Source organism: Erinaceus europaeus, chromosome 7 (assembly GCF_950295315.1).
Source record: "Erinaceus europaeus chromosome 7, mEriEur2.1, whole genome shotgun sequence".
Classification (NCBI taxonomy): Eukaryota; Metazoa; Chordata; class Mammalia; order Eulipotyphla; family Erinaceidae; genus Erinaceus; species Erinaceus europaeus.
Genome location: NC_080168.1, coordinates 12,449,935 through 12,519,450, shown reverse-complemented (window position 1 = coordinate 12,519,450; position 69,516 = coordinate 12,449,935). Strand labels below are relative to the sequence as shown.

General features: G+C 48.7%; 4 protein-coding genes and 3 non-coding genes across 8 annotated transcripts in view; 6 read left to right on the top strand and 1 right to left on the bottom strand.

The window, feature by feature from the left end:
* The first annotated feature begins 9,759 nt into the window (after window positions 1-9,759).
* Window positions 9,760-21,938, top strand: NMUR1 (neuromedin U receptor 1). Of its 2 annotated transcripts, none has more exons than XM_060193771.1 (4): window positions 9,760-9,812; window positions 9,844-9,895; window positions 13,221-14,187; window positions 20,920-21,935. In XM_060193771.1, the coding sequence occupies exons 2-4, from the start codon at window positions 9,893-9,895 to the stop codon at window positions 21,387-21,389; spliced, it is 1,440 nt and encodes a 479-aa protein (XP_060049754.1). In that variant the 5' UTR covers window positions 9,760-9,812; window positions 9,844-9,892; the 3' UTR covers window positions 21,390-21,935. The 2 variants fall into 2 exon arrangements, with proteins under 2 accessions (XP_060049754.1, XP_060049755.1); XM_060193772.1 differs by having other exon boundaries at window positions 9,762-9,812; window positions 13,302-14,187; window positions 20,920-21,938.
* A 13,443-nt stretch (window positions 21,939-35,381) lies between these two features.
* Window positions 35,382-36,016, top strand: LOC103111041 (uncharacterized protein KIAA1143 homolog). Its single transcript, XM_060193801.1, has one exon. The coding sequence runs from the start codon at window positions 35,412-35,414 to the stop codon at window positions 35,877-35,879; it is 468 nt and encodes a 155-aa protein (XP_060049784.1). The 5' UTR covers window positions 35,382-35,411; the 3' UTR covers window positions 35,880-36,016.
* A 5,055-nt stretch (window positions 36,017-41,071) lies between these two features.
* Window positions 41,072-52,027, top strand: NCL (nucleolin). The gene is made up of 14 exons (XM_007519456.3): window positions 41,072-41,238; window positions 43,152-43,274; window positions 45,044-45,518; window positions 45,713-45,898; window positions 46,668-46,754; window positions 46,936-47,077; window positions 47,343-47,467; window positions 48,353-48,476; window positions 49,096-49,250; window positions 49,555-49,678; window positions 50,184-50,317; window positions 50,824-50,950; window positions 51,189-51,418; window positions 51,551-52,027. The coding sequence occupies exons 1-14, from the start codon at window positions 41,221-41,223 to the stop codon at window positions 51,625-51,627; spliced, it is 2,127 nt and encodes a 708-aa protein (XP_007519518.1). The 5' UTR covers window positions 41,072-41,220; the 3' UTR covers window positions 51,628-52,027.
* LOC132539666 (small nucleolar RNA SNORD82) lies at window positions 46,797-46,865 on the top strand. The gene has a single exon (XR_009550996.1). It is a non-coding gene; the product is annotated as a small nucleolar RNA SNORD82 (small nucleolar RNA).
* LOC132539667 (small nucleolar RNA SNORD20) lies at window positions 50,423-50,501 on the top strand. The gene has a single exon (XR_009550997.1). It is a non-coding gene; the product is annotated as a small nucleolar RNA SNORD20 (small nucleolar RNA).
* On the top strand, window positions 50,985-51,114 carry LOC132539656 (small nucleolar RNA SNORA75). The gene has a single exon (XR_009550987.1). It is a non-coding gene; the product is annotated as a small nucleolar RNA SNORA75 (small nucleolar RNA).
* Window positions 52,028-67,465: 15,438 nt separating the features above from the next.
* The window catches only part of B3GNT7 (UDP-GlcNAc:betaGal beta-1,3-N-acetylglucosaminyltransferase 7), a 4,767-nt gene continuing 2,716 nt past the window's right edge, over window positions 67,466-69,516 (bottom strand). Inside the window, exon 2 of the mRNA XM_016186622.2 lies at window positions 67,466-69,516. This exon is cut by the window's right edge and continues 138 nt beyond it. Coding sequence (XP_016042108.1) covers window positions 68,469-69,516 — 1,048 coding nt within the window. The 3' untranslated portion in view covers window positions 67,466-68,468.

Here is a 69,516-nt window from a genome sequence, read left to right as displayed (position 1 = left end):
GAGTCAAATGATTTTGTTTTTGTTTTTATAAGTTATTTTAACATTTATTTATTTATTTATTTCCTTCTTGTTGCCCTTTTTTTTTATTGTTGTTGTAGCTATTATTATTGTTGTTGTCATTGTTGGATAGAGCAGAGAGAAATGGAGAGAGGAGGGGAAGACAGAGAGGGGGAGAGAAAGATAGACACCTGCAGACCTGCTTCACCGCTTGTGAAGCGACTCCCCTGCAGGTGGGGAGCCGGGGCTGGAACCGGGATCCTTACGCCGGTCCTTGCGCTTTGCGCCACATGCGCTTAACCCGCTGCGCTACCGCCGGACTCCCGGTTTTGTTTTTGCTTTACCCGATTACTACTGAATGAGTCACATGAATTTGGGGGAGGACTGGGGTACAGCACAGCAGTAAACAGCATGCTTTACATTGCCAGGCTCTGGATCAGACCCTGGCCTGCCCTCCCCACAAAGGTAATACACCTCAATTGCTGCGATGAGCAACCCCAAGGTGAACTTAGAAAGCTGAAGGCCCTTGTGAGTCTGCTGTCGAGAAACTACCTTTGTGGCCTTCGGAACATGGTTCCAGCAGTGCCTGTGTACAGAAGGCCACCAAAGAGGCCGGACAGTGGAGCACCTGGTTGAGCACACGTGTCACCATGCAAAAGTACCCAAGTTCAAGCCCCCAGTTCCCACTTGGACGGGGAAGCTTCACGAGAATGAAGTCGTGCTGCATGTGTCTTTTTTGTGTTCTCCCCATATCCCCCTTCCCTCTATATTTCTCCCTGTCTCTGTCCAGTAACTAACTAATAAAAAATATTAAGAGTCAGGCTGTAGTGCAGTGGGTTAAGCACATGTGGCAAGGACCGGCTCCCCACTGCAGGGGAGTCGCTTCACAGGCAGTGAAGCAGGTCTGCAGGTGTCTGTCTTTCTCTCCCCCTCTCTACTTCCCCTCCTCTCTCCATTTCTCTCTGTCCTATCTAACAATGACATCAATAACAACAACAATAATAACTACAACAATAAAAAACAAGGGCAACAAAAGGGAAAATAAATAAAATGTAATATATATATATATATATATATATTTATTAAAAGAAGACAAAGAAGGCCACCCAGTCACTCACAACTCGTCTGCTCTCCAGGTCATTGCCTCCCTCCAGGCTTTCCCTGCTGGTATTTCTGCCTTCACTTCTGGGCCCTGAAATGCAGCAGCCCCTCCTGAAGCGCCCCCGCCCCAACCCCAACCTTTCTCCTCAACGTGGAGGCAGAGCCTGGCCCATACCCACACTCCTGTTCCTACACTCCCTTCTCCCCCCAGATACACTGCAGAGCAGGCCTGGACCCTGGTGACCTCTGCTCAGGGAAGGGGGGCCCAGTAGAGGTTGGGACAGGCAATGTCCCCTTTGGGCTCTCAGGGTGGGAGCACTTTCTGGGGAGGGGAGGTCCCCCAAAGGGGAGTCATCCTGCCCTAATAAAGGCCTGCTCACATAGCCCGAAATTCCCCACACACAAACACACTTGAGAGCTTTCTGGGAACAGAAAGGAGGAAGACAGGCAGGCATGGAGGCCACCCGAGTTGGCCAGGACCACCCTGGCCTGCCACATACAACCCTCCCCGCCTTTGTCCTGGGGATAAGGGTCAAGAGCTGCTTTTCTTTCTTTCTTTCTTTCTTCCTTTCTTTCTTTCTTTCTTTCTCTCTTTCTTTCTTTCTCCCTTTTTTAAAAATTTATTTAAAAAGGAGACATTAACAAAACCATAGGATAAGAGGGGTACAACTCCACACAATTCCCACCACCAGATCTCCATATCCCATCCCCATCCCTGATAGCTTTCCTATTCTTTAACCCTCTGGGAGCATGGACCCAGGGTCATTATGGGATGCAGAAGGTGGAAGGTCTGGCTTCTGTAATCGATTCCCCACTGAACATGGGTATTGACTGATCGATCCATATCCCAGTCTGCCTCTCACTTTCCCTAGTGGGGTGGGGCTCTGGGGAAGCAGAGCTCCAGGACACATTGGTGAGGCCATCTGTCCAGGGAAGTCTGGTCGGCATCATGCTGGCATCTGGAACCTGGTGGCTGAGAAGAGAGTTAACATACAAAGCCAAACAACTTGTTGAACAATTATGGACCTAAAGGCTGAAATAGTGCAGATGAAGTGTTGGGGGGTACTCACTGCAGACTCTTGTGTACTTTTGCTTTCGGGTATTGCTTTTCTTTCTGCCATGGGTGAAACACTACCTATTCCTTTTGAAAAATCTTATTTGTATTTAAATATGTATGGGAGCTGGGCGGCAGTGCACCCGGGTCGAGGGCACATAGAATCATGCGGAAGGATCTGGGTTTGAGCCCCCTTTACCCACCTTCAGTGGGGTGCTTCACAAGTGGTGAAGCAGGTCTGCAGATGTCTTTCTTTCTCCGTCTCTACCTCTCCTTTCCCTCTCAATTTCTCTCTGTTCTGTCAAATAAAATAGGAAAAAAAAATGTATAGCTCACTTGGATAGTGAGCTGCTTGGCCATATGCAGGATTTAGGTTCAAGACCAGCCCTCACCACACTGAAGGATGCTTCCATGCTGTGGTCTATCTACCTAAGTAAAATGAATAAACAAAGGTTTGTTTATTTATTTATTTTCTGAGAAGGAGAGCAGAGTACCCCTCATCTTGGCATATAGTGGTGCTGTGAATGGCTTTTTTTTTGCTCTTTTTTTTAAAAAAAAGATTTTATTTATTTATTAATGGAAAATATAGGAGGAGAGAGAAAAAGCCAGGCATCACTCTGGTACATGTGCTGCCAGGGATCGGACTCAGGACCTCATGATTGAGAGTCCAATGCTTTATCCACTGTGCCACCTCCCAGACCACAATCTTTTGCTCTTTAGTGCCTTGGGTGTGCAAGTTCTGTGCTCAGATGCTGAGATATCACCGCCCGCCCCCCTTCCCCCACACCACTTCTCTTTTCTTCAGAAAATGGAGGAAGCTTCCAGACACATACACTCATGTTTGTTTGAGAAACAGCCGAGTGGCAGCTGAAGGCTTTCTGAGCATGCTGCCTCTCCAGGCTCCATTTATCCTTGTAGGAGCCTCGTAAAGTACTTGTTAGCTCCAGGCTACAGCTAAGGAAATAGGCACAGAGATTCTGAGCAGCCTGCCTCCTGCTGCCTAAGGAGGAAGATACTAAAGCTTTCTTTCACTTACCTCATTTTTTCTTATCATTATTATTATTATTATTATTATTATTATTATTATTATTATTATTATTGCAGGAACTCACAGCTCTAGGTCATTTCATTCAGAGAGAGAGAGAGAGAGGCAGGGATAGAGGGTTGTTCCCATCTAGCGTTGATGCTTGAACCCAAGGTCTCACACACAAGACATGTGCTCGACCAGGTGAGCTATCTCCCCACCTCCACACAGAATTTCTTTCCTTTCCTTTTCTTTGTTTCTTCCTTTTTTAAAAAAAAAAATATTTTTTTTATTTATTGATGACAAAGATAGGAGGAGAGAGAGAAAGAACCAGACATCACTCTGGTACATGTGCTGCCAGGGCTTGAACTCAGGACCTCACGCTTGAAAGTCAAGTGTTTAATCCATTGCACCACCTCCCGGACCACTCTTTGTTTCTTCCTTTGCACCTTCCTTCTTTCCTTCCTTCCTTCCTTCCTTCCTTCCTTCCTTCCTTTCTGTTTTTTCTTGTCTAGGCTTTTGAAGTTTGACCCTCTGTGGAAACAAGATAGGTAGGCTCAGGACTGTGGAGTGAGAGGCAGAGAGCTTTTGCTCAAGTAACTTCTGTCCACACCCCTACTCCATCACCTCTCAGCTGCAGGACACCAGGGAGTGACTCTACCAGCACCAGGCTCCTGGTGGCCTCTTGTCCCTCTCAAGGGGAGGAGTCTAAGAGTCTGAAAGTCTGCACTCAAGAACCAACTGTTTACACATCTCCTAATGTTTTGAGTCCAAAGTTTAAGCTTTCAGTTCCCAGATGTGGTTCCCTCAAACTAGAGCACAGGGCAGTGAGTCAGGCTTTCACAGCCCAACAACCTTCTGTCCTCCTGGCATGTCTGTCCCAGGGACTGTTCTCTGGGGCCTCTGTTTCCAAAATGGTTTTGTTGACTTTGTCAACCTGCTAGGAGCAACCATCCCCACTCCCAACTCTGGGCTCCCCTGCACCTTCTCAGGCTTTGGGTTCCTCTCTCTGATGCCCATGCATTTTAAAAAAATATTTATTTATTTATTTATTTTCCCTTTTTTTGCCCTTGTTGCCCATGCATTTTTAAACTACTTTATTTTATTTTAATTATTTATTTTTTTCCCTTTTGTTGCCCTTGTTTTATTGTTGTAGTTATTATTGTTGTTGATGTCATCGTTGTTGGATAGGACAGAGAAATGGAGAGAGGAGGAGAAGACAGAGGGGGGAGAGAAAGATAGACACCTGCAGACCTGCTTCACCACCTGTGAAGCGACCCTCCCCTGCAGGTGGGGAGCCGGGGGCTCAAACTGGGATCCTTATGCCAGTCCTTGTGCTTTGTGCCACCTGCGCTTAACCCACTGCGCTACTGCCCGGCTCCCTGCCCATGCATTTTTATAGTGGGGTATCAGGGATCAAACTCAGGACCTCAGGCTTACCCTATACCACTGAGCCATCTCCCTAGACCATTTTTTAAAAAAGATCTGCTTATTCTTTTTTTTTTTTTAATGATCTTTATTTATTTACTGGATAGTGACAGCCAGAAATTGAGAGGGAAAGGGGAGACAGAGAGGGAGAGAGAGAGACACCTGCAGCCCTGCTTCACCATTCATGAAGATTTCCTCCTGCAGGTGAGGACTGGGGGCTCGAACCCTGGTCCTTGAGCATTCTGACATGTGTGCTCAACCAGGTGCGCCACCTCCTGGCCCCAACAATACATCTTTTAGGGAGTCGGGTCCTCGGCTCCCCACCTGCAGGGGAGTCACTTCACAGGTGGTGAAGTAGGTCTACAGGTGTCTCTCTTTCTCTCCCCGTCTTCCCCTCCTCTCTCCATTTCTCTCTGTCCTATTCAACAATGATGACATCATAACAATAACTACAACAGTAAAACAACAAGGGCAACAAAAGGGAATAAATAAAAAAATAAATATTTTTTAAAATTAAAAATAAAACAGTGGATAGGGAGTTGGACAGTAGCGCAGTGGTTAAGCGCAGGTGGCACAAAGCTCAAGGACTGGCATAAGGATCCCGGTTTGAGCCCCAGGCTCCCTACCTGCAGGGGAGTCACTTCACAGGCAGTGAAGCAGGTCTGCAGGTGCCTATCTTTCTCTCCCCCTCTCTGTCTTCCCCCCTCTTTCCATTTCTCTCTGTCCTATCCAACAACAATGACATCAACAACAACAACAGTAATAACTACAACAATAAAAAACAAGGACAACAAAAGGGAAAATAAATAAATATAATAATTGTAAATTAAAAAACAATGTACAAACTATTGTATTTACTGTTGAATGTAAAACATTAATTCCCCAATAAAGAAATTTAAAAAAAAAAAACAGTGGATAAGGAAGTGTTACGGCCATAGAACATAGGACATAAGCGCAGGCACTAAGCGCAAGAACCGGCTTAAGGACCCTGGTTCGAGCCCCCGGCTCCCCACCTGCAGGGGAGTCGCTTCACAAGCGGTGAAGCAGGTCTGCAGGTGTCTGTCTTTCTCTCCCCCTAGCTGTCTCCCTCCTCTCTCCATTTCTCTCTGTCCTATCCAACAAAGACATCAATAACAACAACAATAATAACTACAATAAAACAACAATGGCAACAAAAGGGAATAAATAAATAAATATTAAAAAAAAAAAAGAACATAGGACGTGCAGGCACAGGGTCTGGAGTTTGAGACCTGGCCCAGCATATGCTGGAGTGACGGAGTGATGTTCTTGTCTCTCTCGTTAGTAAATAAATTAATAATTAATAAAATCCTAACAAAACAGGCCTAGGGCTCAGGGGGTGCACATGACTATATGTGAGCCCTGTAGAACTTACTGAGATGTCACCCCAGCCCCCACACTGGGGACCTGGCCCCCCATCCCTCCTCTCTCTCACTCACAGCCAGGCCCTGGCCAGGCCCAGCAGAACCGGGAGACAGAGCCGGGTGGAGAAGGCTGGGGAGGCACAAGGATGAGCTTCCAGAGCAAAGAGAAAGGTAAGGAAGGGGAACTGAGGGAGGCCTGAGCACCCCTCAGCTCTGGCATATGCAGTGCCAGGAATTGAACCGAGGGCCTCAAGCATGCAAGTCTGACATTCTGCCCACTGCCCACCTCTGCCCTCCTGTTCACTGCTAGGAGGGTGATGCCTGTGATGCCCAGGACCCTCTGCCAGTGGCCTTGCAGTGCCCATGCTGTGCACAGTCGAGTTTGGGCGGGGGGCTGGTTTGCAGAGGGGCTAAGTCCTTGTGCTCAAGGCCAGTGACTGGGTGGGGGCAGATAATTCCTGGGGGGGAGGAGGCAGGCCTCCAGCTGTCAGGACAATAACTACTACTGCACCCCCTCTGAGTGGGAACAGTCTCAGACATGTACCACACGGCTGGCCCAGGGCCAGCCTTTCCATTCTTTCTGTTTTATTTGTCATCATTAGAGCTGCAGCACTTTGAGCCAACTTTCTCAGGAAGAGGAAGGGAGAAAGGGAAGGACACCATAGCACTGAGCTTCCCCCAGTGCCACAGTGCTCTCCTGTGGTGTACCAAGGGCTCCACTCTGGGTTGTGCATAGGGCAAAGCTGGCACCCTCCCACGTGAGCTATCTCCCCATTCTCTTTCTGTTACTTTAGAGAGAGGGGATGAAAAATACCACAGCACTTCTCTACCACCCATGGGGCACTCCAGGTGCCTGATGCTCCCATGTGATGCCAGGGTTTGAACCCAGGGCTTTGCACATAATAAGGTACATGTTCCATGGGTGAGCTAGCCCACCACACACCCGCCCCAGGGCCCACTGGATGCTAGACTTCTGTACTCGGTTCCCCTGCCTTAGTACTGGTTGGCACAGTGGACAGGAAGGGACACCAAGGCACAGAGGACCTGAGAGTCTACCCAGTGCTGCACAGCTCACAGCCCACTGCTGCCTTCCGGGGCCTGGGACCTCTCCTTAACACACACACACACACACATACACACACACATACACACACACACACACACACACACACACACACTTCTCAAAGGTAATTCTGAGATGCAGTCCAGGAAGTGGACACAGTAAATAAGATATTAGACTCTCAAGTATGTGGTCCTAAGTTCAACCCCCAGCATTGCACATGCACATTGCACATGCCAGAGTGATGTCCTCTCTCTTCCTCTCTATCACTAATAAAACAACTTTAAAAGTAAGCAGGGGAAATGGCATAGTGGTTATGCAAAAAGACTCTCATGCCTAAGCCTCAGAAGCCCCAGGTTCGGGAGTCGGGTGGTAGCTCAGCGGGTTAAGCGCAGGCGACGCAAAGCGCAAGGACTGGTGTAAGTATCCCAGTTTGAGCCCCCAGCTCCCCACCTGCAGGGGAGTTGCTTCACAGGCGGTGAAACAGGTCAGCAGGTGTCTATCTTTCTCTCTCCCTCTCTGTCTTCCCCTCCTCTCTCCATTTCTCTCTGTCCTGTCCAACAACGGCGACATCAATAACAATAATAACTACAACAATAAAACAAGAAGGGCAACAAAAAGGAATAAATAAAAAAGAAGCCCCAGGTTCAATCCCCAGCACCACCATAAGCCAGAACTGAGCAGTGCTCTGATAGAAAATAGAGAGGGAGGGCCAGGCAGTGGCGCACCTGGTTGAGTGCTCACATTACAACGCACAAGGACCCAGCTTTAAGCCCCTGGTCCCCACCTGCAGGGGGAAGCTTCACAAGTGGTGAAGCAGGGCTATAGGTGTCTCTCCTCCTTCCTCTCAATTTCTGGCTGTCTCTGTCCAATAAATAAAAAAGATAATAAAAAAATTAGGGAGTTGGGCGGTAGCGCAGCAGGTTAAGCTCAGGTGGCACAAAACACAAGGACCAGAGTAAGGATCCCAGTTTGAGCCCCAGGCTCCACACTTGCAGGGGAGTCACTTCACAAGCGGTGAAGCAGTTCTGCAGGTGTTTATCTTTCACTCTCCCTCTCTGTCTTCCCCTCCTCTCTCCATTTCTCTCTATCCTATCCAACAACAATGACATCAATAAAAATAATACAAGGGCAACAAAAGGGAAAATAAATAAATAAATATTAAAAAATTAAAGAAAATTAAAAAAGGAATCTAACATTTAAAATAATAATAACTACAGCAATAAAACAAGGGCAACAAAAGGGAAGAAATAATTTAAAAATTATTAAGAAAAAGAAAATAGAGAGGGAAAAAAATAAGATTCTGGGGTTTGGAGCTCCCTGAAAAGCCTCTGTCCAAAAGCTGGGCTTTTTACACCTTGAACAGACTAAGAAAAGCTTGGGTAGGGGCCCAGGAGCCAGGGCTGGAAGCTGGGAGCACCCCTGCTGGGGATCGCTTCATCTCCTGGACTCCTCCCCACCCTGTGGGGGCTCCTCAGAAAGTGCTCCACCCCAGCATTCACTTGGGAACTGATTGAGGTGCGAGAAGAGGTATGGTCCTGGCTCCCAATGCCCTGCCTCCCTCGCCTGGCTGGAGATGTGAATGAGAAGAGGGAGGGCATGAGGGGGAGAGAATTTGGTGGGAGGTGGGGGAGTGAGGATGCCAGGAAGGCAAGTGGGTGCAGATGCCTAATACCAAGCTAGAATCAAGAGTGTTCTCTCCCTCCCTCCCTCTCTCCCACTCTGTCTACCTCCATATACATAGCTGCTCTATCTGCCACCAGTGTTGTTACTGGGGCTTGGTGCTTGCAGAACTCCATGGCTCCTGGTGGCCTATTTATTTACTGAATTTTGACAGAGGTAAGAGACAGAAACAAAAGACGAGAGAAAGGGAGAGAGATACAGAAAAGAGAGACACCTGCAGCACTATTCCACTGCTCATGAAGCTTCCCCCCTGCAGGTGGGAACCAAGGTCTTGAACCCAGGTCCTTAAGGTAAAGTGTGTGCTCCATAGGGTGCTCTGCCAGTTGGTCCTGGGGGGGGGATAGTCTGCTGAAGGTTTCTGGATCCAGGGTTTCTTGGGGCTCAGAATGGTGCTGGCTGAGGGAGGTGGCACTGGAGGAGACAAGGACCTGGACTGGGGGGGAGGGGGCTGGAGGACCCCAAGAAAAGACACTGCTGTGGGGGTGGAAGGAGAAGAAAGAGCCCCTACAGGCAAGCTGGGGAGGGGAAAGACCTTTTTTTTTTTTAATCCCCAACATTTTTTTTAAAGACTTTATTTATGAGAAAGATAGGAGGGGAGAGAGAGAGAGAAAGAACCAGACATAACTCTGATACATGTGCTACCGGGGATTGAACTCAGGGCCTCATGTTTGAGAGTCCAGTGCTTTATCCACTGCGCCACCTCCCGGACCACACGGGGGGGGGGGGGATTTTGAGGAGCAGGTGAGCCTGGAGGTGAACCTGAGGTGTGGTGGGACAGGGGTTGGGGGACACTCTCATATGGGGTGCTGCTAAAGGTAGGCACTCCCCTGGGCGGGGCAGCTGTGACCCCAGGTAACGCTGACTTCCTCTCTCTAAGCCTCGGGTTTGAGGCTCCTGGGTGCGGGGATGCTTCTGGAAGGTCCGGGAGGGTAGTGGGGTTCCCGAGTTAGGGAGGTTCTGGGTGCAGCGGCCCGCCGCGCGGGGAGGGGGAGCGCTGCCCCGCTGCGGGCGGGCGGGGCGACGACGGGGCGGGCTGAGAGCGGCTGGAAAGCCGCCAGTCGGTCCTGGGCTCCCGGGGCGTGTGTGTGCGGGTCGCGGGGTCCCAGGGCGCCAGACCTGCGCTCTGCGGGGCTCGGGCGCGGGTGTCGCCGGCCGGGGACCGCATGGTAGGTCTCGGGGCGCTGGACGGGGCGCGCGGGAGCGGGCGCTGCGCGGGGCTAAGGAGCAAGGACCCGACCTCCCCGTCCAAGCGCCACCTCCCCGGGGACTCGCGTCCTCCCGGGTTATTTCTGTCTCTGTGCCGGCCTCCTTCGAACCCGGGCCGGCTCATCCCCGGGCTCCGGCTAGTCTCGGCTCCAGCTGGGTTGGGGGGCACGCGGGAGGGTCTGAATGCATGAAAATATGCCTGGATGCTAGGACCCCTAAGGCCCTGGGGCACGATTGGGGAGCCACCCAGGAGTGACCGGGGTGACGCCGGGGGAGACTGCGGAGCAGGCAGGGGGAGAGCAGCCGGGGTGGGGCTGGAAGATGCTGGGCGCCAAGGGCCTGGGCGGGCAGGGTGAGCTGGTGGGTGCTTACAGGAGAGGGCTCGAGGGTCCCTGAGTGGATCCCTGGCCGCGCCATAAGCCAGAGCCGAGGGGAGCACGGAATGTGGCGGCGGGTGCAGTGTAGAGCTGTACCCTTGCAATCTTCGAATCTTGTAAACCACTATTGACTATTTCTTTTTTTTTTAAAGATTTTAAAATTTTATTTATGAGAAATATAGGAGGAGAGAGAAAGAACCAGACATTACTCTGGCACGCACATGTGCTGCCAGGGATCGAACTTGGGACCTCATGCTTGAGAGTCCAAAGCTTTACCACTGAGCCACCTCCCGGACCACTTTTTTTTTTAAGATTTTTTTTTTAATTAATTAATTTATTTATTTATTTATTCCCTTTTGTTGTCCTTGTTGTTCTATTGTAGTTATTACTGATGTCATCGTTGTTGGATAGGACAGAGAGAAATGGAGAGAGGAGGGGAAGACAGAGAGGGGGAGTGAAAGACAGACACCTGCAGACCTGCTTCACCGCCTGTGAAGCGACTCCCCTGCAGGTGGGGAGCCAGGGGCTCAAACCAGGATCCTTCCTCTGGTCCTTGTGCTTTGCGCCACCTGCGCTTAACCCGCTGCGCTACCGCCCGACTCCCTAAGATTTTTTTTTAATTTGACTCACTATTTTCTACTATATTTGATAGGACAGAGAGACATTGAAAGGGGAGAAAGAGAGACACCTCGTGAAGTGCCCCACCCTGCAGGTTGGAAGTGGGGGGGTCTTTATATTTTTTAAATATTTATTTATTCATGAAGAATTATAACGATAGAAAAAAAGAACCAGACATCACTCTGCTGCATGTGCTACCGGGGATTAAACTCGGGACCTCAAGCTTGAGAGTTCGATGTTTTATCCAATGTGTCATCTCCCATAGTAGTTGGGGGGGGTCTTGAATCTGGGTGCTGACACACGGTAATGTGTACACTCAACCTGGTGCACCACCACCAGGCTCCAATCACTATTTGTTTTAATGAAAAAGAGGGTGGGAATAGATAGCATAATGGTTATGCAAAGAGACTTTCATGCCTAAGGTTGAATCCCCCAATCATCAAAGCTGAACAGTGCTCTGGTTAAAAAAAAAAAAAAAAAAAAAAAGGCTTGGAGGAAAGGGGATGGAGAGGTGAAACAGCAGAGCAGGGAGAGGGGCCAGGAGGGATGACCTGGGACTTGAGGGTGGGGGGCAATCTTTGACTTTGACTTTCCTACAAGCCACTTGCCCAGTCAAACCCAACCCAACCTCTGCTCAACCGTGCCCGCTTTCCCTTTGCCTGTGGGTCGTGGGGAGCTGGGCTGGGCAGAACCAGTGCTGGGACTGTGCCAGGCACACGTGGCTCTCTCACTTAGCCTTTGCAGGATGAACAGATCAGCTCTCTGAACGCAAACTCACAGGGTGGGGTGGGGAGACTGAGGCATGCACAAGGGAGGTCACAGTTGAGCTTGGCACACCAACATACGACTCAGGCAGATCTGTGTGACTCCCCGTAACTCTCCAACCCCAGTCCCTAACCTTTGCATCCTATGCACTGGCACTGAGACCCTGGGGGCTCAGACCCAGCTCAGCAGCAGAGCAGATTTACATGCCTGAGGTCCCGGGGCTATGCCAGAACTGATTAATGCTCTTCCCTCTCTAAAGTAATGAGAGAGAAGGGGGCTGGTGGTGGCACACCTGGTTAAGAGCATACTTTACAGTGCACAAAGACCCAGGTTCAAACCCCTGGTCCCCACCTGCAGTGTGGGGAAGCTTCACAAGTGGTGAAGCAGGGCTGCAGGTGTCTTTCTCTGTCTCTTTCCCTCTCTCTGTTCCTCCCCCTCTAAATTTCTGTCGCTAATAAATAAATAAATAAATAAATATATTTTTTAAATAAAAAATAAAGAGAGATTGAGGACTGGAGCTAGATAAAAGAGGGAAGCCCAGAACTGGCAGCACCCAGGGTATAAAGTATGCCCACTTCAGCACCTGGGAGAGCAAAGAGACCTAGAACATCACTCTGGCATATGTGATACCAGGAATCAAACCTGGATCCTCATGTCTGAGAGTCCAGCACTTTACCCACTGCACCACCTGCTGGACTGCTATTCATTTAAGATTTATTTATTTATTGGAAAGAGAGTGAGGAGGAGACAACACAAGCCTTATGACACTACCTCCCAAGCTATAGGATGGGCTATTTCACTTCTTGGATGACTGAAGATTTTTCTTTTCTTCTCTTTTCTTTTTCTTTTTTGCCCCCAGGGTTATTGCTGGGGCTCGGTGCCTGCACCACGAATCCACTGCTCCTGGAGACCATTTTTTCCCCTTTTGTTGCACTGTTGTTCCATCATTGTTGTGATTATTGTTGTTGTTGTTGTTGCTGTTGTTGGATAGGACAGAGAGAAATCGAGAGAGGAGGGGAAGACAGAGAGGGGGAGAGAAAGACAGACACCTGCAGACCTGCTTCACCGCTTGCAAAGCGACCCCCTGCAGGTGGAAAACCAGGGGCTCAAACCAGGATCCTTATGCTGGTCCTTGTGCTTCGCACCACGTGCGCTTAACCCTCTGCGCTACAGCCAGACTCCCGGATTTTTCTTTTCTTTATTTTTCATATGATTACTAGTGGGCTATAAGATTGTAAGGTGACAGAGACTCTCTGGTTCCACACCACATCCACCATCAAAGTTCTTTGTCCCCACCCTTCCACCTTCCAAAGATAACCACCATATTTCTCAAAAGTCTTAGAAACAGCTTTTCTGTGTGTGTGTGTGTGTGTGTGTGTGTGTGTGTGTGTGTGTGTGTATTTTCCAGTTCATGTATATCAAATCTCTAGATTCCACATATGAGTGAAACCACCAGGCAGTTAATTGTCTTTCAACTCTTTACTTGCTTGGCTCAGCATAATCACCGAGGTCTTTCCTTTCTCAGCACCCGCGGGCCCCGGCTTGGGTACAGTGCGGGCAGCACGGGTCCCTGGTGACCTCCGGGGCATCTCTCTCCTTCCTCCAGGCTTCCCTCTGCCACAACTGCTCCACCCTGGCTGGTAACCCGTTCCTGGGGCGAGCGGGGAGCCCGGCAGCCTGCAACTTGAGCGAGGCCCCGGAGGGCTTCCACCCGGGGGACCTGAACCTGACGGACGAGGAGCTGAGGCTCAAGTACCTGGGCCCCCAGCGGAGCGACCTGTTCGCGCCCATCTGCGCCGTGTACCTGCTGGTGGGCGCGGTGGGCACAGTGGGCAACGGGCTGACGTGCGCGGTGATCCTGCGCCACCCGGCCATGCGCACGCCCACCAACCTGTACCTCTTCAGCCTGGCCGTGTCCGACCTGCTGGTGCTGCTGCTCGGGCTGCCCCTGGAGCTCTACGAGCTGTGGTGCAACTACCCGTTCGCGCTGGGCGCCGGCGGCTGCTTCTTCCGCACGCTGCTCTTCGAGACGGTGTGCCTGGCCTCGGTGCTCAACGTGACGGCGCTCAGCGCCGAGCGCTTCGTGGCGGTGCTGCAGCCGCTGCGGGCCCGCCGCCTGGGCACCCGCGCCCGCGTGCGCCGCGTGCTGGGGGCGCTGTGGGCACTGGCGCTGCTCTGCGCGCTGCCCAACGCCAGCCTGCACGGCCTGCGCCCGCTGGAGCTGCCCTGCCGCGGCGCCGTGCCCGACTCCACCACCTGCGCGCTGGTGCGCCCGCGGCAGCTCTACAACCTGGTGGTGCAGGTGACCACGCTGCTCTTCTTCTGCCTGCCCATGGCCACCATCAGCGTCCTCTACCTGCTCATCGGGCTGCGCCTGCGCCGCGAGAGGCTGCTGCTCCTGCCCAAGGCCAAGGGCGGGGCTCGGGCCCGGGAGACCCAAAGGCTGCAGAGGCTGCAAGACCGGGGTCGAACGCAGGTGACCAAGATGCTGTGTAAGTGCCAGGCTCTGGCTGCGCTTCTAGGAGCTGGGGCAGGGGGTGTCTGGGCATGAGTGTGGGGCTTGGAGTGACAACGTCTGTGTGTGCATGCACAGCGTGTGTGTGTGTGTGTGTGTGCACAGCGTGTGTGTGTGTATGCACACCGTGTGTGCACAGCGTGTGTGTGTGTGTGTGTGTGTGTGCACAGCGTGTGTGTGTGTGCAGTGTGTGTGTGTGTATGCAGTGTGTGTGTGTGTGTGTGTGTGTATGCACAGTGTGTGTGTGTGTGTGTGTGTGTGTGTGACTCTTTCATCTGCCTGCACACGCTTGGAGATGACCCACAGAGACACTCACACCACAGAGGGTAACAACTCCTCCCTTGATCAGATAAGTACATTATGGGGCCTGGTGCACAAGAGAAATGTGGGGGGTCCCTTTGCTGAAGTTATCAAGGTCCAAGGGTGTAACTCAGAGTTAGAGCCCGTGTTTTTTGCATGTTTGAAGTCCTGGGCTCAATCTGTGGCAACACACACAGTTTTTTATTTTATTGATTTACAACCACAGCACTATTCATTTCTGGCTTATGGTGGTGCCAGGCATTGAACCTAAGACGTTGGAGTCTCAGGCATGAGATATGTATATATATATGAAATGAACAGATACATAGATGGGTAGAGTGGTCCAGGAGGTGGCACAGTGGATAAAGTGTTGGACTCTCAAGTATCAGGTCCTAAATTCAATCCCCAGCAGTACATGTACCAGAGTGATGTCTGGTTCTTTCTCTATGATTTCTCCTGAATAAATAAATAAAATCTTTTAAAAAATAGATGGATAGATAAATAGATGACTAGATAGATAAGATACCTACCGTATTTCTTCACCACTTGCAAAGCTTCTCACCCTGAAGGTGGGGACCAGGAACTTGAACAAGGGTCCTTGAGCACTGAAACATGTGAGTTCAACCCAGTGCACCACAGCCTGGCCCCAACCCCATGGAAGTCTTTTTTGCATAACCACCTGCCTTGCCATCCAGACCTCGAAGCACTGGTTCCAGCCACCAACCTAGTGTGCAGCAGGGCCAAAGCCCAGGGGGAATCTTCTATGTGTGTTGTCTATTCTCTCTGTCTCTTGACCTGAAAAACTCAACCTACAGTGGTGACACTGCACCTACATAAAGCTTCCCTTGCCCCTCCCAAGCCTAGTAATAACAGGGCTGGAAAGACAGAATAATGGTTATGCAAGTAACTTTCTAGCCTGAGGCACCAAAATTCCCAGGTTCAATCCCCAGCACCACCATAAGCCAGAGCTGAGCAGCATTCTGGTAAAAATAAGTATTTAAAAGTAGGGAGTTGGGTGGTAGCACAACGGGTTTAAGCGCAGGTGGTGCAAAACGCAAGGACCGGCATTAAGAATCCCTGTTCGAGCCCCCGGCTCCCCACCTGCAGGGGAGTCGCTTCACAAGTGGTGAAGCAGGTCTGCAGGTGTCTTTCTCTCTCCCTCTCTGTCTTCCCTTCCTCTCTCCATTTCTCTCTGTCCTATCCAACAACAACTACAATAAAAAACAAAAAGGGCAACAAAAGGGAATAAATATCAAAAATATTAAAAAATATATATTTGAAAGTAATAATAGAAAAAAATAATAATAGCAGGCAGGGATGGCAGCATAATGGTTATGCAATAGACTCTCATGCCCCAGGCTCTGAGGTCTCAGGTTCAGTCTCCCACACCACCATAAGCCAGAGCTGAGCAGGGCTCTGGCAAACAAATAATAGTAGCAACCGGACCAGCAGATAGCCTAGAGGTCCCTGGTCAGCACTAAGGGCACCCCATGGATGGGGGAGGCTGCCTGGATTCTCTCTCCTTCTAAGTATGTAGGGTAAGAAATTGGGTGGGGTGGGGGGCTGAGGAAACAGCATTGTGGTTCTGCAAAAATATTTTCATGCCTGAGGCTCCAGTCCCAGATTCAATCCTCAGCATGACTATAAACCAGACTTGAGCAGTGTTCTGGTGGGGTAAAATAAAAAAAAAAGGTAAGTTGGGTCAGGGAAGCTGCTAGGGATGATGGCACATGACTTGCACGTGTGTGACCCAGGGTTCTAGTCCAGGCACCACATGTGCTAGAGTAAAATGGTACTTTTTAATTTTTTTTCCTTTTTTGGGGGAATTAATGTTTTACATTTGACAGTAAGTACAATAGTTTGTACATGCATAACAGTTCTCAGTTTTCCACGTAACAGTACAACTCTCATGAGGTCTTCTGTCATCCTTTTCCAGGATCTGTATGAAATTGTACTTTTTTAAAAAAAAAATTTTTATTAACTTTATTTATTGGAGACAGCCAGAAATCAAGAGGGAAGGAGGTGATAGAGACAGAGACAGAGAGACATCTATAGCCTTGCTTCATAACTCATGAAGCTTTCCCCCTGCAGGTGGAGACCGGGGGCTCAAACCCGGGTCCTTGGGCATTGTAATATGTGCGCTCAACCAGGTGCGCCACCACTCGGCCCCTGAAATGGTACCTTCATCTCTGTCTCTGACTCATAAGATTAAGGATACACACACACACACACACACACACACACACACACGTAATTATTTTCAGAGCACTGCTCAGCTCTGGTTTATGGTGGTGCTGGGGATTGAACCTGGGACTTCAGAGCCTTGGGAATAAAAGCCTCTTACATAACCATTATGTTGTCTCTCCAGCCCAGGAATAATTTTTTTTAAAGTGTTATAAGAACATCAGACAAGGGAGTCAGGTAGGGTAGTGCAGCGGGTTAAGCACACGTGGAGGGAAGCGCAAGGACCAGCACAAGGATCCCGGTTCAAGCCCCGGCGGCTCCCCACCTGCAGGGGAGTCGCTTCACAAGCGGTGAAGCAGGTCTGCAGGTCTATCTTTCTCTGCCCTTGTCTTCCCCTCCTCTTTCGATTTCTCTCTGTCCTATCCAACGACATCAATAAAAACTACAACAATAAAACAAGGGCAACAAAAGGGAATAAACAAATATTAAAAAAAAAAAAAAAAGAAGAACATCAGACAATAGCCAGTTGAGTGCACACATTACCATGTATGGGGACCTGGGTTGAAGCCTCCTGTCCCCACCTGCAGGGTGGGATGGAGTTTCACAAGTGGTGAAGCAGGGCTGTGTATCTCTCTCTCTCTCTCTCTCTCTCTACCTACCTACCTACCTCTTCCCACTTCATTTTTCTGTCTCCATCCAGAATGAAAAGAACATCAGACAGCAGCAGCAGTGCATGGCAGCACAGCTGAGGCGACGCTAGCGCTGGTGCAGGTCGAAGCCCAGGGGCAGCATGTGGGCTCTGCCCTCCCCTCCTGCTCCATAGCCAGCCAGGAGGCCTGATGGTCACTGGGCTCCCCTCCCCTGGGGAGCTGCTCTTTCCTCAGTCCCCAGAAAAGATTCTGAGTGATGGACTTCGGGCATGGCCCTGCCTCCCCCACCCAGAGCCAGAGGGTGGCGGCTGGGGGCAGCAAGGTGCTGGGGAAACTGGGCGATGAGTCCTTCCTGTCCCTCCATAGGGACCACAGGTGCTTCTGTCTAAAACAGGCTCACCAGGGCTGCAGAGGTAACACCTGGTAGAGCACACCACCTGTCACGAGTGAGGCCTTGGTCAGAGCATCCCAGCACCAAGGGAACCTCCATGATGGCAGGGCAGTCCTGATGTCTCGCTTCTCTCTGTCTCCCTCCCTTTGTAAAAGTGAAAAGTTTACGAGGCCACAGCACACACAGAGGGGCTCCTCCAGCCTGTGTGTCCAGGGCTGAGTGCAGAGCTTGGGAGAATGGGGTGGATGTGTGAGCTGAAAGTTGAGGGCTAGGCTGGGCCACACCCAGATGGGCTGAAGCTCAAATGTTACTGAGGCCTGAACCATTTATTTAAGAAGAGAGAGGAAAGGGGGGGTGGGGTGGGCAGGTGGCGGTGTACCGGGTTGAGTGCACCTTACAATGGGCAAGGACTTGAGTTTGAGCCTGTTTGTCCCCACCTGCAGGAGAAAAGCTTTGAAGATGATGAAGCAGGTCTGCAGATGTCTTTCTTTCTCCCTATCTCCCCCTATCCTCTCGATTTCTGGCTGTCTCTATCCAATAGATAAAGATAATAAAAATAAAAGAGGTTTAAGAGAGAGATTGAGAACGCATCACTTTACCACATGCAGTACTGGGGATCCAGCTCAGGACCCCATGCCTGCAAGCTCACCTCCTGACACTTACTTTAATGTATTTTCCCTCTTGTTGCCCTTGTTGTTTTATTTTAAGATCCTTCACTTTCACGACAGAGGAAGGTCAGAGCTCCAGAACAGTGGGTGGCCTGGGTTTGAACCCTGGGCCCCTCCTGCTGAGTCAACTCCCGGCCCTAGAAAAGCAGGAGGGGACAGAGACGCCTGCGGCCCTGCTCCACCACTTCGGAAACTCCCCAGCTGGGGGCTTGAACCCAGGTTCTTGTGCGTAGTAAGGTGTACACACAACTGTGTGCACCACCACCACCGGCCCCCTCTTGTTATTTTTATTATATAAAAATTATGTGATTGGGAGCTGAGCGGTAGCGCAGCGGGTTAAGCCCACATGGCACAAAGCATGAAGACCGGCGTAAGGATCCCGGTTTGAACCCCGGCTCCCCACCTGCAGGGGAGTCGCTTCACAGGCGGTGAAGCAGGTCTGCAGGTGTCCATCTTCCCCTCCTCTCTCCATTTTTCTCTGTCCTATCCAAAACAACAGCAATAACAACAAGGGCAACAAAATGGGAGAAATGGCCTCTAGGAGCAGTGGATTCATAGTGCAGGCTCTGAGCCATGGTGATAACCTTGGAGGCAAAAAAAAAAAAAAAAAGGCCAGGCAGTGGCACACACTTGGTTAAATGCTCACATAACTGTGTGCAAGGACCCAAGTTCAAGCCTCTGGTCCCCACCTGCATGGGGTAAACTTCACAAGCGGTGAAGCAGGGCTGCAGGTGCTTCTCTCTACCTCTCTATCTCCTCCTCCCCTCAATTTATCTTTCTCTCTATCCAGTAATAAATTTTAAAAATTATGTATGGTTATACAAAAAGACTCTCATGCCTGAGTCTCCAAAGTCCCAGGTTCAATCTCCAACATAACCCTAAGCCAGAGCTGAGCAGTGCTCTGGTTAAATAAATAAAATAAAAATTATGTTATTGGGGCCAGGTGGTGGCACACTTAGTTAAGTGCGCACATTACAGTGAGCAAGGATCCAGGTTCAAGCCCCTGGTCCCCACCTGCAGGGGGAAAGCTTCATGAGTGGTGAAGCAGGGTTGCAGGTGTCTCTCTGTTTCTTTCTCTATATATAATCTTCCCCTCTCAGTTTCTCTGTCTCTATACAATAATAAAACATTTATTTAAAAAATTGTTACTGCAGTGGAGCACCTGTGGCTAGGTGCACACATTACAGTGTGCAAGAACCCAGGTTCAGCAGTGGAGCACCTGTGGCTAGGTGCACACATTACAGTGTGCAAGAACCCAGATTCAGCCCTCTGGTCCCCTTTTAGGGGGGAAAGCAGGATGGTAAAGTGGTAAAGCAGGGCTGCAGGTGTCTCTCTCTTTCCCTCTCTACCTCCTCCTCACTTCTTAATTTCTCTGTCTCTAGCCAATAATAAATTCATAAAAATATAATTAAATGGGAGCTGGGTGGTAGTGCAGCAGGCTAAGCACACATGGCGCAAAGCGCAAGGACTGGCGTAAGGATCCCGGTTCGAGCCCCCAGCTCCCCCCAAGCGGTGAAGCAGGTCTGCAGGTGTTTATCTTTCTCTCCTCCTGTATTCTCCTTTTCTCTCTCCTGTCTTCTCCTCCTGTCTCTCTCCATTTCTCTGCTCTATCCAACAACAGTTATGACAACAACAACTACAAGTGCAACAACAAGGGCAAGAAAACGGGGAAAATGTGGTCCGGGAGAGGTGGCGGAGTGATAAAGCTTTAGACTCTCAAGCATGAGGTCCCAAGTTTCATCCCAAGCAGCCCATGTGCCAGAGTGGTGTCTGGTCCTTTCTCTCTCCTCCTATCTTTCTCATAAATAAAATCTTTGGAAAAAAAAATGGGAAAAATGGTCTCCAGGAGCAGTGGATTTGTAGTGCAGGCACCGAGCCCCAGCGATAACCCTGGAGGCAAAGAAAAATTAAAAATATATATACATATAATTAAATATATATTACTTGTTCATTTGTTGAGCAGAGACAGAAATCGGGAGGGGAGAGGGAGACAGAGGCACAGAAACCTGTAGCCCTGCTTCACTGCTTGTGGAGCTTCCCCTGTGTAGTTAGGGACCTGGGGCTTGGACCAAGGTCCTTGCACATGGTAAGGTGTGTATTTAACCAGGTGTGCCACTGCCCAGCTCCTTTTATTTTTTAAATTTTTATTTATTATTGGATAAAGACAGAGAGAAATTGACAGGGGAGAGGGAGATAGAGAGGGACAGAGAGACACCTGCAGCTCTGCTTCACCACTAGTGAAGCTTTCTACTCGCAGGTGGGGACCAGGGGCGCTCAGAGCCCCTTCCAGCCTCTTGAAGCCCACCTGGGGCCAGCAGGTGGGGCGCTTCCTCACCCACCCCCATCTGGTGGTGGCAGAGTCAGCCCCGGCATCCATTTGCCAGTGCCCCAGGTGACAGCCGCGACAGCTGTCTCTCCCGATGGGAGCGACTTCCAGAAAGTTGCAGGGGGCGTGGGCAGCAGGAGAGGGAGCAGGGTGGGACCCCGGCCAGGCCCGAGCCGCCCTCTGCCCCCAGTCGTGCTGGTCGTGGTGTTCGCCGTGTGCTGGGCCCCGTTCCACGTGGACCGCCTCATGTGGAGCTTCGTGGCGCGCTGGACCGACGCGCTGCAGCTGGCCTACCAGTACGTGCATGTCGTCTCGGGCGTCTTCTTCTACCTCAGCTCGGCCGCCAACCCCGTGCTCTACAGCCTCATGTCCACCCGCTTCCGCGAGACCTTCCAGGAGGCCCTGGGCCTGGGCAGCAGGTGCCGGCGCCGGCGCCCCCGCGGCTCGCACAGCCTCAGCCGGGCCACCACGGGCAGCACCCTGGGCGACCTGGGCGGCCCGGTCAGCCGGCTGCAGCTGCTGCCTGAGGACGGGGGCCCCGAGGGGCAGCAGCAGATGGGCCCCCTCGGACCTGGGAAGTGGGGAGGGGGCCCAGGGATGCTGGAGGGGCCACAGGACCTGCATCCCCACCCCGACCCTGCAAAAGTACTATCTGCCTAACTTGTCCCCATTTCAGCTTAGGAACTGACAGGCCGGAGAGCTCAATGGGTACTGCACATGCCTGGGTTCAAACCCCAGCACCATGGGGGAAGACACCACAGCACTAAAGGAAGCTCTAGTGCTGTAATGTCTCTCCAGTTCTCTACATGAATGACAAGGTCAGTCCCATAATGGTGAAACTGCATGAGTGAGACGCCAGGCCCAGAAAAAAAGAAAAGAAGAAAAAAGCTGACCCAGGAGCTGGCACAATGGATGAAGTGCTGGACTTGAAAGCATGAGGTCCCAAGTTCAATCCCTGGCAGTGTATGTGCCAGGGGGAAGCTCTGGTTCTCTCTTTCCTCTCTCATTAATAAATCTTTTTAATACTTGATTTTTAAATAATTTATCATTTATTAGAGATAAAAATTGAGAGGGAAGGGGGAGGTGAGAGAGGATAAAAGTTAAACACTTGCAATGCTGCTTCACTGCTCGTGAAGTGTCCTCCTGCAGTGGGCGAGCAGAGGCCCAGACACGGGTACTTGTGCATGCTAACAAGCACTCGGCCAGGTGCACCACAGCCCAGTCCCTTATATAAACCTTTCTTAAAAAGAGAAAAGCGGGAGACCGGGGGGGGGGGGGGGGGGGGTAGCACAGAGGGTTAAGCACACTTGGCACAAAGCACAAGGACCGGCGTAGGGATCCCAGTTCCAGCCCCCAGCTCCTCACCTGCAGGGGAGTCACTTCACAAGTGGTGAAGCAGGTCTGCGGGTGTCTGTTTTTCTCTCCCCCTCTTCCTCTCTTCTCTCCATTTTTCTGTCCTATCCAACAACGATGACATCAACAACAATAACAACTACAACAAGGGCAGCAAAAAGGGAATAAATATTTTTTTAAAAAAGACTGTCTTGGTGGGTAGATAGCATAATGGTTATGCAAACAGACTCTCATGCAAAGTCCCAGGTTCAATCCCCCACACCACCATAAGCCAGAGCTGAACAGTGCTCTGGTTAAAAAAATAATAAAAAAATAAATAAAAAGGAAAAAGACTGTCTTAGAGAAAAAAAAGAGAAAAGCAGTGGTCTAGGAGATGGCGCAGTGGATAAAGCATTGGACTCTAAAGCATGAGCTCCTGAGTTCAATCCCTGACAGCACATGTACCAGAGTGATGTCTGGTTCTTTCTCTCTCTCCCCCTATCATTTCTCATGAATAAATAAAATCTTAAAAAAAAAAAAGAGAAAAGCTGGGGGTCAGGTGGTAGTGTAGCGGTTTAAACACACATGGCATGAAGCACAAGGACCTGCTTTGGGGGCCAGGTGGTGGCGCACTTGGTTAAGTGCACACATTATAGTGCGCAAAGATCCAGGTTCAAACCCCTGGTCCCCACCTGCAGGAGGAAAGCTTCACGAGTGGTGAAGTAGGGCTGCAGGTGTCTCTCATCTCTCTATCTTCTCTTAATTTCCCTCTGTCTCTATATAATAATAAATAAAACATTAATTTTTTTTTTTAATTTTATTTTTACCAGAGCACTGATCAGCTCTGGTTTATGCTGGTGCAAGGGATTGAACCTGGGATTTTGAATCCTCAGGCATGACAGTCAACATTAAAAATTTAAAAAAATTTTTTTATACACCTATTATCTTATAATTTTGTAAATCGATATTAAAATCACTAATAAAAAATAATGGTGAGTACCTGGTGGTGGCACACCTGTTGAGCACACATGCTACAGTGCACAAGGACCCAGGTTTGAGGCCCCCAGTTCCCACCTCAGGGGGAAAGTTTTTTGAAGGGAGAAGCAGGATTATAGTCATCTCTTTGTATCTCTCCTTCTCTCTCACTCTCTCTTTTTTGTTTTTTTTTGTTACCATTTTTTAAAAATTTAAGCAAAAAAAAAGGATCTTGGTTCGAGCCCCCGACTCCTGAGTACCTGCAGGGCGGTCGCTTCATAGGCGGTGAAGCAGGTCTACAGGTATCTTATCTTTCTCTCCCCGTCTTCCTGTCCTCTCTCTATTTCTCTTCTGTCCTATCCAACAATGACAACATCAATAACAATAGTTACTACAATGATAAAACGAGGGCAACAAAAGGGAATAAATAAATATTTTTTTTAAAAAAAGCTAGAGCCCTGGGGCTGGGAGATAGCTCAGCAAGGAAAGCGCATGCCTGGCCGTGTAGAAAGCCTTGTGTTGGAACCCTGCACCCCATGGGAGCACCATGGATGGCAGCACTGAGGAAGCCCAGAGGGGAGACAGTATGATTCTGCAAATAGACTTTCATGGCTGAGGCACCAAAGGGCTATGGTTCAGTCCCCAAAACCACCATAAGCCAGAGCTGAGCTGTGCTCTAATCAAATAACTAGGGGCCGGGTTAAGCGCACATAGTGCAACTTGAGTAAGGGTCCCGGATCAAGTCCCCAGCTCCCCATCTGGAGGGGGGTCGCTTCACAGGTGGTGAAACGGGTCTGCAGGTGTCTATCTCTCCTCCTCCCAATTTCTCTTTGCCCTATCCAACAACAATAGCAATAACAACAAGGGCAACAAAAATGGCCTCCAGGAGCAGTGGATTCATAGTGCAGGCACCAAGCCCCAGCAATGACCCTGGAAGCAAAACAAAACAAACAAGTAAATAAATAATTATATAAAGGGAGTCGGGCGGTGCCCTTGTTTTATTGTTGGTTATTATGGATGTCGTTGTTGTTGGATAGGACAGAGAGAAACGGAGAGAGGAGGGGAAGACAGAGAAGGGGAGAGAAAGACAGACACCCGCAGACCTGCTTCACCGCTTGTGAATCACTCCCCTGCAGATGGGGAGCCGGGGGCTCGAACCGGGATCCTTACGCCGGTCCCTGCGCTTTGTGCCACGTGCGCTTAACCCACTGCGCTACCGCCCGGCCGTTTTTGACAAGCGCAGTTTACTTTCTCCTCTGGCCCTGCAGGAGGGACCCCGGTCTCCAAACTTCGAGAGCCCGTCCCTACACCTGCTCAAGCCAGGGTGCCTGCAGGTTACACCGCGCCACCTGGTCCAGCAGAAGCACATGGCGACCAACCAGCAGCAGGGATCAAAATGGCCGCGGAACGCGCGCAGGCGCAATGTGGCGGGCCAGCCTCCAGGCCTCTCCCCCAGGTGCGTACCCTAGATTATAGGTCGTGATTGGCCCAGAGGCGGCGCGGGCTCTGATTGGTCAAAGGCAATGACCCTCCCCCTCTTCCAGACCGGTTTTCTTTGGCGCGAGGAGTCCAGCCCTGCCTGTGCGTTAGTGCGGCTGCGCGTTCCTAAACTAGGAGGGCGGGCCGCGGTGGGCGGGGCCCTGAGGGCGCGTTGGAAACCAGGTTCTGGGGGTTGGAAACCAGGCGCTGCTGGTTAAGAGCACGTGGCTCAGAGCTCAAGGACCGGAGTTAGGATCCCGGTTCGAGCCCCCGGCTCCCCACCGGCAGGGGAGTTGCTTCACAGGCGGTGAAGCAGGTCTGCAGGTGTCTTTCTCTCCTCCTGTCTTCCTCTCCTCTATTTCTCTCTGTCCTATCCAACATCAATAACAACAATAACTACAACAATAAAATAACAAGGGCAACAAAAGGGAATAAATAAATAAATAATAAAATATTAAAAAGAAAGAAAGAAGCCAGGCTCTGCTGTTGGGGAGCCCAGCCTGCGGGGAATGGGAGGTGACTGTCTGCTAAAAAGCTTCTCACTTGTATTGCAGATGCTGATTTTCTTCACACTTAGAGACCTGTGTGCTTCCATCTGAGCAGGAGGAATGGAATTTATTTATTTACTTTATTTAGAGATTCTACTTACTTAGGAGAAAGGAGGAAAGGAAGAACCAGACATCACTCTGGTACATGTGCTGCTGGGGATTGAACTCAGGACCTCATGTTTGAGAGTCCAATGCTTTATTCTCTGCGCCACCTCCCAGACCACGAATTCATTTATTTTCTAAAAGATTAATAGAATATTTTTCTTTTAAAAATATTTATTAAAATTATTATATTTAGGTTTTTTTATTTATTGGATAGAGACAGAAATTGAGATGGGGTGGGGGTAGATAGCATAATGATTATGCAAAGAGACTCTCATGCCTGAGGCTCTGAAGTCCCAGGTTCAATCCCGCACCACCAAAAGCCAGAGCTGTGCAGTGCTCTAGTATTTCTCTCTGTGTCTTTCTCTGTGTCTCTCTCAAAAATAAAATACTTAAAAATAAATAAATCTTAAAAAAGAAAAAAAGAACTCAAGGAGGGCTAGAGAGGGGAAGAGACAGAGAGACACCTGCAGCACTGCTTCACCACTTGTGAAGCCTTCCCCCTGCAGGTGGAGACTGGGGACTTGAACCCAGGTCCTTGCATTGTAATATGTGTGCTCAACTAGGTGTGCCACCACCCGGCCCCTATTTATTATATTTCCATGAGAGAGATAGAAAGACAAAGAGAGGAAGACCAGAGCAGTACTTGGCTCTGGCTTATGCTGTTGCTGGGGATTGAACTTGGGACCTCAAAATCTCAAGCATGAAAATCTTTTGTATATTCACTATGCTGTCACTCCTGCCCTTGGCCTCCTAGTTTTAATCTTTTGAGTAAACTCCAAACTATTTCTCATGGCACCTTCCCAGGAATAGTACAGGAGGACTTCAATTTCTTTTCATTTTATTTTTATATTTATTTATAAATGAGAACTGCTCAGCTCTGGTTTATGGTGGCACTAGGGATTGAACCTGGCACCTTTGTTGCCTCAGGCATGAAAGTCTTTTTGCATAACCATTATGCTGTCTCCCCAACCCAAGGACTTCAGTTTCTGTACCTCTTCAAACTGTTTTTTTTTTTTTGAGGGGGGGTTTCATTTTTCTCATAGCACTTTTTTTAAAAATTATCTTTATTTATTGAATAGAGATAGCCAGAAATCAAGAAGGTAGGGGGAGTTAGGGAGAGAGACAGAGACACCTAGAGCACTGCTTCACCACTTGCAAAGCTTTCCCCATGCAGGTGGGGTCCCAGGGCTCGAGGCTGGGACCTTATGTGTGTTCAACCAGGTGTGCCACCACCAGACCCCTCACCTGTTCTATTCTTTATTTGAAGCAGTCTTTTTTAAAGTATTTATTTATTCCCTTTTGTTACCCTTGTTGTTTTTATTGTTGTTATTGATGTCATTGTTGGATAGGACAGAGAGAAATGGAGAGAGGAGGGAGTCGGGCGGTAGTGCAGCAGGTTAATCGCAGGAGGTTAATCGCAGGTGGCGCAAAGTGCAAGGACCTGCATAAGGATTCTGGTTGGAGCCCCTGGCTCCCCATGCTTGCTTCACAAGTGGTGAAGCAGGTCTGCAGGAGTCTATCTTTCTCTCCCCCTTTCTGTCTTCCCCTCCTCTTTCCATTTCTCTCTGTCCTATCCAACAATGATGACATCAGTAACAACAACAATGACTACAATAAACAAGGGCAACTAGAAGGGAATAAATACATGAATATTTTTTAAAGAATAGAAAAGTTATTAAAAAATGAAATGGAGAGAGGAAGGGAAGACAGAGAGGGGGAGAGAAAGATAGACACCTGCAGACTTGCTTCACCGCTTGTGAAGCAACTCTCCTGCAAGAGGACCTCGAAATGGGATCCTTAGGCCGGTCCTTGTGCTTTGCACTATGTGCGCTTAACCTGCTGCACTGCCACCTGAATCCCATATTCTGTTCTTTATTTACCTGAGCACTGCTCAGCTCTGGCTTATGGTGGTGTGGGGGACTGGCCCTGGTACTTTGGAACTTCAAGCATGAAAGTTTCTTTGCATATCCATTATGCTATTTAACCCCCCCTACTTTTTTTCTGTTCCAGAACACTATTCAGCTCTGGTTTATGGTGGTAGTAGGGACCTTGTAGCCTCAGACATGAGAATCTGTCTTCAGATTCCTCCTAAATATACTCATAATTTAAAATTAGTTCCATTACTTTATGATCACACTTCTGATAGTATTCTCAAATGAAAACATTGGAGCCAGGGGATCAGGTGGTGACGTACCAGGTTAAGCACACATGGTATGAAGCCCAAGGACAAGCACAAGGATCCCAGTTAAAGTCCCTGACTCCCCACCTGCAGGGGGGTCGCTTCACAAGCAGTGAAGCAGGTCTGCAAGTGTCTGTCTTTCTTTTTCCCCTCTCAGTTTCTCTTTGTCCTATCCAATAAAGCGGAAAAAGTGGCGATTGGGGTCAGTGGATTTGTACTGCTGGCACATCGAGCCCCAGTAATAACCTTGAGAAAAAATATATATCAAGGCAAAAAAAGAATATTCGAGCCAGGTAAATACATAGATCTTGAAAAAAAATGTGGGAGTCGGGCGGTAGCACAGCGGTTAAGTGCACGTGGCGCAAAGCACAAGGATGGAGCAGAGATGTAGGAGTCTGTCCCCACAACCAGGAAGCACCCTCCCAACCCTCACATGCAACTGAGAGTGAAGGTACCCAAGATAGCACTGAGGTTTTAGGGTCTGGCTGGAATGGCTGGAATGGATTCCCAGAAGGCTGGGCAGTGATGCACCGGTTTAGCATATATACTTTGCAGTGCACAAGGACCCAGGTTCAAGTCCCCATTCCCCAACTACAGGGAGGAAGCTTCACAAGTGGTGAAGCAGTGCTGCAGATCTCTCTCTCTCTCTCTTCTATCTGAGTTTCTGTGTGCATCTATCCAATAAGTGAATAAATAAAACATTTTTTAAAAGAGAGAGAAGGGAGCTGGCAGTAGCGCAGCAGATTAAGTGCACATGGCGCAAAGCGCAAGGGCCAGTTTAAGGATCCCTGTTCGAACCCTGGGCTCCCCACCTACAGGGGGGTTGCTTCGCAAGCGGTGAAGCAGGTCTGCAAGTGTTTATCTTTCTCTCCTCCTCTCTTCCACTCCTCTCTCCATTTCTCTCTGTCCTATCCAACAACAGTTATGACAACAATAACAACTACAACAAATGCAACAAGAAGGGCAACACAAAATGGGAAAAATGGCCTCCAGGAGCAGTGGATTTGTAGTGCAGGCACCAAGCCCCAGCAATAATCCTGGAGGAAAGAAAAAAAATAATAATACCCAAGGCAGGGTCACAAGCAGGTGCTGTCATCTGCTGGTCATTTCTGGTCACAGCTACCTCCCTTCAGAGAGAAGGATCTTGGGGAGGGGGGGAGGGCTTGAGGAGCACCAGTTTCGGGGTAGGGGTGCATTCACACCAGCCACAGCACCACATGATTAGGGCAATACTTAACTGCCATGCTAGAAATCTGCTCCAAATCAAGACCACAAGGGGACATGACCCTGGAGATAGGCTGAGCTGTGTTGACGGGGATAGAGGAAGTTAATACTTACGAGGAACTGTCTTTGTATAATAGTTAGTATGCTAACTTGTGTTTGGAAAACAAAAGGACGGGCCAGTGAAATATAATATCCCATGTGGATAGTAAGCTGATTTGTCTATGTGCATAACCCAGGTTTGAGCCCATCCCATGGCACTGAAGGAAGCTTTGGTGCTGTAGTCTCTGTAATCTCTCTCTGCACTGCCAAAAGAAAGAGAGGGACATAGCAGAGACTCCAAAGTCCCAGGTGCAATCGCCCCAGCACCATAAACCAGAGCTGAGCAGTGCTCTGGTCTTACTGAGTGTCTGTATTTGTGTATCTCTATAACTAAAATAAATAGAACATTTAAGAGAGAGGGTGGGGGTAGATAGCATCAATGGTTATGCCAGAGGCCCCTAAGTCCTAGGTTCAATCCCCCACAACACCATAAACCAGAGCTGAGCAGTGCTCTGGTCTTACTGAGTATCTGTATTTGTGTATCTCTATAACTAAAATAAATAGAACATTTAAGAGAGAGGGTGGGGGTAGATAGCATCAATGGTTATGCCAGAGGCCCCTAAGTCCTAGGTTCAATCCCCCACACCACCATAAACCAGAGCTGAGCAGTGCTCTGGTCTTACTGAGTGTCTGTATTTATGTATCTCTATAACTAAAATAAATAGAACATTTAAGAGAGAGGGTGGGGGTAGATAGCATCAATGGTTATGCCAGAGGCCCCTAAGTCCTAGGTTCAATCCCCCACACCACCATAAACCAGAGCTGAGCAGTGCTCTGGTCTTACTGAGTGTCTGTATTTGTGTATCTCTATAACTAAAATAAATAGAACATTTAAGAGAGAGGGTGGGGGTAGATAGCATCAATGGTTATGCCAGAGGCCCCTAAGTCCTAGGTTCAATCCCCCACACCACCATAAACCAGAGCTGAGCAGTGCTCTGGTCTTACTGAGTGTCTGTATTTGTGTATCTCTATAACTAAAATAAATAGAACATTTAAGAGAGAGGGTGGGGGTAGATAGCATCAATGGTTATGCCAGAGGCCCCTAAGTCCTAGGTTCAATCCCCCACAACACCATAAACCAGAACTGAGCAGTGCTCTGGTTAAAAAAAAAAAAAAATCATTTAAGAGAGAGCAGAGAGCCAGAATACTAACATAGGTGATGCTGGGGATTGAACCTGGCAGTCTTTCAACCACTGAGTATAATGTTTTGTTTTGTTTTTTTAATTTATTTTTTATTTAAGAAAGGATAAATTAACAAAACCATAGGGTAGAAGGGATACAACTCCATACAATTCCCACCACCCAATCTCCATATCCCCTCCCCTCCCCTGATAGCTTTCCCATTCTCTGTCCCTCTGGGAGCATGGACCCAGGGTCATTGTGGGTTGCAGAAGGTGGGAGGTCTGGCTTCTGTAATTGCTTCCCCGCTGAACATGGAGAGTATGATGTTAACAGTTTATCAGACTACATCTCTCTCTCTTCACATGTATTCCAACATGTAGGAGTTCCCAGTTTTCCTGAATAAAACTGAAAATTTCTGAAATGTAAAACAAAATAAACGAACAAACAAAAAAACAAACAGTTTATTAGACTGAACTGAGAAAGTAGCCTTCTTATGGTCTGGGAGGTGGCATAGTGTGTGGATGATGCATTGGACTCTCAAGCATGAGGTCAACCCCCAGCAGCACATGTACCATGTACCAGATGGATGTCTGGTTCTTTTTTTTTTTTTTTAATTTATTTTCCCTTTTGTTGCCATTGTTGTCTTTTTATTGTTGTTGTAGTTATTATTGTTGTTGTTGTTATTGATGTCATCATTGTTAGATAGGACAGAGAGAAATGGAGAGAGATGGGGAAGACAGAGAGGGGGAGAGAAAGATTGACACCTGCAGACCTGCTTCACTGCTTGTGAAGCAACTCCCCTGCAGGTGGGGATCCGGGGGGCTCGAACCGGGATCCTTATGCTGGTCCTTGTGCTTTGGGCCACATGCGCTTAACCCGCTGCGCTACCACCAGACTCCAGATGTCTGGTTCTTTCTCTTATATTTATCTTTACTCAAAAAAAAAAAAAATACAACCTTCTCTTTGCTGAGTGGTTTGTTTTACCAGAGCACTACCCTGTGTTGGGAATTGAGACTTTGGGGCCTCAGGGATAAGAGTCTTTTTGCATAAGCATCTTGTTATCTCCCTTTGCCCCTGACCTTCTAGGTTTAATCTTTTTTGAGGAAATGCCAAACTATTTTTCATGGCAGATGCATTTTCCATTCCAGGCATCTGTACAGGAGGACTCCAATTTCTCCACTTATTGTCAACCTCTGTTGTTTTCTGGTTTTCATTTTTCTGTTTTTTTCTTTAGTTATTAGTGTAGAGACAAAGAGAAATTGAGAGGGGAGGGGTGATAGAGAGGGAGAGAGACACTTGAAGCTCTACTTTACGACTTTTGAAGATTTCCCCTGCAGGTGGGGACCAAGGGCTTGAACTTTTGTCCTTGTGCACTGTAGTTTATGTGCTTAACTAGGTGCACCACCACCTGACCCTTGGTTTTCATTTTTTCTCATAGCTGATATCCTAATAAGTATTCAGTAGAAATGATCTTTTGAGGGAGTTGGGCGGTTAAGCACAGCGGGTTAAGCACAGGTGGCGCTAAGCGCAAGGACCCGCATAAGGATCCCGGTTCAACCCCCTGGTTCCCCACCTGCAGGGGAGTCACTTCACAAGCGGTGAAGCAGTTCTGCAGGTGTCTGTCTTTCTCTCCCCCTCTCTGTCTTTCCTTCCTCTCTCCATTTCTTTCTGTCCTATCCAACAACAACATCAATAATAACTACAACAATAAAACAACAAGGGCGGGAGTCGGGCTGTAGTGCAGCGGGCTAAGCGCAGGTGGCGCAAAGCACAAGGACTGGCATAAGGATCCCGGTTCGAACCCCAGCTCCCCACCTGCAGGGGAGTCGCTTCACAGGCGGTGAAGCAGGTCTGCAGGTGTCTGTCTTTCTCTCCTCCTCTCTGTCTTCCCCTCCTCTCTCCATTTCTCTCTGTCCTATCCAACAACGACAACAACAATAATAACTACAACAATAAAACAACAAGGGCAACAAAAGGGAATAAATAAATAAAATAAATATATAAAAAATTTAAAAAATAAAACAACAAGGGCAACAAAAGGAAATAAATAAAGAAAAAAACCCAGAAAAGAAAAGAAATGATCTTTTGAAAGTCAAGGTTTTGGGCAGGGGAGACAGCACAATGGTTATGCAGAAGTTCTCAGTTCTCATGCCTAAGGATGTAAGGTTCCAGGTTCAATAGCCCACACCACCACAAACCAGAGCTGAGCAGGGGTGCTCTGGTTTAAAAAAGAAAGAAAAGTGCCGGGTTAAGCGCACATGGCAGGAAGCGCAAGGACCAAGTAAGGATCTGGGTTTGAGCTCCTGGCTCCCACCTGCAGGGGTGCGGGTTGCTTCACAAGTGGTGAGGCAGGTCTGCAGGTGTCTGTCTTTATCTTCCCATCTCTGTCTTCCCCTTCTTTCTCCATTTCTCTCTATTCTATCCAATAACAACAATAGTAATGATAAACAACAAAGGCAACAAAGGGGAAAAAATAGCCTCCAAAGGAGCAATGGATTCGTAGTGCAGGCACCTAGACCCAGCAATAATCCTGGAGGCAAAAAAAAAAAAAAAAAAGTGGTCCGGGAGGTGGCGCAGTGGATATGGCAATGGACTCTCAAGCAGGAGGTCCTAAATTCAATCCCCGGCAGCACATGTACCACAGTGATGTCTGGTTCTTTCTCTCTCTCCTATCATTTCTCATCAATCAATAAATAAAATCTTAAAAAAAAAAACTGAGGTCTTGGGCTAATGGTTATGCCAAAGACTTTCATGTCTGAGGTTTCCAGGTCCCAGGTTCAATCCCTGGTATCACCATAAGGCAGAGCTGAGCAGTGCTCTAGTGTCTGTGTCATTCTTTCTGCGTCATTAAAAAGAAACAGGGCCGGGTAAAAGCATAATGGTCTCCAAAAGGATTTGCATTCCTGAGACACCAAACGCCCCAGGTTCAGTCCCCAGCAACACGATAAATCAGAGCTGAACAGTACTCTGGTGTCTTTCTCTTTCTCTTTCCCTCTATCTCTCATTAAAGCTAGTAAAGAGAGAGGAAGTTGAGTTTGTGTCACTTGTTATTAAAAAACAAGGACTGGGAGTTGGGCTGTAGCGCAGCGGGTTAAGCACACATGACACAAAGCACAAGGACCGGCTGGCTTAATTAAGGAATCCGGTTTCAGCCCCTGGCTCCCCACCTGTAGGGGAGTCGCTTCACAAGTGGTGAAGCAGGTCTGTAGGTATCTGTCTTTCTCCCTCTCTGTCTTCCCCTCCTCTCCCCATTTCTCTCTGTCCTATCCAGCAACGACGACATCAATAACAACGTCAATAATAACTACAATAACGACAACAACAACAACAAAAGCCAAGAACCTGGAAGTCCGGCAGTAGCGCAGCAGGTTAAGCACACATGGCGCAAAGCTCAAGGACCGCCATAAGGATCCCGGTTCAAGCCCTGGGCTCCCCACCTACACGGGCGTCACTTCACAGGCGGTGAAGGAGGTCTGCAGGTGTCTATCTTTCCTCCTCTCTGTCTTCCCCTCTTCTCTCGACTTCTCTCTGTCCTATCCAACAACAATGACAACAATAATAACTACAACAATAAAGCAACAAGGGCAACAAAAGGGAATAAATAAATAAATATTAAAAAACAAACACAAGGACCTGAGTTCAAGCTCCTGCTCCCCACCTACAGAGGGGACGCCTCACAAAAGGAAAAGCTGGTCTACAGTTGTCTTCTTTGTCTTTCCTGCTCTATCTTCCCCTCCCTTCTCAATTTCTCTCTGTCCTATCAAATAAAAGAAAAAAAGTAGGGGACGGGAGGAATGGTTGCTGGGAGAGATGGATTCTTACTGCTAGCACCAAGCCCCACAGGGATAACCCTGGTGACAATTATATAAATAAATAAGTGATAAAGAAATAATAAAATAAAAAAGAAATAACAAAATAAAATAAAATAAAATAATAAATGAAACCAAAATGAACACACAAAAGAACAAACAAACAAAACCCAGGCAGTGATACACCCAGTTAAGCACACATGATACTGCTTAAGGACCTGGATTCAGTCCCTTAGACCACACCTGTAGGGGAAATCTGAGCAGAGATGTAGTGAAGTAGGGCTGTAGGCGTCTCTCTTTCTCTCTTTCCAAATTTCCCTATTTTCCCCTTCCCTCTCAATTTCTGTCTTTATCCAATAAATAAACAATTAAAGAGGAAAAAACCTGTACTCAAGGTGATGTGGTAGGAACTTTTGGATGGCATTTTTCATGGGAGAATTGGGGAAATATTTTTTTCACATTTTTTTGTTTCTTATTTATTTATGTATTTTAACCAGGGCACTGCTCAGCTCTGGCTCATGGTGGTGTGGGGGATTGAAGCTGAGACTTGAGAGCCTGAGGCATGAAAGTCTCTTTGCATAACCATTATGCTATACCCCCACCCAAAATATTTTTATTTTATTTTGTTTTAAATTTTTTAATTATCTTTATTTATTTATTTATTGGATAGAGATAATCAGAAATGGAGAGGGGAAAGAGAGAGATACCTGTAGTCCTGCTTCACCACTCGTGAAGCTTTCCCCTTGCAGGTCGGGACCGGGGGCTCGAACCAGGCACCAGGGTCTTTGGGCACTATAATATGTGCACTCAACCAGGTGCACCACCACCCAGCCCCTTAATTAATTAATTAATCTACCGGAGCACTGCTCAGCTCTGGCTTATGATGGTGCAGGGGAATGAACCTGGGACCTTGGAGCCTCAGGCATGAGAGTCTCTTTGCATAGCCATTATGCTATCTACCCCTACCCTATTTTATTTTTTTAAATAGTTTTTTAAAAATATTTATTTACTCCCTTTTGTTGTTCTTGTTTTTTTTTAATTGTTATGGTTATTATTATTATTGATGTTGTTGTTGGATAGGATAGAGAGAAATGGAGAGAGGAGGGGAAGACAGAGAGGAGAGAAAGATAGACACCTGCAGACCTGCTCCACCGCCTGTGAAGCAACTCCTCTGCAGATGGGGAGCTGGGGGCTTGAACTGGGAGCCTTACAACAGTCCCTGTGCTTTGAATCATGTACACTTAACCCGCTGCGCTACCTCCAGACTCCCCATTATTATTTAAACAATTTTTTAAAATATTTATTTATTTATTCCCTTTTTTGCCCTTGTTTGATTATTGTAGTTATTATTGTTGTCATTGTTGTTGGATAGGACAGAAAGAAATCGAGAGACGAGGGGACGACAGAGAGAGGGAGAGAAAGACACCTGCAGACCTGCTTCAGTGGTTGTGAAGTGACTCCCCATGCAGGTGGGGAGCCGGGGGCTTGAACCGGGATCCTTAAGCTGGTCCTTGAGCTTTGCACCACGTGCGCTTAACCCGCTGCGCTACCACCCAACTCCCATTATTTATTTATTTTTTGCTTCCAGGGTTATCACTGGGCCTCAGTGCCTGCACTAGGATTCCCTTGTTGTATTGTTATTGTTATTGTTGTCATAGCTGTTGTTGTTGGTGGATAGTACAGAGAGAAATGGAGAGAGGAGGAGAAGAAGAGGGGGGAGAGAAAGACAGACACCTGCAGACCTGCTTCACTGCTTGCAAATTGACCCCCTACAGGACTCGCAGCGGGCGACGCCGCGCCCGGAGCCGCCATGAGTCGACGCGACCGGGTGGCCTACGTGTGGCCGGCCGAGCCCGCCTTCCTGGCCCGCCTGAGGGAGCGCGTGGGCCGCGCGGAGGGGCCGACCGTGGACACCAAGAGAATTCAGCCTCTGGTCCCAGATGAAGATGGTGACCGCAGTGACCAAGAAGATGAACAGCCCCAAGTGGTGGTTTTAAGGAAGGGAGACCTGACAGCTGATGAGGTCATGAAGATCAAAGCAGAAATAAAAGCAGCCAAAGCAGATGAAGAACCAGCTTCAGCTGATGGAAGAATCATGTATCGAAAGCCAGTCAAGCGTTCCACTGGTGAAAAATATTCTGGATTAACAGCAAGTTCCAAAAAGAAAAAGACAAATGAAGGTGAAACAGATAAACAGGACTCAGTTAAAAAGAACACACAGAAGCAAGTCAAAAACAGTAGTCTCCTTTCATTTGACAATGAAGATGAAAATGATTAAGTGTTTTGGACTTAGTCTTCTTTAGGGATTTTAATAACACTTTTCCTATTATAAGAATAACTTCAAGTTCAATATGAAAATTGAGAAAAACCGGGGAATCAGATTAGCAAAATAAAAACTGTCCAGTACTCCTCTGACTTGAAATAGCAACTCTGGGGCGGAGGGTAGATAGCATAATGGTTATGCAAAGAGACTCTCACGCCTGAGGCTCCAAAGTTCTAGGTTCAATCCCCCGCACCACCATGAGTCAGAGCTGAACAGTGCTCTGGTTAAAAAAGAAAAGAAATAGCAACTCTAAATTTTCCTGTAAACGTTTTGTTATTTCCTCTGTGTGGGGTGGTGATGGTGTATATGTATATAAATAATATTTTTAACAAAACTGAAAAAAAAAAAAAATTGACCCCCTACAGGTGGGGAGCTGGGGGGGCTCGAACTGGGATCCTTAAGCTGGTCCCTGCGCTTCGCTCCATGTGCGCTTAACCCGCTAAACTACTGCCCAGCTCCCTATTATTATTTTTTACCAAAGCACTGCTCAGCTCTGTCTTACAGTGGTGCTAGGGGATTGAACCTGAAACTTTGGAGGTTTGCATAATAGTCTGTTTGCATAACTGTTATGCTATCTCCCCCAACCTTATTTTTAATTATTTATGTTACTTTTTAATTAAAAATAAAAAAAACTTAAGGGGCCGGGTGGTGGCGCACCTGGTTGAGCACATGTATTACAATGCGCAAGGACCCGGGTTCGAGCCCCCGGTCCCCACCTGCAGAGGGAAAGTTTCATGAGGGGTGAAGCAGGGCTGCAGGTGTCTCTCTGTCTCTCTCTCCCTCTCTATCAACCCCTTTCCTCTTGATTTCTGGCTGTCTCTATCCAATAAATAAAGATAATAAAAAAATTTTTTTAATTTAAAAAAACATTTACTTATGTATTTTCCCTTTTGTTGCCCTTGTCGTTTTATTGTTGTAGTTATTATTGTTATTGTTACTGATGTTGTCGTTGTTAGGACAGAGAGAAATGGAGAGAGGAGGGGAAGACAGAGAGGGGGAGAGAAAGATAGACACCTGCAGACCTGCTTCACCGCCTGTGAAGCGACTCCCCTGCAGGTGGGGAGCCTGGGGCTCGAACCGGGATCCTTACACCCGTCCTTGTGCTTTGCACCACGTGCGTTTAACCCGCTGCTTTACGCCCAACTCCCCCAAAGATTTATTTTTATTATCTTTATCTATTGGATATAGATAATCAAAACTTGAGAGGAAGGGGAAGGTAGAGGGGGGAGAGAGAGAGAGACACTTGCAGCACTGCTTCACCACTAGCAAAGCTTTCCCCCCTGCAGGTGGAGACCAGGGGCTTGAACCCTGATCCTTGCACATTGTAATGTGTGCCAACCAAGTTTGCTACCTCCCAGCCCCCAATTAAAGATTTATCTATAGGTCCAGGCGGTGGTATACCTGGTGGAGTGCACACATTATGATGCACAAAGACCGGATTCAAGCCCTGATCCCTACCTGCAGGTGGGAAGTTTCATGAGCAATGAAGCAGTGCTACAGGTCTGTCTGTCTGTCTGTCTGTCTATCTATCTATCTGTCTATCTATCTATCATCTATCTTCTGCTCCCCTCTCAATTTCTCTCTGTATTCAAAGTAAATAAATTATTTTTAAAAGATTTGCTTATCTATTCAACATTAGAGCAGGGTGGGGGGGAAGATAGCATAATGGTTATGAAGAGATTCTCATGCCTGAGGCTCCAAAGTCCCAGGTTCAATCTCCGCACCAACATAAGCCAGAGCCTGGTAAAGAGAGAGAGAGAGAGGACCAACACACCAGTCTGGCTCCCCTACACCCAAGAATCAGCGTTGGATCAGGCAGTGGCTCCCCTGGTTGAATACACATGTTACAATGTGCAAGGACCTTGGTTTAAGCCCTACTTGCAGAGGGAAAGCTTCACAAGTGCTGAAGCAGTGCTGCAGGTGTTTCTCTGTTTTTTAAACTTTATTTATTTATCGGATAGATGGTCAGCAATCAAGAGGGTAGGAGGAGATAGAGGAGAGAGACACCTGTAAACACTGCTTTACCACTTGCAAAGCTTATAACTTGTGTGCCCAACCAGGTGCACCACCACCCAGTCCCCTGTCTCTCTCTATCTCCTCTCCTCAGTTTTATATATATATATATATTTTATTTATTTATGAGAAAGATAGAGGGAGAGAGAAAGAACCAGACATCACTCTGGCACATGTGCTGCCGGGGATCGAACTCGGGACCTCATGCTTGAGAGTCCAAAGCTTTACCACTGTGCCACCTCCCGGACCACTCCTCCTCAGTTTTTGTCTCTATCTAATGAATAAGCAAATAAATAAAAGAATCAGCATCATTTCTACTCTAAGGCAAGCTCACTGTGGGACCAATTCCAGGAAGTCATTTTGTCCACCTTAATGAATCCTGTGTCCTGAGCAAAACACCACCAACACCCAGCAAGGATGCATTTCAGGACCAGATTGTGCTGGTTTGAACAGACGAGGGGAATGTAGCCCAGGCTGAATGTTCTGGGTTGGCTCCAAGAGAGCTGACGGTGGCCTTCCTTGCTTGCCTGCAGTGAAGGCTTTGGCAGGTAGCACAGACTGGGATCTGAATGATCAGGTACCAGCCATGCCAGTCTTTCTAGAACTCACCCCTACACTCAATCCTGCTTTTTAAAAAAAATTATTTATTTATTCCCTTTTGTTGCCCTTGTTGTTTTATTGTTGTTGTTGGATAGGACAGAGAGAAATGGAGAGAGGAGGGGAAGACAGAGAGGGGGAGAGAAAGACAGACACCTGCAGACCTGCTTTACCGCCTGTGAAGCGACTCCCCTGTAGGTGGGGAGCCGGGGGCTTGAAATGGATCCTTATGCTGGTCCTTGTGCTTTGCGCCACCTGTGCTTAACCTGCTGCGCTACCGCCCGACTCCCCAATCCTGCTTTCTGTGCCCAGCCACCAAGGTTCCCCGGAACCCCCATCCCAACATTTAAATAATGAACATCTTCAGGGGTTCTCCTCAGACCCTCAGAAAACAGGGTGAGGACCCTGGTGCTCCCTGGGCCCCTGGTGGATAGCTGTGGGCTTCCTACTCAGTCCCAAGAGTGTTCTAGTAAGAAGTGCAAAATAACTTGATTGCTCACAAGAAACCCCATGGGCCTTTGTTAAAACGCAAATCCTGGGTGCCCACCAGGCCTCATGAATTGGAACCCCCAGGGGCGGGCTCTCCCGTGGTTCCACTGGGATGGCTGGTCCGAGCTGAAGGTACCTGGTGTGCCGGGAGCAGCCAGGTAGGTACACGGGGCAGGCTCTCACCTGAAGGCAGTGTTCTGGCTCATTCTGCCCACAGCCACACAGCTGAACATCTGTTCAAAGCACCAGGCAAGCTCTGAGTCTCTGCCACCACCGGGATCTCTCCTTTGAATCTTCTTTTTTTTCAAAATTATTTATTTATTCCTCTTTTTTGTTGCCCTTGTTGTTTTTTTATTGTTGTAGTTATTATTGCTGTTGTTGTTCATGTCGTTGTTGGATAGGACAGAGAGAAATAGAGAGCGGAGGGGAAGACAGAGAGGAGGAGAGAAAGACAGACACCTGCAGACCTGCCTCACCGCCTGTGAATCGGCTCCCCTGCAGGTGGGAAGCCGGGGTTTCGAACCGGGATCCTTATGCTGGTCTCCTTTGGATCTTCTGACCTGACCTGGATCTGACACTGAATGGCCACCACCTCAGGAAGGATGCTTTATTCCCAAAGAAGAAAGCGGATGTGTGTTGGCACATAGTGCAAGGCGCAAGGAACCAAGGATCCCGGTTCGAGCCCCCGGCTCCCCACCTGCAGGGGGCGTCTCCTCACAAGCGGTGAAGCAGGTCTGCAGGTGTCTATCTCTCCCTCCCCCTCCCATTTCTCTGTCCTATTTAAAAAAAAAAAAAAATCTCTGGAGTCGGGCGGTAGCGCAGGTTAAGTGCACGTGGTGCAAAGCCAAGGACCCGCGTAAGGATCCTGGTTCGAGCCCCTGGATCCCCGCCTGCAGGGGAGTCGCTTCACAGGCGGTGAGGCAGGAATGCAGGTGTCTCTGTCTCTCTTCCTCTCTATCTCCCCCTTTTCTCTCAATTTCTCTATCCAATAACAAAACAAAGACCCCCCCAACTAAACACACACACACACGCAGAAACACGCTTGCTGGGGAGACAGGCCTCCCGTGCCTGAGGTCCCAGAGGCTGTAAATTAAATTAAATTAAATCCCCGACACCATCTTTAAAACACACCTAAAGGAAAAAAAAAAAAAACCTGACTTTACTAGGATAGGAGGAAAGGGCTGCTCTGGTGCCATGTGCTGCCGGAGCCAAACTCTGCACCTCCTGGAGTCCAAAGCCTTATCCGCGGCCCCCACCACCTCCTTGTGCCCAGGCACGGCTCGGCCTTGGCCCTTTCTTAGCAAACACAAGTGTGCGTGTGCCAGGCCAGACCCGCCACGTCCTCAGAGGCCGGCCATGTGCGCGACTCAGTTTCCAACCCCCTCCCCCCAGGGCCCCGCAGGAAGTTTCAGTTTTGTGGTCTCTGCGCCTCTCAACAAAGTGTAAATAAAGAAAAGCCCTGCAGAGGCAGCCTCAGGCCTGGGAACGGGGAGGCAGCACAAAAGGCGAGGGACATTCTCTGTCCTTGGGTTCCAGGGAACGGGGTCCCCCAAACAGGGCTATATGAATCCCTGGTCCCCCAACTTCCAAGGATCATCAACAGGGTAAAGGGGAGGGGAGCTGTGAATCTCTTTCTCCACGACCCCGCGTGGGGTAAGCGTGCAGCACGGGCCGGCGACCCTGGGGGCCGGAAACCGCCTGAGCTCAAGCCCGCGACTCGGGTCCTCTCGGCGCCAAAAACCTCAGTCCCTCTGCGCAGGCGTCGCCTCTCCGGGACGCGGAGGAGGGGGAGCTCCGGAAACCGCGCGCGCACCATCCAATTGGCGCCCGCCTCTCACAAAGCGAGTCCCGCCCCTATACCGCCGCTGCCGAATCCCCTCTCTCTTCTTCCTCCCTTGGGCCGTTAGGCCCCGCCCACCAACGCGAGCGGTCCGCCCAGCTACGTTCCTGGGCGAAGACTCGCGATTTGCTGGCGATCTGGACGCGCACTCTGGTTGGCCGAGACGGGTCACGAGGTCGTCGTCGCCGCCTTTCCAGAGGCGATTACTGGGCAGGCTCAGTCTTTCGCCTCAGTCTCGAGCGCTCGCTGGTAGCCAGGCGTACGTGCTCCGGGTTTTTCAGCGCTAGCGGCCGCCATCGACGTTGCTTGGCTTCTTCGGGTCTTTTCTGGCCATTCCGCCCGTTGTAGGCCGCCATCATGGTGAAGCTCGCCAAGGTATGGGGCTCGGCCGTACCGGCGCGGACGGCGGGGCCTGCTTGTGGAGGGACGCTCGCGCAGCGCCGCGAGGAGGCCCTGCTCCGTCCCGGGCGCGTTCGGGGGGCGCCATGCTGCGGGAAGTCTCGCGAGGAGCTCCGAGGTCTCGCGGGTGTTTGCTTCCTGGCCAAGCGGGTGGTCGGAGCTGCGGGGACTGGCGACGGAGGGTCCGCGGGCCGGGCGGGGAGGCCGGGTCCGGCGCCCCGCCTCCCGACGCACGTGCCCCGGCGCGTCGCTCGCCACGTGGGCCCGCGGGGCGGCTCAACGAGGGAAGTCGGCCACTGCGGAGCTCCGGGGGCGCCCCCCGGCCACCTCGAGGGCCACGGCCCCGGGCTCGCGCGCGACACGTGGAGGCCTCCGGACGGAGGCCGGGCCTCCCGCGTGTTCCGGGCACATGGAGGCCGCCGGGGGCCCCCACGTGGCCGGGTTGCGAGGGGCGGGGTGGCCTCCGCCGCAGAGTGCGAGGTAGACCGGGTGGCCACGTGACGGCGGAGCAAACATCTCAAGCTGTCCTCGCAACATTTTCGGCTTTGTCTAGGGAGGAGAGAAAACCTGAGCAGAAACCCGAACGCTAGGGACTTCGTGGGTGCAAGTCCGGGGCGCTACCCTCTTGCCTGGATTTGAATTTATAGCCGGGGTGACGGGCTAGGTGTCAGGTTTGCCCTCAAGGTTTCTACAAGCCGGTTGTGCTCTTCCATCCGCACTCTAATAGAAGCTATGCCGCGAGTTGCTTCTCAAGGCCAGCAGTGAACAGAGCTGCATGGCGTGCTGATGGATTCTGAAGTTTAGGGTTTTCTTTTCTTTTTTTTTTTTTTCCCCTTAACCCCCCAACCACGGCACTGACTAGCTCTGGCTTTTGGAGGTCCTGGGGATGAAACCTGGGAACCACGAGCTTCAGGCCTAAAAGACGTTTCATTCCCAAACCCAAGAAGTTTAGATTTTTTTTAAGTGTTTGATTTGCTTTTTGTATGTTTTTTAAGCTTTACTGGCTTTTGTTTTAATGAAAGTCTAGAGCACTATCCGGCTCTGGCTTATGATGGTGCTGGGTTTTAACCTGGAGTCACAGAGCCTCAGTCATGGAAGTAATTTGCCGAACTATTATGCTGTCTCCTCAGCCCCAAAACATTTGCTTTACATGAGAGTAAAGTAGCATAAGCCAGGGTAACGCCATAGAGTCCATGCTGTGTTCCCTAAAAACCAGGCCTTTTTTGGGGGGACTAGAAAGCTAATCAGCTGTAGCTTATGGGGTGGGGGAATTGAATTGAACCTGGGACTTCGGAGCCTCAAACATTAGTCTCTGTATAACCATTATGGTGTCTTCTGTCGCATTTTAGACTTGAGTTCTGAGACCTATGCTCCACTACATCTATTTCTCAGCTTTTTAAAAAAAATGTTTATTATTTTTTATTATTTATTTATTAATGAGAGAGAAAGAATCAGCCATCACTCTGGTACATGTGCTTCTGGGGATTGAACTCGGGACCTCATGCTTGAGAATCCAATGCTTTATCCACTGCGTCGCTTCCCAGACCACTTCCTCAGCTTTTAATCTAAGGGTTGGTTCTTGTAAAAGCTCCAGAGGAGAAATGTGTGGGAGGCTGCCAGGTCTGGGGGCTTGTCCTGGGCATGGAGGGCAGTGTCCTTTTACTGCTGAAGAGCTAGGTCAAAAGCTTGCAAGCCTGGGGTTCTGAGTATAGTTTTGTTACCTGCATATCTTCGAGAGTAGTACTGTTTTCCCTTTCAAATTGAATTTCAGAGCATTCTAGTCGCGTTGCAGTGTTTTATCACCTCGTATGCAAATCAAGTATTCTCTGTGCATGGGGTTTAAGTAAACTGACAAGGGATGTGATGTGCTAATAATTGTCTTGTTGCAGGCTGGTAAGAATCAAGGTGAGCCTAAGAAAATGGCTCCTCCACCAAAGGAAGTAGAAGAAGATAGTGAAGATGAGGACATGTCAGAAGATGAAGAAGATGACAGCACTGGAGAAGAGGAGGAGGTAATTACAAAATGAGGCTGGGTTAAGAGAACCAACTGGAACGCTACACCACTTGGTAGCTTGCCCTTGAATTATGTGGTTCTTGGTTCAACCCCTGGCACTGAGGAGTTCCATGGATGGTGGAGCAGCGCCGTCTCAACCAGTTTGTAAAAACCGTATTTTACTTGCTAAGACAGGAGTCGACGGGACAGAAACCGCTGCAGTACAGTATTGCAGTAGGAATGAAGCTTCCCCCTTGCAAGTGGGGACCAAGCTAGAACCAGGGTTTATGCACATGGTAACGTGTTAAACCGAACGCACTGCCAGGTAGCCTCAACGTAATGTATTTTTAGAATATTAAGTAGCAGCCAGAGTGAGAGTCAGCTATGTAGCACCCCACATGCACATGGGAAGCCAGGGATCAAACGCCAGGGCCTCATGCTCTACAGTCCAGTAACTTACCCACTGCACCACATCCTGAGCTGCTAAAATGTGTTCGTTCCCTCAACATTTTTCCAGTTTGAGCATGACCCCCACATACCAGGAGAGGATGCAACCAAACCTGTAAGTGGTACCAGTACATTTTTGCCTAAGGGTAGCCTTACTAGATAACTTCCTAGCATACTCAGAACATTAATTGGTGTCTGTTCCATTATGCAGACTTTGTAATACTACTTGTAGTTACCTTGGTGTGGATTAAGGATAGCCCCACCTTGTTAACAAGGCCTTTAGTATACCTGGCTGTTAAGACAGTTATGTGTATTTGTCAACTAAGTTAGACATGGATGTGCTAAGAGATTTTAAGATGTAATGTAGGTTTTGTTTGCTAGTAGCCTTCAGAAAGTAACTGAGTGGGGGACAGGCAGGAGCACAGGGTTAAGTACACATGGCGTGAAGTAAAAGCCCCCGACTTCCCACCTACAGGGTGGTCGATTCACAAGCCGTGAAGGTTAGCTTTTTGAGAGAGATGCAGAGAGACAGACACAGAAACAGCACTGCTCAGCTCTGGCTTATGGTGGTATGGGGGATTGAACCTGGACTTGGGAGCCTCAGGCATGACAGTCTCTTTGCATAACCATTATGCTATTTCCCAGCCAGCTAGCTTTTTAAGCATAAGATTTCAGTGCTTACAGACTGTAAGGTATTTTAAGTTTTGTTGGGAGCGGGGACTAGAGCATTATTTCCGGACACGCAGTATGAGGAATCAAATTCGAGGGCTCAAGTTTATCTGTTCTACCAAGGACACCTGCTTGGAGTGTTTTAAGATTTTAGACCAGATCACCAGTTTCCAAGAATTGAACCTGTTAAGTGTACTATGAACCACATAAAAGCCTCAAAGCAAACAGTGCATAGATTTGTGTTTTTTAATAACCAGAGCTCTTCTGAGGTGTGGTTCATAGTGATACAGGGAATTGAACTTGGGGCCTTGGAGCCTTGGACATGAAAATTTGCATAACTGTTATGCTATCATTAATTCAGTACACAGGTCTACATTCAGAGCCCTTGATAAGCAAATAATGATTCAAAAATGACAGGATTCAGAGATGGTCAGTTCTGAATGTTGAAAAAGGTTCTGTAATTGCTTGGCTTTCCCCGGAAGATGAGATACAGTATTAGATGAGACTTAATCCTGATAGCTAGTTTTTTATTCTCCCCAGAGCAATGCTCAACTCTGGATTATGGTGGTGCAAGGGATTGGACCTGGGACCTGAGAGCATGAGTGATTGTATCACTTGTATTTACTCATGGAGTCAACATTTTAGAACTAAAGTTAAGTCTTTATTTTCAAGGTTGTTATCCCTCAGAAAAAAGGCAAAAAGGGAACCACAGCTCCAGCAAAGAAGGGAGTGGCTTCTCCAGCAAAAAAGAGTGCAGCTGCCACACCAGCCAAGAAAGCAGTTGTCACTCCAGGCAAAAAGGCAGTGGCTGCACAGGCCAAGAAAGCACCTACCCCAGCCAAAGCTGTGGCGACCACTGGCAAGAAGGGAGCCACCCCAGCCAAAGCTGTGGCGACCCCTGGCAAGAAGGGGGCAGTAACCCCTGCCAAGGGAGCAAAGAACGGTAAGAATGCCAAAAAGGAAGAGAGTGAAGAGGAGGATGAAGAAGATAGTGAAGAGGAGGATGAAGAGGATGAGGACGACGAGGAGGATGAAGAACCTGAACCAGTTGTGAAGAAAACAGTTGCTGCTGCCCCAGCTTCAGAGGATGAGGAAGACGAAGATGACGAGGAGGAGGAGGAGGAAGATGAGGAGGAAGAGGAAGATGGTAAGACTTGGTTCCTGCTCAGTCTCCAGTGTGTAAGATACATTAGTGAAGTTTGCTTTGACACAGTAGGGATTGTATTAACTAATCCTTCAAGGGATGTCTTAGTTTTTGCATCTGGGTATTGGCAGGAATTCATTATTTTCCCTTTAGCTTTTGTTTTTCTTGGGCTCTTAACTAGGTGACTTTTCTTTCAGACTCTGAAGAAGAGGCCATGGAGACCACACCACCGAAAGGGAAGAAGGCTGCTGTCAAAGCTGCTCCTGTGAAGACCAAGGATGTGGTTGAGGAGGAAGCCGAGGAGGAAGAGGATGATGAGGATGAGGAAGATGAAGATGAGGAAGACGATGAGGAAGAAGAGGAGGAGGAGGAGGAGGAAGAAGGTATGAAAGTCAGATGCTAGGGGTCGGGTGATAGTGCAGCAGGTTAAGCACAGGGACCAGAGTAAGCATAAGCATTCCTGTTGGAGCCCCTGCTTCCCCACCTGCAGGGGACCTGCTTCATAGGTGATGAAGCATGTCTGCAGGTGTCTACCTTTCTCTCCCCCTCTCTATCTTCCCCTCCTCTCTCCATTTCTCTCCTATCCAATGACATCAATTACACAACAAAAATAAGGACAACAAAAAATTAAAAATTTTAAAATAAAAGTCAGATGCTAGCTATATTTTAATAAAGACAGATTGAGAGAGAGTTAAAGGAGAGAAACCTGCAGCCCGCCTTTACCACCTGTGCAGCTTTCACCCTGCAGGTGGGGCCAGGGACTTGAACCTTGGTCATTACACACTACAATATGAGCACTTAACAAAGCACACCACCATTTGGCCCCCTCAGGTGCTTTTTTTTTTTTTTTTTTGAGAGGAAGAAACACCAGAGCACTGCTCAGCTCTGGCTTATGGTGGTGTAGGAGATTGAACATGGGACTTTGGAGCCTCAGGCATGAGAGTGTCTACATAACCATTCTCTCCCACCTTATTTTTTATTTTAAGCTTTATTAGAGATCAGAGCATCACATACTCATTTGATGTCTGATCAAATTTGAGTAACAGCATCCACCACGCCATTTCCTGGTAGTAGGTTAAGTGCAATTGCATGAGGTTTTCAAGGGGGGCCTTGCTGGCTTGTGAGTGACCGACTATTTGGGATCTTGTACAGAGCCCGTGAAAGAAGCACCTGGAAAACGGAAGAAGGACATGGCCAAACAAAAAGCAGCTCCTGAAGCAAAGAAACAAAAAGTAGAAGGTAAGCCTCTTGACCTAGAAGTAGGGGGTCTTAAATCCCAAGAGCACAAATGATGAACAACAAAGGGACTTAATACTGAATCCTGATGTTACATGCAATGTTCTGATGTGTGCTGTGTATAGCTTTGTATTGGAAGTTTTGTGCCACACATCACATGACTAATGTTAATATATCTAATTAGGCACAGAACCAACTACATCTTTCAACCTCTTTGTTGGAAATTTGAATTTCAACAAAACAGCTCCTGAATTAAAAACTGGCATCAGTGACGTTTTTGCTAAAAATGACATTGCTGTTGTAGATGTCAGAATTGGGATGTCCAGGTAAGTGTTGGTACCACAGTCCGTCTGCTGGGCGGGCTAATGATTTAACCTGAAGCTTAGCTAACTGATCTTGAATTTTTAAGAGATGAGCATTAATGCATTCTATCAATTTGTAAAATGGATAAATTTTGGAGTTGGAATCTTTTTTAGTTTCTGATACAGATGATAAAGAGAATGGTATAAACTTTTGTGTTTATGTTTTTACTTATATGTAAAACTGCTAGATTTGAGTAGCTGAAAATAATGACTGTACTTTTCCATATAGGAAATTTGGCTATGTGGACTTGGAATCTGCTGAAGACCTGGAGAAAGCCTTGGAACTCACTGGTTTAAAAATCTTTGGCAATGAAATTAAACTAGAAAAACCCAAGGGGAAGGATAGCAGAAAAGGCATGTTAAAGGGTGCGTATCCATTTTGTTCATTTTCTCCCATAAGCTGACTTTGTAAGTTCCTTAGAGAGGTCTTTATCCACTAGGCCTAAGACACATCCCTAGCCATGTTGTTTCTCTGTCGGATTAAATCATTCAAATAGGCAGGTAGAATTTACTTTGGTTTATGTTGGTACTGGGCACTTAACCTAGGACGGATGGTGTTACAGGCATGAAAGTCTTTGCATTATGCATTCTTTCCAGCTCCAGGATTTTTTCCCCGTCCTGGGTTATCACTAGTGTCTGCACTGTGAATTCACTGCTCCTGGAGGCCATCCGCCCTTTTTTATATAGAGGGTAGGATTGAGAGGAGGGGAAGACCTGCCTTGCCACCTGTGAAGTGACCCCCTTACAGGCGGGGATCATTTTTATTGGATAGAGACAGGCAGAAATCAACAGGAAAAGGGGGGGGGGGCTTGGAATGAAATAGATACACCTTACATGAAGGATGATAAATGACATAGTGGAGGTTGTATTATTGTTAAATGGGAAACTGGGGAATGTTATGCATGTATAAACTGTTGTATTTACTGTTGAATGTAAAACATTAATTCCTCAAGAAATAATAATAAAAAAGAAATAGACACACCTGCAGCACTGCTTTACTACTTGCAAAGCTTTCCCCCTACAGGTAGAGGCTGGGGGTTTGAACCTGGGTCATTGTACATTGTAACATGTACCACTCACCCAGGTGTGCCACCACACAGTCCTAGAATCTTACTTTTCCCCCAGATTACCTTTATTAGGTAGAGACAGCCAGAAATTGAGGGAATGGGAGATAGGGAGAGAGAAATGTCAAACTCTTGGGTGGTCTTAAAGTCTAGCTAACTTGGCTTTGTTTTGTAGAACGAGACACAAGGACACTTCTGGCTAAAAATCTGCCTTATAAACTCACTCAGGAAGAATTGAAAGAAATCTTTGAAGATGCTGTGGACATCAGGCTAGTCAGCAGAGACGGGAAGAGTAAAGGGTACGCCGGCACCTCTGGGAATGCTAACAGCTCCTCGACTCACAAAGGAAATTTGATACTTTGTTTTTAAGGTTTATGGCTTTGTGAAAATGAATTTAAAACTGTTAAGTTCATGGAGTAGTTTTAATTGAAAAAATATTTTATTAATGAGAAGACAAAAAAAGGAACCACAGTACCATTATGATGTGCACTGCCACCACACAGGAGGACATGGGGCCAGTCGTGGCACACGTGGTAGAGTGCACACATAATTCACAGTGACCTGGGTTTAGGCTTCCCATCCCCACCTGTGGGGAACACTTCATGAATGGTGAAGAAATGCTTGCTAATGTCACCCTATGAAAGTGTTGGCACACCTGGGTGAGAGTACCTTACCAAGCATATCCTAGGTGCAAGGCCCTGACTCCATTTATACCTACAGTGGGCAGGCAAGACAGCTTCATGAGTGCTGCAGGTGTCTCACTGTCTCCCACTGCCTCTGCCAAATAGTTTTTTTTTTTTTTTTTTTAAAGAAAAACAGTATCTTTATTGTGTGTAGTTTTAAGTAAAGGAAAGCAGAGTCTTGAAAAGGGGGTTATGTAATACATGAATTCTGAAGGTTTCTTCCTATTTATTACAGGATGGCTTATATTGAATTTAAGACGGAAGCTGAAGCAGAGAAAAACTTTGAAGAAAAGCAAGGAACAGAAGTAGATGGCCGATCTATTTCCCTGTACTACACTGGAGAGAAGGGGCAAAACCCAGAATACAGAGGCGGGAAGAATGCCTGGAGTGGTAAGAATACAAGGCCTTCCTTGCACGTTACTAGTGCTGAGTTTGCAAAACCCTCTGCAACTTTGTACTTATAAATTGAATGTAAATATATGTCAGTTTGTAATTAAGTGTTTTGAGTGAGATGTATGAAAGCACTTCAGGACAGACGATATTGAGAAAGATAGAAGAGAACCAGACATCACTCTGATACATGTGCTGCCAGGGATTGAACTCTGAACCTCATGCTGAAGAGGTCAATACATTATCTATTGAGCCACTTGGACCACCCCACTGTTATCTTCATATGGTATCTTTTTATTTGTAGGTGAGTCCAAAACTTTGGTTTTGAGCAACCTTTCCTACAGTGCAACAGAGGAAACACTCCAGGAAGTATTTGAGAAGGCAACTAATATTAAAGTACCCCAGAACCAAAATGGCAAATCTAAAGGGTAAAATCTTGTTAATATTTACTGTTAATTCCTAGCTGTACAGGTTTAGTCTCTGGACTACCATAAGCCAAGAGCTGATTAATGCTCTATTCTTTGTCTCACTCATTTAAATAAAGGTAACGATCTTTAAAAAAGATAAGTAAGATATTATTATATTTATTTTCCCTTTTGTTGCCCTTGTTTTTTATTGTTGTGGTTGTTATTGATGCCATCGTTGTTGGATAAGACAGAGATGGAGAGAGGAGGGGAGGACAAGGGGGGGGAGAGAGAAAGACACCTGCAGACCTGCTTCACCACCTATGAAGTGACTCCCTGCAGGTGGGGAGCCGGGGGCTCGGCCCAGGATCCTTACGCCAATCCTTAGGCTTTGCACCACATGAGCTTAACCCGCCATGCTGCTGCCTGACTCCCCAGATCTTAGTTTTAAGCATTTACTTGATTGCCTCTTAGCTAAAGGAAAAGGCTAAACGCTTGCGAACTTCTGAATGTTGACTCTTGTCTGCAGGTATGCATTTATAGAATTTGCTTCAAATGAAGACGCTAGAGAAGCTTTAAATTCCTGTAATAAGAAGGAAATTGAGGGCAGAGCAATCAGGTTGGAGTTGCAGGGACCCAGGGCGTCTCCCAATGCAAGAAACCGTAAGTTACTGTTGCGAGAGCCTGTGGCAGGGGAGCAAACACCTTGGGGTTCTGTTCTGCATGTCAGGCTATATTTTTTTGCAATTGCTGCTGAGTGAAGAATACTGGATGTGATGATTGATTATCTGAGTAAAACTGATGAAAAATCAAGAAAAGTCCTCTAGATAGTCAAGTTCTGATCCAGTTCCAAACAGCACTTAACCCATGGCTGGCTGTCTGATACAGAGGGGAGCTGAGGTGTAAGATGAACACTGTGGTAATCCAGAGAACCGAGCCTTGTGCCGCCTTGACACCCCCCCCCCGCTGCAGGTGGGGAGCTGGGGGCTTGAACCAGGACCCATATGCCAGTCCTTGTGCTTTGCACTGTGTGTAGCTTAACCTGCTATGCTACCGCCCGACTCCCTCAGACAAACATTCTTGGTCATTACTCATGTAGGAAGCTCACAAATTTAGTATTAGTTTTTGGAATTGTTACTTTAAATAAAAGACAAAATTTTATTTTTCAGAGCCAACCAAAACTCTGTTTGTCAAGGGTCTGTCAGAGGAAACTACAGAGGAGACATTAAAGGAGTCATTTGATGGTTCTGTACGGGCGAGGATAGTCACTGATCGGGAGACAGGTTCCTCCAAAGGGTAAGGTGCTGGGCAGGTACTACAGGGCCCCAGTATCTTCTCATTGAGCTCCTTTCTGTCAGCCAGTGGCAGTTTAAGGATTCGCACGAGAAGAAGAGGAAATTCACATAACTAGCTCTTTTTTGGCCTCTTCTGAGGCACATTTTGCTGTTTGTGAGACATGGTGTCAAGCTGTCACTTGGTTTAGGCTGGGAAGTAGTTTGCCCTCTTTTCTAATGCCCTCTTGGCAATTTTCCAGGTTTGGCTTCGTAGATTTCAACAGTGAGGAAGATGCCAAAGCTGCCAAGGAGGCCATGGAAGATGGGGAAATTGACGGAAACAAAGTCACTTTGGACTGGGCCAAGCCGAAGGGTGAAGGCGGCTTTGGGGGTCGCGGCGGAGGCAGAGGTGGTTTCGGTGGCAGGGGCGGTGGCCGAGGAGGCAGAGGAGGTTTCGGCGGCAGGGGCGGTGGCCGAGGAGGCTTTGGAGGTGAGTATGAGGGACGTGGGCTGCTCTTTGTCCACTGGGCCCACACAGCACAGGCACCTGTGCTCCTGGGCAGGGCAGGGCAGGGCAGGGCTTACAGCAGCTTCACATTCATGGCACCTTTGCTTGCCACAGGACGAGGTGGCTTCCGGGGAGGCAGAGGCGGCGGTGGAGACCACAAGCCACAAGGGAAGAAGACGAAGTTTGAATAGTTTCTTCCATGCCTGGCTTCCCCTCTTCCATTTGAAAGAAAGGACTCTGGGTTTTTACTCTGTTACCTGATCAATGACAGAGCCTTCTGAGGACATTCCAAGACAGTATACAGTCCTGTGGGTCTACTTGGAAACCCGGCTAGATAACATTTCAAGGGAGAACACCTGTTGGTTGGTTTTGACTGGATATTCATATAAACTTTTTAAAGATGTGAGCGATAGAGCTAATCCTTAACTGTAAGTTTGGAATTTATATTGTTTCTTCCCATGTACAAAACCATGTTTTTTCCTACAAATAGGTGTTTTTTTGTTGTTGTTGTTTTGCGTTGGGGTCATAAAGGAAAGCAGAATGTTATGATTTTGCTTCAACTTCGGGACAAATTAAAAGTCCTAAACTCTGGTGTCAGACTTGTACTTAATAGAATGCTTCTCTGGAAATGAAAAGAAACACTGCCGTAGGTGTACATGTACACCCCCACACACACCTGAGGAGAGGAGCAAATTGTCAGGCCACCTTGCTAGAAGTAGCTTGGATGGGGAGGGTGCAGTCTAGAAATGGCTGTGGGGGACGCCAGAAAACTCCTCAGCCAGGAGTCTGTCAGTCAAGGACCTCTGGGTTTATGTAGAGTAGGCAGACAATTCTATTACTTAATCCCTCACCCACTGTCTAGTTGAAAAATACTCGCTTTAGGTATCAAAGACTATCAGGGTGACGAACCACTGAATAGAGGTCAAATTGTCTGGTGACTTCCCTGTCAAGGTTTTCTCCAAGCAAAGTCATGAAAATGTGAGATGAGATCACCCTGTTAGGATTCAATAAATTTTAGAAAGCAACCTCAAGGAGGTGGGGCATTAAATTGTCCTGATTGTGATTATTTACCAGGAGGGTGAGGTCAATCTTGTGTTGTACTCAAATTTTTTTTCTTCTTAAATTGCCACTAGTGTTAGTGTTGGGCATTATGAATCCACCTGTAGACCTGTTTCCTATCTGTTGAGTCCCCTCTGCATGTGGGGCACTATGCGCTTAACCAAGTATGCTGGCAGCCCAGGAATATCCTCTTTCAAGGGGCCAGGGTGGTGTGAAAGTCCACCCTGCTGAGTGTCTCACTTCAGCTCTTGGTTATCTGTCCTAGAAAAACAGGACCTGTAGCCAGGAGTGAGTTGTGCTCCAGAGGTCTGGCCAGTGGATAGAACGGTGCTAAAGGTGAACCTTTGCTGTCCAGCTGTTCTCAGATGCTATAGGGCAAGACAGGGTCATGTGTCTATGCCGTGGGGGGTAGGAGGCTCACATCGGAAAGAGTGGGGCCTGCATGCAGGGTCAGAGCTTTTCTGCTGAGGACTTTTGCAGCCATTTTAGAAAGCTAGATTCCCTGCAGCAAATGGTTGTCACCATTTCTTTCTTCTCCCAGTAGGTGGCAGCACACCCACAGTGATAGACATGGAGATTGGTGGTTTAAATCCAGACACCAGACTGATTAAACTGGGAGTCTGGAGTGATTTTGATTTAGTGTGCCAAGTGACACATTTATAATGTTTTGAGGAGTTTTCCATACCTGTCCCCTTGGTTTTTGTTGAAGCTCAGAAGAACACAGTCCTGTCCAGATTGTCCATCCAGGCCTGAGCCAGTCAGTGTCACCTGCAGGTCAGGTGGTCCAGTGGAGGGCATAAGGCTCCTGGATCAGAGACTGGAAATGAAAGAGCCTCCAGAAACAAACTGACAGCAAGGGAAGGGAGATGGGAGACTGCACTTTGGAGAAAGGTCACTAAGCCCAAGGACCACCCTAAGGATCCTGGTTTGCACCCCTGGCTCCCCACCTGCAGGGGGGGGGGGGGTCACTTCAAAGGTGGTGAAGCAGGTCTTTCTTCCCCCCTCCATTTCTCCTATCCAACAATGACAATAAGGGCAACTAAAGGGAATAAAAAGGAAGGACAACTGCAGCAGCATTGCTCCACTTTCATGACACTTCCCTGCTGGTGGAGACTTGAATCTGAGTCCTGGAGCGTAGTAGTCTCTGTCATCTCTTACCTTTCCTTCCCCTCAATATCTCTAATAAAAATGAAAGTATTTAAAAATATATATATATTGGGGGTAGCGCAGTGGGTTAGCACATGTGGCTCAAAGCACAAGGACCCCCTCCCCCCCCAGTTCGAGCTGGCTCCCCACCTGCAGGGGGAAGTTTCCCAAGTGGTGAAGCAGGGCTGCAAGTGTTTGTCTCCCTCTCCATTTCTGTCCAGTATATATTTTTTATTGTTGTAGCTATTGTTAGATAGGACAGAGAAATGGAGGGAGGAGGGGAAGATGGGAGAAAGACACCTGTAGACCTGCTTCACTTGTTAAGTGACCCTCCCCCACAGGTGGGGAGCCAGGAGCTCGAACCAGGATCTTCATCCCAGTCCTTGCGCTTTGCGCCACATGTGCTCAACCCGCTGCACTACCACCCGACAGAGCTCAGCAAACTTAGCAACAACAAAGCAAATATGACCCCCATCCAAAAATGGGTAGAGGATATGAACAGAAAATTCACTACAGAAGAGATCCAAAAGGCTGACAAACATGAAAAATTGCTCCAGGTCGCTGGTTGTCAGAGAAATGCAAATAGACATTGAGACAACACCGTACCCCTGTGAGAATGGTATACAGCAAAAAAACAAAATGCTGGAGAGGCTGAGGGGAAAAAGGAGCCCTTCTGTACTGCTGGTGGGGATGTAATTTGGTCCAACTTCTGTGTAGAGCAGTTTGGAGAACTCTCACAAGGCTAGACATGAACTTCCATATGACCCAGTGATTCCTCTCCTAGGGATATATACCCCAAGGACAACATAATACCCAACCAAAAAGATACGTGTACACCTATGTTCATAGCAGCACAATTCATAATAGCTAAAACCTGGAAGCAACTCAAGTGCCCACCAGCAGATGAATGGCTGAGAAAGCTGTGGTATATATACACATGGAATACTATGCAGCTATTAAAAACAATGAACCCACCTCTGACCCATCTTGGATGGAGCTAGAAGGAATTATGTTAAGTGAGCTAAGTCAGAAAGACAAAGACTGAGTAGCCCAGCAGGTTAAGCGTACCTGGCGCAAAGCACAAGGACCGGCATAAGGATCCCAGTTTGAGCCGGCTCCCACCTGCAGGGGAGTTGCTTTACAAGTGGTAAAGCAGGTCTGCAGGTGTCTATTTTTTTTCTCCCCCTCTCTGTCTTCCTCTCTCTCCATTTCTGTCCTATCCACCTACAACGGCATCAATAACAATAAAGCAACAAGGGCAACAAAAGGGAAAATAAATATTTTAAAAAGAAAAGACAAAGACGAGTATGGGATGATCTCACTCATCAACAGAAGTTGAGAAAGAAGAACAGAAAGGGAAACTCAAAGCAAGATTTGACTGAGTGTGGAGTATGGCACCAAAGTAAAAATCTCTGGTTTGAGGGTGAGGGTGGATGTTTAGCATCACTGGGGGGTAGTGGAGGGATGGGATGAAACACAGGCTTGGTGGTGGGAATGGTGTTTATGTACACTCCTATTAACTTGTAGTCATATAAACCACTACTTCATTAATACAAGAGGAGGAAAATTCAATATCTCAAACTTTCCAATGTACAGACTGATATTAAGAATATGTATGTAGGATTCGTGTTGGAAGAAGACTGTTGAATTAATGGGGTCTCAAGCTGTGGAGTGTGTGCATGTGGAGGTGCAGGGAGAGCAAGGGAAAGGTTTTCGTGTGTCCTAGGTGGAAGGGGAAAGGTGCATTTATATGTGCATTGTTCTATCCTTTGGCCACATAAAGGAAAGTCGGGTATGTGGGGATGGTTTGGTCCTTGTCGAGATAAGGGATAGAAAGGGAAGAAAGACAGCAAGAGTGAGATGGAGAAGTGAAAACATCTGAAAGGTGTGATCGGAAGCAGGAAGTGGGTCATTGCAGGTTTTCTTTATTATCTATAGGAGCTAAGGTTACTAGAAACCTTTTCCCAGCATAGCTGTGGTTGAGCGGTTAGGTTGCTGGATCTGAAGCCAGAGGCCTGTGATCGAATCCCCAGAGTAGGAAGTCACTACTCTGAGTTAAGTCGAGGGGGGAAAGACGGGGGAATCTATATAGTATTTGTGATAAATAGAGAAAGACAACCCAGTTCTCTCTCCCTTCCTTCCTTTCACCAGAGCAGTGCTTAGCCTCAGCTGTGGCTTCTGGTTGTGTGGGAGATTCAACCTGAGTCCTTCGGAGCTTCAGACACGAGGTTTTGCAGAGCCTTTATGCTATCTCTCCAGCTCTAGTCTTTAGAGTGAAATACAGAGAGAGTGAGAAAGGGAGAGGAGACAGACAGACAGACAGAAAGGAGATAGAGCACTGCACCACTGCACCTTCCATCAAGTTCCCCCAGGCCACCTAGCTGCTCTTTAAGGCTCAGCTGTTCTCTCCAGGAAGCCTTCCTGACTGCCAGTCCAGGTCAGGTACCTCTCAAGCAGGGGAGCCAGCTGAGACACCCCAAATGTCTGGAGGGCGCTTAGGCGGATGCAGGCATCCTTCAATCTTTACTTCTTGACCTGTGTGGTTACTGGATATTTGGAGCTCTAACTAGCTAGGCCAACACTCTACCACTTAGGGGATGACTCCTTTTGGCCTCTGGCCACAAGTTTTTCTTCTTCAAATTCCACTGATGGGTGTCTTTTTTTTTTAATATTTATTTTTGTTGCTCTTGTTTTACTGTTGTAGTTATTATTGTTATTGATGTCATCGTTGTTAGATAGGACAGAGAAATGGAGAGAAGAAGGGAAGACGGGCAGAGAAAAACACCTGCAGACCTGCTTCACCGCCTGTGAAGCAACTCCCCTGCAGGTGGGAAGCTGGGGACTCTAACTGGGATCCTTACGCCCGCCGGTCCTTGTGCTTTGCGCCACATGCGTTTAACCTGCTGTGCTACCGCCCGACTCCCTGATGGGTGTCTTAGACCCAGGCCCTACTAGCTGGCTTCTGGCCACAGGTTTTACTGCTAATTCCATTGACGGGTGGTAAAGGCAGCATTCCCTGGATACGTGAGGGGCCCCCCTGTTTCCTCCTATGTTTCTCATTAATAAATAAGTGAAATTTAAGGGGAGAGAATTGGCGGTGGCACACCTAGTTGAGCGGAAATAATATCATCCTCAAGAACCAAGATCTGAGCCCTCATTCCCCACCTGCCAGGGGGAGCTTCACAAGCAATAGAGCAGGTTTATATATGTCTCTATTTCTCTCTCTTTCTTTTTAAGATTTTATTTATTTATTCAAGAAGAAGACAGGAGGAAAGAGAGAAAACCAGACATCACTCTGGTACATGTGCTGCCGGGGACTGAACTCAGTACCTCATACTTGAGGGTCCTTTATCCATTGCACTACCTTCTGGATCACTGTCTCTCTATCTCCCTCTCTATCTCCTGCGCCCCTCTAGCCTATCAAATAAAATAAAAATACAGTGATCCAGGAGGTGGCGCAATGGATAAAGCACTGAATTCTCAAGCATGAGGTCCCGAGTTCAACCCCTGGCAGCACATGTACTGGTGTGTTGTCTATTTTTTTTCTCTCTCTCCTCCTATCATTCTCATTAATAAAGAAAATGGAAAAAAAAAGTTTAAAATAAAAAATACAAATAAAAAGGAAAAAATGGCTGTTAGGAGCAGTGGGATCATAGTGTTGGCAGTGAGCCCCAGTGATAACTCTGGTGGCAATAAAATCAAAATAAGAGAGAGAGAAAAAAAACTTAAAAAGGAAAAGAAAGAAAGAAAGAAAGAAGCCGTCTTTCACAGACAAAGCCACCTGGAGCAGCCGGGAGGAGGCACGGTGGGTGACACACTGGATGGAGTTTGTTTCTGTCCTGCCATCACATGTCAGAGTGATGCTCTAGTTTTCTCTCTCGCAAAAAAAAAAAAAAAAAACCAACAATAAAATATCAAAGGAAAAAAAAATATCCTCATTTGATTTGTCTGTAGAGAGAAACAATTCCTATCAGTTTGGGGTGGAACATTCCAGCAATTTCAGCACAAATGCCTCTTATCAATGAGAATCACAGGCTCCAACCACAGCTCCTGATGGCAATGCCCTCCGTGGCCAGGTGGGGGCGCTCCTTGCCTTCTGAGATCGCATAGACGGGAACTGCTTTGTACTACAGAGAAGGATGGCAGGATCTCAGGAGCCTTTCTAGGGGGTTGGGGTGGGGGAACCACTCTGGGCTCTTCTCAGCCTAGAAGAGAAAACTCTAAAATACTAATAGCACCTGACAGATGAGTTATGGCAAGGTCAGACCTGCTACACACATGGGGGAGTCACAGGGTGGCAGCTTCTCGAGAAAAGCAGGGGGAGTCAGGCGGTAGCGCAGCGAGTTAAGCACAAGGACCAGCATTAGAATCTCGGTTTGAGCCTCGGTTGACTCCCCCACCTGCAGGGGAGTCGCTTCACAGGCGGTGAAGCAGGTCTGCAGGTGTCTGTCTTTCTCTCCCCCTCTGTCTTCCCCTCCTCTCTCCATTTCTCTTTGTTGTATCCAACAAAGATGACATCAATAACAACAGCAATAAAACAACAAGGGCAGCAAAAGGGAATAAATAAATAAATGTTAAAAAAAAATAAAAAAAAAAAGGGTGGGCCAGGATCTGGGGACCTGGGGCTCCAAGGTAGGGAGAATTCCTGTAACAAGGGGTGATAATTACTTTCAGCCATGTTCTTCTGGCTCTCAGGGGTGGGTGCAGTGATTAGGGGAAAGGGCTAAAGGCTGAGGTGGACTCTTCTGGAGAGCTGATTAAAAACACACAAAAGAGAAAAAGCTGAAAGGAAATGCGTGTTCTTTGTCCTAAGTGAATGGCGGAGAAGTAAGTTTCAAACTCCCTCCACCTCCACCTGAGAAGGTGACAGAATGTGGGTGGAGGGGAGGTGTCGTGCCTGCATTCACTTTCCAGCCAAAGGAAACGTGGAGTGAGGTTGGAATAGCTCACTTGGATAGGGTGCTGCTTTGCCATGTGGGCCTGGATCTACGTTCCAGCCCATCCCCAACTGCCATGAAGGAAGCCTCGGTGTTGTGGTCTCCTTCTCTGTCTCTAAGCAAATAAATAAATAAGAAAAAAAGAGTTTTGGGTGTGCTTTTTCATTATCTATTTATTTATTTTGCCCTCAGGGTTATTGCTGGGGCTCAGTACCTGCACTAAGAATCCACTGCTCCTGGTGGCCATGTTTTCCATTTTTACTGGGTAGCATAGAGCTAAAATTGAGGGGAGACAGGGAGAGAAAGACAGACACCTGCAGACCAGCTTCACCACTTATGAAGCGTCCCCTGGGGAGCCAGGGGCTTGTGCAGGTCATTGTGATTAGTATTATGTCACAACCTGATGCGCCACCTCCCAGCCCCATGCTTTGTCCTATATATATATATATATATTTTACCACTGCTCAGCTGCTCAGCTTTGGCTAATGGTGATGGAAGGGCTTGAACCTGGGACTTTGGAGTCTCAGGCAATAATTTAAATATATTTTTTAAAATATCTATTTATATATTTTCCCTTGTGTTGCCCTTTTTAATTGTTGTTGTAGTTATTATTGTTGTTGTTATTGATGTTGTCGTTGTTAGATAGGACAGAGAGAAATGGAGAGAGGAGGGGGACATAGACACCTGCAGACCTGCTTCACTGCCTGTGAAGCAACTCCTCTGCAGGTGGGGAGCCAGGGGCTCTAACTGGGATCTGCGCTTAATCCACTGTGCTACTGCCCAACTCCCAATTTAAGTATTTTTAAAGATATTTAATTTATATACACACAAGGAGATGTTAGAGAGAAGGAAAGACACACACACACACACACACACACACTAACCTGGGGGCCAGGTATTGGTACACCTGTTATATCAAATAAAAATAAAGTTTATCGTGGTCCGGCAGGTGGCGCAGTGGATAAGGCTTTGGACTCTCAAGCATGTGGTCGCAAGTTCAATCCCCGGCAGCATATGTACCAGAGTGATGTCTGGTTCTTTCTCTCTCTCCTATCATTTCTCATGAATAAATAATTAAAACTTAAAAAAAAACAACCCAAAGCATGCTTATTTAAAAAATAAAAAAATAAATAAAGTTTATCAAGCCCCCAGCTCCCCACCTGCAGGGCTCTCTCTGTCCTAACAACAATAACAATGACTTACACAAGTGCAACAACAAGGACAACAAAATGGGAAAAAATGGCCTTTAGGAGCAGTGGATTCGTAAGTGCAGGCACCAAGCCCCAGTGATAACCCTGGAGGCAAATAATAATAATAATAATAAACCCACCTGTAGCACTGTTTTACCACTCAGGAGGCTACCTCCTTGCAGGTAGGGTCTTGGTAAGGACCAAGGTGCAGGTAAGGTCTGTGCCCTTGTGCATTGTAATGTATATGCTCTATCAGGTGTACCACCACCCAGCCACATGCTTTGTCCTCAGTGTTCCTGAAAGTTTGGTTGCACCTTGTTGAGTCACGTGATACAATGCACAAGGACCTGGGTTCAAGACCCGGCCCCACCTTCAGGGGGACATCTTCACATGTGGTGAAGCAGTGCTGCAAAGTATCTGTCTCTGTCTCTCTCTCTCTTTTTTTTTTTTTACCAGAGCATTGCTCAGCTCTGGTTTATGGTGGTGTGGGGACTGAACCCAGGACTTTGGAGGCTCAGGCATGAGAGTTTCTTTGCATAACCATTATGCTATCTACCCCCGCCCCTCTCTCACTCTCTATCGCCTCACTCCCATCTTGATTTCTCCCTTTCTCTAGCCAGTAAATAAATAATTAAATAATGAATGAATGAAATATTTAAAAAGAAAGTTCTAGAAGCCAGGTGGTGGCACCACTGGTAGGGTGCACATGTTACCAGGCGCAAGGACTAGGGCTCAGCTGCCTGTTTTCTGCCTGCAGGGAGGGAACTTTAGAAGCAGTGATGCAGGTGTCTCTTTCTCCCTTTTTCTCTCACCTCTTCTCTCCCTAATTTCTTTTATTTATTTCTTTATTTCTGGATAGAGGCAGAGAGAAATTGAGAGGGAGGGGGGACAGAGAGGGAGAAAGTGACAGAGAGACACCTGCAGCCCTGCTTCACCACTCATGAAGCTTTCCCATCTGCAGGTGCAGACTAGGGGCTTGAACCTGGGGCCTTGCGCACTGTAATGTGAGCGCTTAACCAGGTGCAGCACTGCACCCCTTTCTCTCCCTATTTTAAACAATTTTTAAATTAGTTAATTTATTTTCCCTTTTGTTGCCCTTGTTATTTTTATTGTTGTAGTAGTTATTATTGTTGTTGTTGTTGATGCTGTTGTTGGATAGGACAGAGAGAAATGGAGAGAGGAGGGGAAGACAGAGAGGGGGAGAGAAAGATAGACACCTGCAGACCTGCCTCACCGCCTGTGAAGCGACTCCCCTGCAGGTGGGGAGCCGAGGCCTGGAACCGGGATCCTTAAGCCAGTCCTTGCACTTCGCACCATGTATCTTTCTCATTAATAAAATTTTTTTTTAAAAAAAAGGGAGGAACCTAAGCCCCAGCAATGCATGTGGTGGCAAAGAAAACAAACACCCCCAAAACAGACCCAACTGAGGCCAGAAGTCTGAGTCCGAAGACATGCATGTCAAGCTGGGGTATGAGCCTCCTCCTGGCCCCTGAGTCCTGTCTGGAACCTGAAATAGTCCACATTCCTAAGTCTTGCTTACAGTTTCTGCCCAGACCACCCTTGGAGGGCTGAACTCTCCAGTACCTTCAGCCAGCCCAGCCCCTGGGGGCAACTACCTGGTGGGGGAGAGGGAGAGGAATTCCAGGCGTTCCAAGTAGATTCAGTCACCTTGTAGCCTGGCATGGTCGGGGTGCTGGCCCAAATCACATGGGTGGGTGGTGATCACAGGTCTCCTGAATAGCACAACACACACAGACAGACAGACAGACTGACAGACACACACGCACACAGAGACACACACAAACACACAATACCCCACCCAACTTTCTAGTGAACTGTCTGCTTGGGGCCTGGATGAATCTCTTGTACAGTATCATTTATTACGAGATTGTGAGAGAATGAGAGGAAACACCCAAGCACTGCTCAACTCTGGCACAAGGTGGCGCCGGGGATTGAACCTCCGGCTCTCCCTCACTACCTGACTGACCTTTTCTACCTTTAAAGGTGTTTCAAAGTTCACCACGGGGCTTTTATCTGGCCGAGGGATTTAAGCCCCTCAGGTAACAAGAAGGTAGAAATTGCCTTCTCAGGAGGACCAGAACTGGAATTCCACCTGTTGGGCTTCTGTCTGTGAGGCCCTCACCTAGAACAGTGATTGCAGACAGCTGCTTTGAAACCGCAAAACCCAGACTTGTGGAGATTATTCCAGTCATTGTCAGGGCTGGTGGAGGCTTGTGCCCTAGCTATACAGTCTGGAGGAATTAAATTGCAAAGGAAGACAGAATTGGTTTGTCCACAGGTGGCGGGGAGCAAAGTCGCTGGAAGCTTTGCCAGACAAGAATCTGGGAGGATTTTTTCATCTTTCTTTCTTTCCCTCCCTCCTTCCCTCCCTCCATCCCTCCCTTCCTTCCTTCCTTCCTTGCTTTCCCTCCAGAGTTGTTGTTGGGGCTCGGTGCTGGCACTACGAATCCACTGCTTCTGGCGGCCAGTTTTTCCATTGGCTAAGACTGAGAGAAATTGAGAGGGGAGGGGAAGATAGGGAGAGAGAAAGATAGACACCTGCAGACCTGCTTCACCCCTGCCCCCACCATAGGTGGGGAGCCAGAGGCTCAAACTGGGATCCTTGGGCTGGTCTTTGCATTTTGTACTATGTGTACTTAACCCGATTTGCCACTGCCTGGCCCCCTGAAATTTTCATTTTTCTTTTCTTTTTTTTTAAATTGTTTTTATTGTTTCCAAATATTGAATACAGACAGAAATCAAGAGGGATGGTTATAGAGAGGGAGAGAGACAGAGAGACACCTGCAGCCCTGCTTCACCACTTGCAAAGTTTTCCCCCTGCAGGTGGGGCCTGGGAACTTGAACACATTGTAACTTGTATACTCAACCAGGTGTGCCACCACCCATCCCTGAAATGTTCACTTTTCTAACAGGGCCGATAGCGCTGGCACGCCGGAACACTCAACTTCCAGTCACTCTTCGGACAACATTTTTCTGCTGAGTCCCCCACAGTACGTGGGGGGGGTACACTCTGAAAGAAGCGGGCGGGCGGAGTGAAGCTCTAGGGAAGCCCTAGTGTGTGGGGGATGTCGTTGTACCCTTCTCCTGTGAGCCTCCATGTCTTCCCTCCACCAGGAAGTAGAATGAGCTTCCAGAAGCTTCCTTCCCAGCTCCGAAGTGCAAGTGGACTCAGTGGCCTGCGCACAGGCCTCCTTTGTCAGGGGCAGGATTCTTCCAGAGGTCTCTTTAGTTATGCAAATGTGAGTAGGCACCCCTCATCCTGGGGGAAGAGGAAACGGGCCTTTTGTGGCCTGACAAAAGGCATCCCCAACTCTAGGCCCCTTGGAATGTGGAGTGGTGGGCCCCAGAGGAGGGGAGGTGGCTGAGCCCTGCACCCCCATCTCTAATTGCTCCTTTCAGAATCTGGGGACTGGGGATCATTGTGGGAGGAAGGCATGAGAGTTGGGGACTCGCCCAAGCCTGTAGCTGCCCAGGCCCAGTGCCCCTAAACTCACTGATGCTTTTGGGGGAAGGGTATCTGCACTGAGAGGGTGACAAGGATCATACTGGGGTTCTCTGGGTGAACTCTGTCCTGCCCATGTCACACAGTGCCTCCAGGTGGAAGGGCCAAGAGGGACACTTGGAGAGCCCAAGATGCTGTGGGCAGTTGGGAGTGATTGGGCTCCCAGAGGGTGGCCTGGATTTAAATGCTCTTCTTCTCTTTAAAACAAAGATTTATTCCCCACCTGCAGGGGAGTCGCTTCACAGGCAGTGAAGCAGGTCTGCAGTTGTCTATCTTTCTCTCCCCCTCTCTGTCTTCCCTTCCTCTCTCCCTTTCTCTCCTTTCTCTCTGTCCTATCCAACAATGTCATCACTAAAAAAAAAAAAAAAAGGAAAATATGGCCAACTAGAATGGTAGATTCAGTGCTGGCACCAAGTTCTAGTGATAACCCTAGTAACAATAGAACAAACAAAACAACAAAAACTCTAGCCACTGCACTACCTCTCTGGTCTGGGCTGCTGCCCACCCATCCCTCCACCCCAGCTTTATTTAATACGAGAGAAGGAGCAAGAGAGAGAGGAGAACCAGAGCATCACTCTGGCGTGCGCCACACCAGGTTTTGAACTCTGGACTCTGTGCCTGCTAGCCCATTGCTTTGCTTTCTCCACCATGCCCCTCCTAGACCAGCTTTTATTTGTCTTAAATATGTATGTATATATTTATGGGGGGGGAAGAGAACCAGAGCATCTGGCACATGCAGTGATGGGATTGAACTTGGCACCCCATGCTCTGAAGGCTTAATGCTTTAACCACTGCACCACCTTCCTACCTCCCCTTCTTTCCTTTATAAATTATCTTTATTTATTAGATAAAGACAGCCAGAAATTGAGAGGGTAAAGAAAGATAGAAGGAGGCAGAATCACCTGCAGCCTGCTTCACCACTCACAAAGCTCCCCCCTCCCCCACAGGCGGGGACTGGACCCGAACCTGGGTCCTTGTGCATTGTAACATGGACGCTCAACCAGGTGAGTCACCACCTGGTTCCGTTTCTTCCTTTTTTTAAAAAATTATTTATTTATTCATGAGAAAGATAGGAGGAGAGAGAAAGAACTAGCCATCACTCTGGTACATGTGCTGCCGGGGATCAAACTCAGGACCTCATGCTTGAGAATCCAATGCTTTATCCACTGCGCCACCTCTGGGACCACTAATTTCTTCCCTTTTTTGCCCTCCTGCAGTGGCATTGCTCAGCTCTGACTTATGGTGGTGCTGGGGACTGAATCTGGGGTCTCAGAGCCTCAGGCATGAAAGTCTGTGTCCTGAGTTAAGGGTAGGCTTCCTGTGCATGTAAAACGCTGGCCTTAGCACCAGGCATGTAAAACGTTCTAGAAAAATGGCAGCTTTCTAACAAGAGGGAACAAAACTGAAAACACCTCAAGGTTCTGGAAACCAGAATGCACTTTGTATATGTTTGCCCTAAATAAGGGGCACTGACCTGGGGCTGGCCAGGGCTGTCTTCAGAGCAGACAGACTGGAACCAGGGCCAGTTAAGTACTGACCACAGAGGCAGCCAGGAGCCAGCTGAGGCCAGTGTCTGCAGGCAGGTCTGAGCTGGGGCCTCGGAACAGGCTGGCTCCCAGGGGGGCAGGCGACTCCCAACCTCTTCTTTCCTGGAGGAACTGAGACTTCATTGTGGAGTCTCAGGGTGAGGCTGTTTTCAGGGTTCCCACCTGACTTTGTTATTCCCTGTTGTGGGAGGTTATGACGGTTCCCTGCTGCCAGCAAAAGGCACCCTGACTCTTGGCAAGGGTGGCCTTTCTCACCCCTACTGTCCCTCACTTTTAATTCAGACAGCTATTTCACCTCCAAGATGGGGGCTCATCTTCTGTGCTCCTGCTCCCACCCTGGGCTGGGGGCCTCTACAATGATCCCTTAGATGGATACCAGCCCCTTCCTTCTGCTATGCAAATACCCCAGCTCTGCCAGCCCAGGTCAGAAGTGGGGTGGACAGCAAGGCCCCCATGGGGCAAAGGCTTAAGAAGTTCCTAGGCTGAGAATGAGCCTGCTTGCCCCAGTTCATGGGGTTCAGCCAGAACCTGCCAGAGGCAGAGGTTGCCAGCCAAAGTTTCTGCCCCCATCTGTCCTCAGGACCAAGTCTGAATACCCCCTTCTACCTGGTAGGTCTGAGCCCAGGTCCTGCCTGCTTCCTGGCCCCTCCCCTTCTCAGACCCCTAATTCAGCTGCACCATCTGTTCACCTACTACCCTGGGGTCACAACCTGCCTCGACCCCCTCTGAACACCCTACCTGGGCCTGTGTCCACCTGTGACCATCCTGCCTAGCCTAGCTCCCTGCCCTGGCAATCCTAAAATACCTCCCTTCCACCACTTTTTTTCTCTTCTCACTTTTTAAAAATATTTATTTTCCCTTTTGTTGCCCTTGTTATTGTAGTTATTATTGTTGTTGTTATCGATGTTGTCGTTGTTGGATAGGACAGAGAGAAATGGAGAGAGGAGGGGAAGACAGAGGGAGGAGAGAAAAAGAGACACCTGCAGACCTGCTTCACCACTCACAAAGCTTTCCCCCTGCAGGTGGAGACCAGGGGTTGGAACCTGGGTCCTTGTGCACCCAACCAGGTGTGCCACCACCCAGTGCCCCCACCCCCTCATTTTTAAAAAAAATTGTCAGCAGGGTTATCACTGGGGCTCAGTGGCTGGCACCACTCCCAGTGGCCATTTCTTTTTCTTCCTTCTTTTAAAATTTTTTAAAAATTTATTTTCTCTTTTGTTGCCCTTGTTTTATATTGTTGATGTTGTTGTTGTTGGATAGGACAGAGAGAAATGGAGAGAGGAGGAGAAGACAGAGAGGAGAGAAAGACAGACACCTGCAGACCTGCTTCACCACCTGAGAAGCGACTCCCCTGCAGGTGGGGAGCCAGGCGCTCGAACCGGGATCCTTAAGCTGGTCCTTGTGCTTCGCAACCTGCTGCGCTACCGCCTGACTCCCACTTTACATATATTTTATTTGAGAGGACAGAGAGTAATTGCGAGGGGAGGGGGAGATAGAGACACCTGTAGGTCTGCTTCACTGCTCATGAAGCCTCCCTCCTGCAGGTGGGGACTCGAGCCTGGGTCTTTGAGCCTAGTAACATGTGTTCTCACCTGGATGGCCCCCACACCAGGGACCCCATCATTTTTACCACGCCTATTTCCAGGCTTGCACTAGCAGCCGGGTCAGCCTTTGGTGTCACACCAGCTCCTGTGCTCAGATGTCCTCTCAGCCCCCTGGGCCAGCAGTTCAGTGTAAACATGGAGTGACATGGGGCCAGGTGGACCATACTGTCTGGTTCAGTCAGAGCTGGCACCGGCGGGGGGCAGCTGCCTCTCCTCGGGGTCCCTGCAGCCCTTCTCCTGAAGGTACTGTCCCCCACCCATTTTGGAGGACAGCAGCTAGTCAAGATTTTTTAAAAAATTTATTTATTTATTCCCTTTTGTTACCCTTGTTTTTTTATTGTTGTAGTTATTATTGTTGTTATCCTTGTTGGGTAGGACAGAGAGAAATGGAGGAGAGGAAGACAGAGAGGGGGAGAGAAAGACAGACACCTGAAGACCTGCTTCACCGCCTGTGAAGCGACTCCCCTGCAGGTGGGGAGCTGGGGGCTCAAACCGGGTTCCTTATGCAGGTCCTTGCACTTTGCGCCACATGCACTTAACCCGCTGCGCTACCTACCACCCAACTCCCTGCAGCCACGCTTTTAACACCTTTGTAGGCTCTTGCCTCCCCTCCCCCCACTAGACCCCTCTGAGTCAGTTTCAAAGCTTGCTGTTGCTTATCAGGGCCCCTTCACCCAACACTGGACCCCACTTCCATCATCCTGTTGCTTATCAGGGCCCCTTCACCCAACACTGGACCCCACTTCCATCATCCTTATCAGAGCTCCCAGGTTGGGCAGAGGGCCATGGCAGCCACCCCCCTACCCCCGCACCACATAATCTCACCCACTACAATGTCCCTGTGGTTCCCAGCCCCTCCCTGGGAACACCAGCCAGTTGCTTGAGAATGCTGTGGTGCCACCCAGTTCTGGCACCTCTGTCTAGGGCCTCTGGAGGGGGGGTCCTGGTGCCCACCTACCACCCCCAGCCAGAATGTGTCCAGACAGACCCCAATGATAATGCACCTCAACAGTCCACACCCAAGAAAATCCAGGCCCTGTTTATTGGGGGTGGGAGTGAGCCCCTCATGTCTCCCTGCCAGGTGATGGCACCCTGGGGTACACTGAGGTGGGTCACCACCACCCCATTGCCCCTGAACCCCACCACCACACCAGTACTCCTGGTCTCTCTCCCTCTCTCTACAGGTCTGCATAGGTCCTGGGGGAGTGGGGTACAGGGTTCTGGAGGGGCAGGTGAGCACAGGGGTGCCGGGGGGTGTTGGTGGAAGGGGGAAGGGAGGATGCCATGTACCCAGGCCTCAGGCCCACTCCACTCCCTCCCACCCCTCATAAATAAAACTTCACAGTAACAGAGGACCGTTCGCTCCAGGGGCTGGTTTCCAGCGGGGAGCACCATGACTGGGGCTGGAGCACTGCTCTGTGGCCCTGCGTCAGGGTAGGGGTGGGGTGGGAGGGTGTTCGGCCTCTCCAGAGCTCCTGAGGAGTGCTGAGGTAGTCAGTGGCCAGTCAGGCTTCCAGAAAGGACCCAGGTGGAGCCCACAAGTTGCCACCTGGGGGCCGAGGGTGACTCTGGGGCTGTGCCGGCTGCAGGGAGGGCTTCTGAGGTTGTGTGTGCAGGAGGCCCAGGGGTGTGGATTGTAGGAGTTTGGGGGAGCCTGTGAGCCTGCACAGGGTGGCTGGAGCTCCTTCTGGAAGCTCCACTAGGGCCCCCAGGGAGACTGAGGTGGGATTTCATGAGACAAAGAGTCTCCCCTTCTCTTGTGAAGACCAGAGCCATCCAGCGCCAGCTGTCAGAGCCCAAGGTTCCTGCAAGGGCTGTCGGCCTCCCACAGGGTCTGGGGTCTGGGGGTGCCCGGCCTCCTTCCCACCTCTCCCCTGACTCTGGGACTCTGATCTGGGCAGCTACAAATGCCCCCAGTCTCAGCTTTCCCTTTCTGGAATGTGACCAGCACCCCTCTCCACGTCAAGGAGCCCCTAGCTTCCACCTGCCTGCGGGTGGCATGTGGGGGCCCCTGCCACCAAGTGGGTCACAGCACGCGCAGCTGGCGGGCACAGGTGAGGTTGCCGTGTACCAGCCCCCACATGGCCAGCAGCTCGGGGGGCAGCAACTTGTGCACCACCAGCATGGAGCGGAAGAAGCAGGGCTCCTTGTTGAGGCGGCTGGCACGGTTGCGGGAGATGCCAAAGGTCTTGAAGCCCTCGTGGGCTGTGGGCTGCACGCCCAGCACCTCCAGGCACATGCCCAGGAACACGTCGTCGATGGGGTAGAGCTCCAGCGTGTCACAGGCGTGGTGCAGACGGCGGGCCAGTCCGCCCGCCATGAGGAAGCCGCCGCCGCCCGCGTAGGGGGGATAGCTGGCCTTGCTGTACAGACTCCCCGGGATGTAGTACTTGTTGTCCCTCCGACGGATGGGCCGGGCATGCCGCAGGATGTCACCCACGAACAGGTCCTCCTGCGGCCGCCGGTCGGCCAGGAACTCCAGCAGGTTGGCAGGGTTGACAAAGACGTCGTCATCGCCTTTGAAGACAAAGTGCACGTCGGGGCAGTAAGTGTCCAGCCACTTGAGGAAATGGACCTCCTTGAGCGTCAGGTTGAAGAAGCTGTCGAGGAAGTCCCACTGCAGGATGTCGCCGTACAGCCGGTCCTCGTAGGCCAGCAGCTGCTGGTAGTGGGCCCGCTCCTCCTGCTTGGAGGGGGAACCCAGGAGGAAGAGGGTGCGCACGGCGCCCCGACCCCTGCCCGCTGACGCCCACTCACGCCCCCAAGTCTGGCGGATGGCCTCGCGTCGGTCATGCTGAGTCACCACTGACTTGACGGCCACCAGCAGGTAGACCTCACCGTGGCACTTCTCCGGGTGGTTCAGCAGCAGCGGGAAGTAGCGGCAGTGGCGGTAGAGCAGGAACTGCTGGAAGTGGGGCTCCAGGCCCTGGAACCAGGCTTGGTGGCTCAGGTTGGTATTGGCCGAGCAGTTGGTAGTGGTCACGTCCCAGACCTGGGGCCCCCTGGAAGCCTCGGCTGTAGGGGGGACCACATCCTGGGGAGTCTTCCAGAAGCCCACAGGCTTCAGTGGGTTG

Excerpts from the sequence above, each read along its gene's own strand:
- NMUR1 (XM_060193771.1), top strand. Across the intron at positions 14,188-20,919 it reads GCAGGTGACCAAGATGCTGT|TCGTGCTGGTCGTGGTGTTC; the intron begins GTAAGTGCCAGG and ends CTCTGCCCCCAG.
- LOC103111041 (XM_060193801.1), top strand. The coding sequence starts at position 35,412 with ATGAGTCGACGCGACCGGGTGGCCTACGTGTGGCCGGCCGAGCCCGCC.
- NCL (XM_007519456.3), top strand. Across the intron at positions 47,078-47,342 it reads GTCAGAATTGGGATGTCCAG|GAAATTTGGCTATGTGGACT; the intron begins GTAAGTGTTGGT and ends TTTTCCATATAG. Across the intron at positions 47,468-48,352 it reads GGGGAAGGATAGCAGAAAAG|AACGAGACACAAGGACACTT; the intron begins GCATGTTAAAGG and ends TTTGTTTTGTAG.